This window comes from Amblyomma americanum, chromosome 1 (genome assembly GCF_052857255.1).
Source record: "Amblyomma americanum isolate KBUSLIRL-KWMA chromosome 1, ASM5285725v1, whole genome shotgun sequence".
Taxonomy (NCBI): domain Eukaryota; kingdom Metazoa; phylum Arthropoda; class Arachnida; order Ixodida; family Ixodidae; genus Amblyomma; species Amblyomma americanum.
In genome coordinates this window covers 424,338,668-424,410,756 of record NC_135497.1, presented here as the reverse complement: position 1 = coordinate 424,410,756, position 72,089 = coordinate 424,338,668, and the positions used below count along the sequence as shown (strand labels likewise).

General features: G+C 46.5%; 1 protein-coding gene and 1 long non-coding RNA gene across 2 annotated transcripts; both read right to left on the bottom strand.

Annotated features, from left to right (window-relative positions):
* Positions 1-37,119: 37,119 nt before the first annotated feature.
* On the bottom strand, positions 37,120-47,106 carry LOC144103635 (uncharacterized). The gene is made up of 3 exons (XM_077636303.1): positions 46,685-47,106; positions 44,409-44,624; positions 37,120-37,235 (listed from the first exon to the last, which is right to left on the bottom strand). Exons 1-3 carry the CDS (start codon positions 47,081-47,083, stop codon positions 37,161-37,163), a joined length of 690 nt encoding a protein of 229 aa, XP_077492429.1. The 5' UTR covers positions 47,084-47,106; the 3' UTR covers positions 37,120-37,160.
* A 7,780-nt stretch (positions 47,107-54,886) lies between these two features.
* On the bottom strand, positions 54,887-64,949 carry LOC144103625 (uncharacterized). Its single transcript, XR_013308312.1, has 4 exons — positions 64,610-64,949; positions 61,100-61,286; positions 58,465-58,683; positions 54,887-55,307 (listed from the first exon to the last, which is right to left on the bottom strand). It is a non-coding gene; the product is annotated as an uncharacterized LOC144103625 (long non-coding RNA).
* Between the last annotated feature and the right edge of the window lie 7,140 nt (positions 64,950-72,089).

The following is a 72,089-nucleotide window of genomic DNA, read 5'->3' as shown; positions in this document are numbered from 1 at the left end:
GAGTGTAATAAGCCGCCTCTTCTGCGCACTCTAAAAAACATGAGGGAGGACGGCATTGTTGAAGAATTCGGAATGAAAGTCGTTCCCCTATTCAACATTGAACCTGCATTTGTGGTTCCAGACATTTTACACATGCGCATTAGAGTCGTTAATCGCCTGGTTGATGGATTGATTGTCGAAGCAATGGACGAAGACAACCGCGATAAAGTTAAGAACTTAAACACCAAGAGCACTCACGTGGAAGCAATTGTGCAGGCAATTAATAGCTGTGGTGTAAAATTTGAACTGTGGCAGGACGAAAGAAAAGGAAAAAATTTCACCTGTATTCAAGGAGACTCCTGCGAGCGCCTGCTCGAAATGCTGCCAGAGAGGCTCACTGGAAAACTCAGCCCGGAAACAGAAAAAAAAAATCATCTCACTTTGGAAAATGCTTAGTCGCATTTTTGATCATTTTGAACATAACACGACCGGCGAAAGCATCGAGCAAGAAATAGCCAAATTACATAAAACGTACTTAGAACTTGGAGAACGAGGGCATAAGGGTTACGGGGCTGAAAGAATGACGCCATATATGCATATTCTTGTCTGTCATGCCTCAAATAAGCATAAAGAATTCAAGTGTTTGGGGTGGTTTTCGAGCGAAGGCATTGAGAAAAGGAATGATATTCTGAAGCATTTGCATCATGCAAGATCCAATAAATGGAATGCGGCCGCCGATGCGCTGAAGCTGGCAAAACGCCTTGAGAATAGCGCGCACGTAAAAACAAGTCGAGCGTACAAAAAACACGATCGTTCATACTGGGTTGAGGGTATGATTGAAGAGAGTCGCACAAATAGGGCTCGAAGCGCTCCTGAAATGGAGCGCGAGGATACACCTTCCGCTTGCATCGAGGATATGGACGCGGTTGAACTGCGGACCGAATTGAAAGCTGCTGGCATTTCAACGAAAGTAAAATCAGTTCCCAAACTGCGTGAAATGCTTCGCAAAGAAAGAGAAAAACGATGTTTTCAGCAGTCGACTTGACTTCTATTAGCAAAAATTGCCTGCGATTAGCAATTGCCTGCTCGCGATGTTCCAAAAGTCTGTATGCCTCAGTTTTTATCATTTCTTACTTTTTTAATGAAATATTCATCAAAAATTTTTGTAATGCATATGTGCACACTTGCAGCTTGAACGGTTTACTATGTCTCTTCACTCAATGCTAAAACTCGCATTCTCGCTGGTACGACTAAACGAGAGTGAAATGCTTTGTTTGTGCTTGTGGCGACTTATATGTGTAGTAAATGTTCTTCGTTCTTCGCCATATTTGTGATAATCTTCCTTGATGTGCAATATTTACACGCTGTATCTGTATCCATGTATGATATGTTTATATTTTTTGTGTCGCGCCACGCTGTGTTGTTTTGTGTTTTTTTGGGTTTCATCAAGATTAGGCCAATTGTGTTCTATAATTACTGCAGTGCACTCTTGAAATGCCTTCGCAGTGCACCTCTGGCTGCCTATGTTCCCTGCGAAACGGCGCGGTTCATGTGGCTTACCTCATTGTAGCGCGAATGTTGCACCTCTCCTTTCCTCACAACCAGCCTAGTGATGTGTGGCGGTTGCAAGTGGTACACGTCTATGTAGAAAGTGTAAAGTTTTGCCATACTTAATATTTACTACTGACACTTTCTCAAGCTGGTCCTGCGCATAAGTGCATTGTGTATTTCTAGCAAACTGTCGAAATGTATCGTTTAGACTTTTTCTGCGCCATGATGTGATGAGATAATAAATGTATTCTGTCATGTCAAGTAAACTGCCGCTTTGATTTTTTGTACGAGTTTTTGTAGTGATTATTACGGCAGCATTTCGAGCCTTCAACGTGGCGGTGCCGTGGTGGTGGCGGCACCGCCACCCTGTGGCTGCGTTGACACCCTGTAGATGCGCCGCCACCCTGTCACGTGGTTGGTCACGTGGTGCGGCTGATCACGTTGTTGGTCACGTGTTTGGTCACGTGACCAAGTTCCACTCGGGCAGCTGTAGCTATCGCGTCACTCCAGGTTTAACCAAAGCTAAACCACCGTTATTTTTTTTTGCAACTTGCACAAAAGGACAGGAACAAAGAATTGAGCAAAACACTCAACAGGTTAGGAAATTCGGTAGGCTGAAGAAGTTAAACTGAATGTACGCATTGCTACATTTAATTTTCGCTATTTTCAACTTCACTCCTGAACCTAATATGGCCTCCTTTTGGAGATTCTCATTTGCGATGGCATGTTCTATCTGCGGCCGCCTCAGCATTCACAGTTGACGGCGAGGGGACCGAATTCCCGGGGGTATTCAGCGTCGGTCGTAATCGAGTCACGTCACCATGCTGGTGAGTAACGTCATCTAGATCCGGGCGTCAGGGTACGTTAGCAAATTTCAGCTTTAACATAATTGATGTATCTCCACTTGGATACCAATTTAGATCAGTTACGAAAAACAACAGAAGGAACCAAGAGGACCGGGTGGTACGCATTGCTGCCGTTATATGATCTCTAATCGTCTTTGAAACATTTGTCAGGCAGCGCTTTCAAATAAGTGAAAAGGTATGTTTGGCGCATCACAGCTCCAGCTGCCGCTGAGCGAGTTCTTACAACGTGAAAAAGCAATGCTTGCTTTCCGATCCCTCATATTTATGTCACACCCAAAAATAATTGTGGAATCTCCTTCATCACGCTTTTCCATAAGCCGTATAATATTTCCATGCGTTTTGGTTTATGGTTTATCGTCCCAAAGCGACTCAGGCGATGAGGAACGCCGTAGTGAAAGACTCCGGAAATTTCGACCAGCTGAGGTTCTTCAACATGCACTGAAATCGAACAGTACATGGACCACTAGCATTTCGCCTACATCAAAATCCAAGCGCTTCTTAACGATCGCAAAGTACAACATTGATGACTTGACTACACAACTCCTCATTGCGGCAGCACTATGAGCAGTACTTTTGAACAAAGAATAGAAATCGCGCTGAAATTAAGAAATTTGGGGAACACTTAGCTCCGCCTTGTTGGTATCATGCTATAGCATTAACAGGTCTTTTCTGCGGCTTGGTGTCCTCTGCATATTTTGTATTCGAAATTTCAGGCTATTTCGCATGTCTCATGACGTAACATTTAGCCCGGCGAGCAATGAGCACTCGACCGTATAACCAGCCAACAGCCACCCGCTAGTGCACCTCCCATCACGGACATGTGACGGCGCTTGGTCATGTCACCAGGTATCGTAATCTAGTATCTTAACCCCGCTCAGCCACAGCGTTTAATGCCGGGATGCATGAGGCGTTTTTACGGCGTGAGGCCGGCGATTTTCACCCGGTGGTGAGCGCCGCCACCAATGTGGACCTACCAGATAATTTTCGCACGTCGTCCGACGACGGTTGATGAGGCGGCGGCTGACGCGAGCGAATAGGTGCGCAGAAAGCCCGCTCTTTTCCGATATGACTGCTTGCGCACGTCGCCGTCGACGAGGCCGCCATGGCCGACGAGCACGTGGCGACTTGGGGGGCGGACATGGAAACGTGACTGTCTTGAAGATAAACGATTCATCAAGCATAGCATGTCTTTTTTTTTATGGGGACATGAATTACCGTCGTACGAAAATGGGCGCGCGCGTTTCCTCAAGGCCGCTGTAAGAAAACCACGCGCGCAAAAAGCCTGTGTTGTCTCGAGCGTGTGGTTCTCGATATCTGTACATGTTCATGCGGAGTAATGTGATGAAAAAAAAATCCGAGGGATCTGGTTGCATGTTACATTCTCGAATTTCCTGTTTACATTATCCCTACGTCATAAGACAGGCCGGTGATCAGCCATGGAACTTAAAAGCTTCACATCCTGAGCCGGCCCTCGCCCTCCTAACCAAGCCAAACTTGCGACAAGCCGAGTGGGAGCTCCCCGTTTTTGCGCCACTGCATGCAATGGACTCTACCGTGGCGCGCGCGCGCACACCCACACACTCAGCCCAACACACACACACACACACACATGCAGAAAAAGGCAGTGAACTAGGGCGCCAGAAAGTCACGTGCATGCAGGTACAATTCCTATACAAGCGCATCCCGAAAATGGTTACACGTTTAAATGGTATTATTCAATAATTTGTACGCTGAGCAACCTGTCACCATACTTGTGTATAAATGCAGGAAACACATGTTTTGTGCAAGCAGCCTAGGTAAAATGATCAGCGCCGTTCGTAAGTAGAAGCAGCATATTTTCATTTTTGCGAAAGCATAGCAGCTCATAAGGAGGAAAATCAGGCGGTGTCCTCCCCAGAGGTTTGGAAAAACCACGTGACCTAATCAGAAAAAGAAAAATTAAGTTTCGTAAATAAAATACTTTCCGAAGTGGGTTCCGCACCCACGAAGGGAACCTGCCGCATTGGCTCAGTGGATAGGGCGCGATGTCAGTGCACGCTAAACATCCCCAGGTGGTCTAAATTATTCCAGAACCCTCCACTACAGCACCTTTTTTTTCTTTTTTTTTCACTCCCTCCATTTTCCCTTTACGGCGCGGTTCAGGTGTCAGCCGATATGAAAGACAGATACTGCGCCATTTCCTTTCTCAAAAAACCAATTTTCAATTTTTACTTTCAAGGTTAGTTTCTAAAATTGGTTTTGAGGAAAGGAAATGGCGCAGTAACTGTCTCACATATATCGGTGGACGCTCGAACCACGCCGTGAGAGGACTGACCTCTGGCCCACTTGAAGGTCAAAACCGTAAGCACCGCGAAATCGTTACGAGGTAGCATAGTGAAGCTTTCGCATCAAAAGTGAAGGAAAATAATGTTGCCGGCCGTGGCATTTGCTATCTAATATCTTAACCACCCGAGCTGCAGCCGGCGGAGGAAAAAGGGAAATGATATCGAGGAGAAATATAAAGGGGAGCGATAGCAAGGAAGCACAGGATCGAGTATTCGGGTGTGGCTCAATCCCCGGTCCGCTTTCGAAGGGGGATGCCATTCACATACCTGGCTTAATATCTCATATGGGCCCTTGAGGCTTGGGTGTTACGCATATTTTTGAAGGTATGGCGGAGTGCTTGGCGTAACGCACTCTGGCACAGATCAGCCCGGTATTGCACTGCCTCCGGGATTGGCCCGTGGCCTACGGGCTATTGCGCGCGCTTTTCTTCTGTCTCTTTACTCCCATCTTTCACCTCCTACTATCAGCACGCAGGCAGCTGGGCGTGGCTCCGCATTGAGCCAGTAAGCAAGCCCGTGCTTTTCCTTTCGTCCTTCTGTCGACAACTCAACTCAACTCGAAAAAAGGAAGCACAGTGGCTCGAGCAGGGTTTGGGTATCGTCGCCTTCATCAACTTCCATTCGGGCGGCGTGAACTGATCAGCTTGGCTGGCCATTGCATTAGAGCAGCACGCCATCGCCGCAGCCGAACACCACGCTGCAAGCTTTCTCCTTCACAGCTCGTCAGTAGACTTAATTGTTGTCCGTAACTTTTTTCCCCGTTGCGAAAAAACTTGACAATTATGGTGAGTCAGGTTATAACTGCAACCTCTTTCGAAAAAATAAAAACACTGACATGTAAACAAATGCGCAACACAAGGTTCTTACTGATGCTTATACGGCCGCTAGTTCTGTTCTGTCACCAGTCATCAGATTTTCTGTACAGCAAAACACCATTTACCATGAAGACACAGACCGTCCCACGGGGAGAAGTTGGGTGCAGCGCTAAAAAAATTCTATTCCACGCATTATGCTCTGGACTCACTGAGTGATAGCTGGGCCTTGGCACAATTCTGGAACGTTTAGCCATATCTTGTGTGATGTGCATATATACCGCCAGTAGTTTTTGACAAATGGACCCTCAAAGTCGGACAAAGACGGGGCGTGTACACCGCTTCAACACCAACACGACTTCTTTCTTTTCTTGCACCGCAGTAAAGGAACAGACTAGGGGAGCCGCACAGTCAGCCCGTTTCGAACACGCTGGGTGGAAAAAAAAACAGAAACACGAAGGGTGCCCCCCTCCCGAGGAGCTTGGCTTGAGGGGAGGACACACAAAGCGGACAATGGGCGAAGCTTACTAGCGTCTCTCTCTCAAACCTGGAGGAAGAATGTAAGAGAAGGAGGAGGAGCTCAACTTCATGCGGCCCGTGGTGGCAGCGTTGTGAACTAGGAGCGGATGAACCAGAATCCTGGCCATGTGTCGGAACTTATATGGATAGCGTTCTATTACAATATGGTCTGGTAATGAATTCCATTTTCAATTGCAAGAGGCAGGAATTACTTGTTAAATGCGTTTGAAGCGCAGTGCCGATGTAGAATGCTCATTGAGTTGAAGAGACGGCGTGAAGTTCGGAAAGGTGGAAGCAGAAGAGAGTCCCGAAGCGGAGGAAAACAGAAGTATAGCTTATGAAATAATGACAAACGGGCGATTTTCTGTCTGTGCGTAAGAGGCTCAATGTCAAGCGATAATTTTATATTCGTAACACTGGAGTGGGTGTCGTAGTCGGATGAAATAGATCAGGCAGCACGGTTTTTAATGGGTTCTAGGCTATCGATTAGGTAAGCCTGATGTGGATTCCAAATTGTGGAGCCAAATTCTAGTTTGGTTTGGACGAAAGTTTTGTAAGCTAGATTGCGAATAGAGGAAGGGGAGAAGCTGAGGTGGCATCTGATGAACCAAAGTGATTTCGATGCATCGGCTGCAATCTTCGTTATGTGCTCGGACCAGGAGAGCTTGCTGGTGATGTGAATTCCAAGGTAACAGTTTGATTCAACTTGGGAAAGGGTGGTTGTGTACAATGAATATACGTAACTGAGGTTAGTGCGCTTTCGTATTACCTGCATGATTCGCACTTAGATACATTCAGCTTATTATCTGTGTCGAACAGCAGTCTTCAATTTTGCTTAAGTCATTATGGAGCAACAACTGATCATTATGTGCGGTTATGCGGCGGTACAAGACGCAGTCATCTGCGATAAGACGGATGTACGATGAAATGCTGTAAGATCGTTTATGAATATTAAAAACAAAAGTGGGGCCGAGCACCGAGCCCTGCAGGACACCAGAGAGAACTCCAGTTGTGGGCAAAGGAACATTATCGATAATAGTGAATTAAAAATGACCGGATAGAAAACAACGAATCCATGTTAGTATCAGCGGATTAAGACACAAGCATGAAAGTTTGGCTAAAAGGGGCTGGTGAGCTACACGATCGAATGCTTTCGAGAAGTCAAGATATATGAAGTCCGTCAGAAATAAAAAATCTAATTTCAGGTGAAAATCAGTTGTGAAAGAGAAAAGTTGGGTTTGCATGAGTAGCCGGATCTGAAGCCGTGCTGTTTTCAAAAAAAGAAGCTTTTGGAAACAAGGTGAGATGAAACTTGTGAATATATTGTGACGAAGAAGACGAAGTTTGCAATAGCCCGAGACGAAGCGCTCGTGCTAGGCCAGCGGCCATTAAACCATCTCATTGCCATCAGTCATCTCATCTCATTCCTCGGCTGGCCGTCACGTAACATTTGGTGTGAGGTGCGGAGTTCATCCCCATCCTGGTCCAGGAGCTTCGGCGCCTGCGTCAGCCGTGGTCGTCGGCCGTGAGTTCTTGGTCTGCGTCGCCCGGCCGTGCCCCAGCCTTTCAGACCCGAACCGATCTCGCCGTTCTTCCCCCGTCCCGTCGCCCGCCCAGACCACTCGACACGATGAACTGAACCTGACGCAAGGACCCGACCCCACCGACCCGAGACACTGCCCACACGGGATGACATCGTTCCCTTCCCCATGCCGTTCGGAGCGTCCTGGCGCCCCGGCCGTCGGCTCCTGGTGACCTACGGTCAGGAAGCTTCTCGGGCCAGGAATCATTCAGCCATCTCCTTCGTCATGGCGGCCAGCACCTCACCACTTTCTGCTTCCTGTCCCGCGATCCTCTGAAGCTCATCACCACTTCGCGCGTCTCTTTGTCACTGATAGGGACGATCGCTCGGTGGTCGCGGGTAGTGTTACGAAGAAGACGAACTTGGCAGTAGCCCGAGACGGAGAGCTCGCGCTAGGCCACAGGCCATTAAACCATCTCATTGCCATCAGTCATCTCGTCTCATTCTTCGGCTGGCAGTTAGGTAACAATATTATATGATCTAGTAGTTTGCAAGCAATGCATGTTAGTGAAATCTATCGGTAGTACCTTGCTCAGCTTTCAGTCGTCTGGAATTGAGCCGGTAGCAATTTATTGTACGAATATTTTTTGCAGAAACTGGCTTGATATGTCCTTGGTGCATTTCAGTATCTTATATGATATATTTTCCGGTCCCGGGACGCATGAAACTAAGTTTTTCAATACGATTTAATATACCACGTGCATTGATAATAACGGGCGGCATCCGTGAAAATGGAAACTTAGATATGGGGTTTATTTAAGGTCGGTTCATTAGTATAAATTGAGAAAAAGTAAGAATTCATCACATCACTGCTTATCTCTGGTGGAACTTCAGAGCCATTATCGCTAACCAATGAGATATGTGATGACCTAATGCCGGGAGTTAAAAGTTTCCAGAATTTTTTTTTGGATTGGAGCGAATAACGTCCTGTAGATCCTGATGATGAATTTTTATTTTTGTGCATCACAAAACTTTTGTGTAAACGCGAAGACAAGAGAAATACCTTTCCCAACGCAAGGCGCTAGCCGAATGTTTTGCTGGCCGGAAGAGTCGTTTCTTTTTATTTGAAAATTTTCTGAGGGCGTTGGAAAACCAGGGTCTGCTGAAACCGCCTCGAATGCAAACAAGGGGTATATGTCAGTCAACGAGTGATAACAATTTTTGTTTGAAAAGCAGCAAATTTTCGTTTACTGTTCTGTAAGTGGAGGGAGGACATGCGGAAGTAATGATGAAACTTGTCAAGCTCGGTGATAATATTCTGAATGTCAGCCTTCTTATAGTCTCGGATATTATTGACTGATGGTTGACGAGTAGGGATTGGTAAGGACAGTTTGAAAAATAAGGAGCAATGATTGCTGAAGCGGGCAATTAATGATAATGACTGAATGGATTCAGGGTCCGAAGCAAGGACAAAGTCAAGAGTACTGTTTTGGCGGGTTGGCATGCCAACTTTTTGAGTAAGATTGAAGGTAAGAACTTAATTAATAAACTCCTTCGATTGGCCACTGCGCGCCGATATGTCAAGCAAGTTAATGTCAGGGAAGTTGAAGTCGCCACAAAGTAAGCACCTCGCGCTGGGATAGCAGGCCCGAAGATCTAGTAGGATTGAATACAATTGGTTACAGAATGAAATTTCGGCGTCTGGGACACGATAGCATGCAATTAAAATGACTGTGCTGGAAGGAAATGTTAATTTCAGAGCAACAACCTCATGATTACTGATTGGTAAAACATAGAAAGAGGGCACACTCGACTTCACGAAAACAAGCACACCGCCACCCCTCCGCCCCACTCTGTTGCCCCTGTACACCGTGAAAGATCACACATCGTATAGCAACTCATCATTTGAGATATCAGAAGTTGACCAGGACTCAGTAAATATTGCTACGTCTGTACTGCTATCATTTAAAAAGGCTTCAGCAGCGTCTTTCTTCGGCAGATAGCAGCGAATATTGGCTAGAAGAAATGTTAATGTATGATAAGTTGGTGGGAAGTATCTCCCGCATGATGACTGCGGCCGGGGGCGTGGCAGCGACCTGTAAGTGGGTGGCGATTGCTATAGTTGCACTTCCTCGACAGAATTTGTTTTGGAATTGTATATGAATTGTCTGTCATTCGTGGTGAGCTTGTCGAATCGTATCTTAAAATTAGTGCTCCTTTCTTGGGCGTAAGTGAAAATCATTTTTCGGGCTCTCCGCACGAGTGTTGAACAATTTTCACAAAGTGCGTAAGACGTATCTTTAAGCTTGGGTCCCGCTGATAGAATCTTTGATTTAACTTTGAAACGCCCGAATTTCACACCTATAGGGCGCTCTTTGTCTGCCTGGAATCGCCCTAGCCGGTGCGCTCGCTCAATGTCGTCAGGATTTACGGTAATGCTAAGTTGCTCTGAGCAAAAAGAAATATTCTAGGTCTGGGAGTCTGCCCCGGTTTCGCCTTTATGATCCTTTTTTCCGAAAAAAATAAAATTTGACCGGCGAAGGCGATTCTTGACGTCATCACATTTGTTAGTAAGAGCTTTGATTTCAGTGGAGAATTTCTCGATGCTTATTTTCATGGTGCAAGACGACGAGTCGTTCAGCTGGTTATTCTCAACAACTATTTCCAGTGTGTCTACACGCGAAGACAGGCCGCCGACCAGACCTTTTATATTAGTTTGGGCAGCGCGAATTAGCGAAAGTTCTGCGAGAATAGTGGTTTGGGACTGTTCTAAGCGGAATAGTGTGTGTCAAATAGATTCAAGCGATACAGGTTCCTCAGTGCTCGAATACCCGGGATTCAGCTCCACATTCCCCGACATGACAAGCAAGATAGATACCAAAGGGGCATTGAGGCAAAAATAACCTGAAAAACACAACAATCTACGGTAGCAATCAAGCAAGTCAGAGGGCCACGACACTGCGACCAAAAGTCTACTGGTTCGGAGGCAACTAGCGAGAGGGAGGTAACTAACCTGCGCAAAAAGCAGCGGTTGCATGACCACATTCGTCGCAGCGACGTGCCCCATCATTCATTTTAGACACTTTTCGCTGTGTTTTGTAGCTATGTGATGCTCTTCGAGATATTTTATTGTACCAGGCGACATAGATTTGCATAGATCCCACATATGCAATATGTGCTAGAGGAAATAGCTCGGCTTTTCTTTGCCTCATAACACGTGAAAAGGATTAAAAAAGGACCGACACATGACACTGCATGCTTCGGCAAGCATTTATTTATGCGTACTGTAAAATGCAACTTGGTGCACTCTTACAAACTATCATTGAATGCACTTTTATTCAGCCACATAAAAACCCAGAAATTGGTGTTCGAATATGCAACATAAACTGCAGGCTCCTAGTTCGTAGCTCTCGTCGAACTGTCGGTAGCACCCGTAAATGCATAAGCTCTATTCAAAGCACCAGCGAAATGAATGATGCTCTGGTTTTATTCAAAGAGCACAAGCTCCTTCGCATCCTCACGACCTTGAAGCTTATGCACGGACTTCATTGCTTCTCCTGTAAAAAAGAACATAAAAAAGTAAGACTTTCACTTTCTACAAACGAAAGCATTGGTGCATGTACTACTTTTCAAATTTATGGCAGTGAAAGTCCTCACCACCGGCTATATAAACTTTCAGACACCTTAGAAGCACTAAACACTTACAGAAGTTCTCTGTGCCAAATTTAGGTAATTCTCAGATGCCATATTTGAAAGAAGAATGCCATAATACTACAAGACCGCACCTTCAAGATAAAAAATTCTTGACCTCATCATCTGACACACCAAAAAGAAGGAAAGAAAATTTTCCAAAAAATGTGAAACTGCTGCGGCATGTTTGTTTTGTTTCCAGTTGTTTCTGCTTTACATGTCTAATGTCAAACGTTTCTCTGAATTTCCTTGCCTGTTTTCTTTTCAATGCACTCGTTTGCATTTTTAGTTGATAAAGAGAGAAAGGAGCTGAGAAGAAAGGTAGCCACACCTGCTTGGGTAGACATACTACAGTAGGATACGTCTCAAGAATGAAGGTGCAGAGGACAATAAGGCGAACCTCCAGCCAAGGGCATAGATTGACTTTCATAAAGTTCTTGTTATTGTCTTGGCAGTGGTGGATCCTCTTCCATCTGGGGTACCCTACAATGTCATGCTTGAATTTCCATGGGCATCATCTTCAGAGTCATGAGAATCAGTGGACTCCACTGGCAGGGAGGGGGGACTCCTTTGAGAGGTTTTGTGGCATTTTCCTTGAGTTGTATGGGGCCTATAGCCTACAATATTTTTAAATCAATTGACAATGCTTTCTACGCAATATATATGTGCATCAGTAGATGTGATCTTGCATTGCAAAGTGGGAAGGAATACCTCTGCATATATAAATGCCTATGTACTGCATGCATATTGGCCGTTTCAACACATGCTTCGTGTGTCTGTGTATCTGTATGTGTGTGTGTGTGACCATTGTATCTTTATGAACACCCTGTACCAAGCATAGGTAGCTTGGTTTTGGTTTTGTTTTATGGGCATTAACGTCCGGACACCGTAGGGAGGGCTCTGGATAATTTCGACCACCTGTGGCTCTTCACGTGCAGTGACACTATACGGGCACTATACACTATGCACACAATACACAGCACTATACGGGCCTCTAGCATTTCGGGTTCATGGAAACCTTTTATACATTTTTCTCTTGAGAAATATTGTTAAATTGCCATTTTTGACATTAGAGAACCTGTCACACATGTTCATGCATCATTGTTTATTGCCTTGCTCTAATACAACTTAATATATTTTGAAATAAAAAGGTGGTGCCTCTTCAATTATTGCACAGCGTTTCCTTCAGGATTTTGCTATTTGCAGGTCTGTATTCGAATACGCAATGATTCTTTTGCTTCCCTTTTTTGTGTATCTTAGCCTCTCTATTTCGCAGACTTTCTATTTGATGTTCGTGATAACTACATTTTGCGTGTCGTTTACTGTCGTAAGATTTGTATTCCTTTCTCTCCATCGCATGTCTGCGCTTTTACGGTTTTACCTGAAGACTGACTGCATGGCTTTTCTTGTCGACATTTTGCAGTCTCTCTGTCCTACTATATTTTGCTCCTTGCTTCTCTGCCTCAGAGGACGACTAATACAAATCTCCCTTCTTAGCTGCGCTCATTGTCCATCCATAAGCTTTCCAACCCGTCTGGTTTTATCTACAGTACCGCGTTCACAAAAGTCAGCTTCCGGTCAAGCAGCGAAAATTAGTGGCAAATGAAGATATGAAAACAATAGAGAAAAACGAACTTAAAACTTCTCATGCTCAGCGCTGCGCTGTTGAACGCGAAATACACGAGTTTTAATCCCTTACAGGGCACAATTTTTCTTGAACTCTTTTTATACCAAGAAATTAAAGTGAAAAATTCTTTACAATTTTTTTCGGGTGTGTGTTACCTTTCGGAGTGCATTCTACGATTCTTTTAAGAAAAAAAATCGCCTTTTAAAAAGCTCCGAGATGAGCCGCGAGCCGACATCGGAAGTCAGGCAGCTACACCTTGCAGATAACAGAAGTACGCAAATGTAACACGCAAACCATTCACCCTCCTCTCTTTTCAGCTGTAATCACAGTATTCGATAAGTAAGGAGCGCTAAGAGTAGAAACTGGAATTTGGACCAGAATCGCAGAAGCCGTACCAGGAGGCTTTGTTTGCTCATACCTGGAAGACGAGTCGTGAACCGCTGCAGTCTCCATAGGGGCCTGAGCTAGGGGCATCACATAATTTTCAGGGAAGGCTTCGGTCGACTGAATAAATGTTTTATTGCCCTAGCACTTATAGTGGCCATTCCCCGCAGTAAACAGTTTTCTGCCTGCCTGCCTGCCTGCCTGCCTGCCTGCCTGCCTGCCTGCCTGCCTGCCCGCCTGCCCGCCTGCCCGCCCGCCCGCCCGCCCGCCCGCCCGTCCGTCCGTCCGTCCGTCCGTCCGTCTGTCTGTTATCTGAAGCCTGCTTTCTGGGAGGCTGTCCACCTGCCCAGCGGGCTGTGAGCAACATGCCCAGTTGTGTATATAAATATGTGCACCTGGCAGGCTGCCCACTTGTTGCCAGTGCAGACCGCGGCAGGTGGTAGTACCTGACTGTTCGCGAGAGCTTGCTAGGGAAGCGCAAGGCTTGTTCTCACCAGCCCCATCGATGGCAGCCCCTGCTATTGGATGGCAGTGGCCCAAAGCTTAACTGCTGCACCACTGCGCCTGGAGTGGTATGAGGACTCCCGGGGATCTATGAATTTAAAGTAGAGAATGAACGAGGCTGAAAATATGAGCATTAATTTATTATCGCTATCCGAACAACTTCCTTCAGAGAACAATAGATGCGAACACCAGAATCGAAGTGAAAACGAAACGCTAGTGCACATAATTGGAATTTCGCTGAGATACGGAAATCGACCGTCGTTTTTTTGTTCAATCATCTCCACTTAATCCAAACGGTCCTCCGAGAGCCAGTACTGCACTAGGCCGGGAGACTCACAAGGTGCTAAAAATGTGAAGTGTAAACTGCCGGTCTGAAATCTTAAGCTAATAACAGACTCTGCACTTTGCAAGGATTTTAAGGTGGCAGGTGGAATTTTGAATGATCTACCAGCTTGTACTGTGATGCCGTTATTTTTAATTTAGTGGGTAAGTTTATGGTACTGTACCTTTCAGATAAAACAATAAAAAACAGGGAGGGCACTTAAGACTACTTAAGAACTGCGAATGCGAAAGCATTCCTTGAAATACCATTATTTCAAATTAGCGCTCCTCGGAATTTATTGTAAAAAGTTCCGTTCAACAGTTATACGGGATCAAGGAATGTGTCGACATATATGCGTTCACAAGAATGCATTCGTCTACTACATTGCCAAACATCCTCATTCTATGTGATGCACTCCGTTCGTAGTTTTGGCCAAAATATTGAATTACCGCACTTTTTACTCTGGTCACAAATCAATGCTCATATACTTGCCGACATGTTTCATTTGCACTCGACGCTATAGGGTCCACACATTTTGTAAGCAAAACATGTAGACATGGTAAGGCAAACAATATAAGCTCATGCACTGGTCCCTCATTGTGAAAGGGAACAACAAATACTGAGCATTCAATTAATAATTACTTCAAATTATGTGGGTAAAGCATGTGTCTTCTTATTTTGCAATTTTCCCTCCCGCCTTAACACCCAGAAGCCGTTTTTGAATTTAATATACAAATAATCCTAAAATTTGTCTCTTGCTGCAGAGTGGTTGTTCTTGTTATAGAGGACCACTCTGTACGCAGGCACTCTTATTATTAACAGGAAAAAGCCAAAACACATGTGAGTTAAATATCCATAGAGCATCCGCAGACGACATGAAAGGGGAGTTCGTTCTGGGGCAGTTGTAAAGACTGCGCGTGTTAATGCTGTGTAGAATAAAAAAAACGTGATAAATAAATACTTAAGCGAGAAGAAAAAGATTCGAGAGAGGGGCAGAATTGACGTTTTGGGCTCAAGACTTGCCAAGCAATTCCGGGACTCTTGTCAATGAAACAGGGTCTGGCAACGCCCCACTGTTTTCAGTGAACCTATATGGTGGCTATAGAGAGCAGTGCCACGGCAGCGCTGTGGCAGCACCGAATATTGGCTCTGCCATTGTTAACTCCGCGTCACCACAAAAGAACGGCGTACTGCGCAAGCGTAGAGTATATTGTGCAGTGAAGCGGCTTCAATTTTGCAGTGAAGTTCCTGCGGAACCTCACAAGTTTCATTTACTCTCCCTATATTGATCTCCATCCCCATAAACATCTTCAAAAACAGGTAACGAATAACACAGTGATCCGCGAAGAGGTTGTCACTGCTTGAAGTCGCCATTTTGAAAGTCATTCACGGCCACTGATGCACAGGAGTACGTCTTCCTACCAGAAAAAAAACTAATCTGCTATATGAAAAAGATTTCCACAGTTTGTATTGACTGGATTGTAAAATTCTTATTTGCAAAAGTTTTAGGGGCTGTAGGCCCCACGCCTAAACGACGGCGAGAAGGTCCTGGCTTCTGGCGGCGTCTTCGGCCAGTTGGACGACCTTTGTCTGAATCGGCGGATCGGAGCTGAGTAGGAGAACGTCCAGTTGGTGAAGCGACTTAATTTTTTTTCTCTCCAGGGTATAGGAGGGCATTTCCAAAGAATATATTTGAGATCCGCTTTGTCGTGACATTGCTTGCACTCATTTTAATATTGTCCCGGATAAAAAGACTACACATAACCGGGTTCCGATATCAGTGAGACTAAGGACGGCGCCAAGAGGTGACCTGACTCTGATATCAATGATTTATCAGTGAATAGGAGGGGGGTACTTTGCTCTATTGAGCTAGTAATGTTTTGTGATCTCTCTGTAACACACAAAACGATCCTTGTCTGTGAAGCCCTCCTTATGCACACTGATTCGGAAAGCAAGACCTCGAGCCAGTTCGTGAGCTGCTTCAATCCGCCTTTTTCATTTTCCTGTGCTGCCACCTCGCGTACAACGCTGGAAGCTCACTGGTAGGGTACTGTGCGCCCAGCCCGGCCGGACTGAGTGCCGTTCCGGAGCACGTTTTTTTGGAATCTGTCTACGATGGCGTGTCCTGGGCAGCACCTGGTACCTTGAGGATTTCTAGGATTGACTGACGGCTGAGTGCGAACTCCGAGGCAGGCTGCAGTGCCCACCGAAGAGCAAATTCCTCAGTATCTCCGATCATCCGGCATGCGATGCGAGCACCAGCTGAGCAAGGGCCGCCGCTTCAGAGATGAAGCCTACATTCGGAACATAATGTTCAATGAAATATCCCCGATCAGTGAGGTTGGCGTTTTCCGCTGTATATGCCTGCCATTCGTGAAAGGTGGATACTACATCGTGCACGCCGGAGGACAGAAAACGACTGGGGACAACAGTTTTCACAAGCAATCGTTGTGCTCAAGCGCTGCAGAATAGCTACATGAGCTATAAAAGCACAAGCGTACTCGCAACAAAGCAGCTCTGCTAGCATTTCACTGTATTTTCCCACAGCACACCGCTGCATAGTTTAAACAGGCATGCGCGTTCATAAAGACGAGCGCGAGAGGCGCACATTGATCCATTCCGGCGGTACCACGCAGAGGTATTCAACATGGATATGATTCGAACACACGCATAACGCACCTTCTTCTTCTTCTGCCTCATAATACATGGCACATACCCACGGGGGGATTGACCAGGGTATAGTGGCATAAACAAAAAAATTTCCGTAGGAGATTATGAAAACATTTTAGCACAATGCGTGAATGCTCTCGTAGCTCTTTTTCCTTGCCCGCTCCATCGCGCGTTGAAAGCTGCTCACAGCACTTGCCCATTGGGCCTTCTTGCTTGAGAAAGCAAAAAGCGTCGGAACGAAGTATGGGTGCCGCGGTGACATTCGAGACCTTCCTGCCCATGATTAAAACACTTCGTGATAGACTACACACACATATAAACACAGTACCTCATCCGTACCTGTCACAAAGTGATTCCCGCAAAGTCTTGACGTGCTTGACGGTGCCCAAGGGCGGCCACGATCGTCGAGCCGGCGAACTGCTTTTATCCACGCTTCGCGTTAAAGGCTGCCCGAGAAGCGCTCGGAAAGAGAAAAATCGGAGTTTTCTTCCCGTTACATATTAGGCATTACAGCCGTATGCAACACATTTCGTAGGTGTTGCCAAATGCGTCGCGCTTAACGCCCGATGGCTGCAGCAACGCACCCCGTGTAGGAAGCCGGTTTGTTTACACTTCCACGGCCTGTCTCGAGTGAAGCGCGCGACCCTTCCAATATGTTTCGCGACACTGCCGCCAGGGGATGGGCGCATGCGCAGTCGCGTCGTGAAAAATGCGGATTCCAACCAGGGATGCGTGTGCAGGTGTCCAAACTATGTTAATTTTACAGTCGTCCGTTGCGGTTCGCAGGATTCCGTTCGTCAGAGTAGACCGTCCCTTTGGTAACGTGTATCAGTGCAGCCTCGGAGTCATTAACTATCGTAGACAACGCCGTGCCCACTACTGCGAGCGTGATGGCTGCTTCCTCCGCATTTTCTGGACTGTCCGGCGTGGTGGAGGTGCCGGCGCGGAGATGTGTTTCGGCGCTAGCTGCCACGGAGGCCAAGGAGGCCAAGTATTCTATCGGATAGTTTTTGAAACGCCTGCAGATGGCTTCAGCCCATTTCTTTCTGCGATCGGTGAGGCGGTCGGGATGCCTGTGACATTTGCCGACATCCTTTCGTACTGCAAGATTTCTACGGCCTCAACAGTTTCATCCAGTGTGCTGCACAGACCTAGTTCTTGTTGCTTTGCGCTGGAGATCCGAAGGAGTAAACACAGTGCCTGCTTGGAACTTCGGAGAATATTCCTTCGAGCTTGGACTTCTCCGTTACCTTGAGATAAATGAAGGGAGTACGTAAGCGACCCTTCTCATTACGAAGGCTTGAACTACTGCGATTAGATTAGTTTATTTTATACTATATCGCCAATTTACGATTCTGCGGATGAGTCGAATAGTCTGTTGCGCGCATATATCGAATTTATTCAATGTAACTGCATTGAAACCATTGTTTTGAATGTAAAGCCCTAAGAGTCTAACCCTGTCCACCTTCGGGATATCGAGCCCCTGAGCCTTCAGAGAGATCCGCGGCGGATCAGACCATGATTTGTGTTTGGGTTGACAGAAAAGCATTTCCGATTTTCGTGGGGACCATCTCAGTCCCCTATCATTTACGCAGTTTTCAACCTGTCCTACGGCCATTTGTACAGTTTCCTCTATTTTACCGTCGGTTCCTTTGGAAATCCACATGGCAATGTCATCCTCATATATACAGTGACTGAGTCCCTCAGTCGCTGCTAGTTTTCTTAGAATAACCAACATAGCCACGTTGAATAGAAGCGAGGACAGCACAGATTCCTGTGGGGTCCCCTTGCTGCCTATCTCTATGCATCCTGATTTATTTTCCCCCATGTTAGTTTGCGCCACTCTATCGGAAAGAAAATTTTTAACGTAGTTTCAGGTTTTCAGGCCTACTTCCAGGTGGCTGAGATTATCCAGGGTCACCTTGTGCGTGACGTTATCGAAAGGCATCACCAGGTCAGGACCCAGGATGACCTTCGTGTCCCGCGTATGGGTGTCCAGAAATTTGATGTTTTAGTTGCAGTATCACGTCCTGCGTGGAGAGATGAGGCCTGAATCCAAACATAGAGCTCGGGTAAAGGTTGTTGTCCTCCATTTACTTCTTGAGACGCGTATGCACTATATGCTCTAATAATTTCCCTGCACATGAGGTTAGGGATGTAGGTCTTAGATTCTTGTATGACAGAGGTTTCTCCGCTTCCGGTATAAGTACCACGTTAGCTTTCATTGATTGCTTAGGAATCTCGCCCGCCATGCAGCATATCTGCATGTAGGCAGTGAGTGCTTTTATAGAGTTGTCGTCAAGATTTTTCAGCATTTTGTTGCTTACCCCATCCGGACCTGGTGCCGAACTAGTATTTAATCTAGCAAGTTCATCTCGCACTTCGGATTCACTAATGTGTCTACCCAAGCGATTGTTCGGCGTCCCATCATAACCAGGAGGGGTACCTTCTCACTGTCTCATATGTACTTGGATCGAATATCATTGAGCAGCTCTTGCTCTGCGCCCTCATGTTTATTCCGAATCTTTCGCAGATGATGCCTCTGCGCCGTTTTCCATCCGTCAAGGTCCAGGAGGTTCCTGAGCAAACTCCATGTTAGGGTCAGACGAATATTCCCGTCCATTTTGTCGCATAGCGATTTTCAGTTTTGTCTAGAGAGTTTGAGCGCGTACACCTCTATCTCTTTACTGTGCATTGCTATTCTTCTTCAAAGGTTCCGGTTCTCCTTCTGACTTCAAATCTGCTTTTCCAAACTGTTGTTGGCTTCCCACATTTGGAGGAGGTCGGTGTCCATCGTTTTTAGCCCTGAGTCCTCCACGGTCTTGGTCGCTTTACAAGCGTGAATTTGAAGTTTATTTACCCACTCCTCACGCTCATCTAATTCTGCGCCGTTTGCATTCTGTTCCCTGATCTGAGAGAAGGCGTCCCGTTCGACGAACGATTGGTGTCGGCCTGTGCGTTCATCAGGTTCGCCGGTAATTACAGTTTCCAAAATAACGTGATATGCTGCCCAAATTTTCTTGTGTGTTAACCCAGTTTGCGCTCTCGACGTTCATGAAGAAGGCGAGGTCAGGATATGTGTCCCCGCTGAAGCTTTTTCCCGCTCTAGTGGGTGTTTAGGGGTCCGTAAGTAGGGTGGAGCCCCCTTGCTGCATATCGAGCCAGCGCTGTCTACCCTTGACACATTCTGTCTGGTATTCCTAAGCAGCGTGATGGGTGTTAAGGTCCCCCACTACCACCACCGCTTTTTTGTTCGGAGCGAGTAGAGTTTTCTGATGAAGAGAACCAATGCGAGTATTTCTTTGTTTTCGACTGCTGTATATATTCAGTACAAACAGGCTGGTCTGAGTTTTCCTATTCGGGATGAGTTCTAGAAGAACGGCACTGCGTGACTTATCCACGTGTTATGCGCAATAACCGTTATATTCTTGTTTACGATTGTGGTAACTGCCGCCTTCTCACCAGGTGTACAAAAGGACATATCTCATCAGTTCACTAGAATCTGTCCAAAATCGCGCCACAAGGTTCATTCATTCTGCCTATTCATACGACATCAGTGTATCGTCACTTAAACGACAATCAGGTTTATCAACTCTTGCCCATCGTCGTCGCATTGCTTCTCTTAGTCTGTTTCATAAGTTTTTTTACAGTTCCCTCGGACAACCACCCTACATCACACCGCCCGCTCGCATATCTCATCGCACCGGCCATCCACTGCAAGTGTCATGCCAACGCACCCGCACCGTCACTTTTTCCGCATCCTTTTTTCTTCGCACTGCTAAAGACTGGAATGGCCTTCCCCACGACGTTGATGCCATCACCTGCCAATCAAGTTTTGTGAACAATTTAAATATGCATTTCATAAATATCATGTAAGCAATCATATTCAACCCATATTTTTACTCCCACCCCTTATGTAACACCCCCAAAGTGGGGTCTTTAAGGTAATAAAGTGAAAGTGAAAGTGAAGTGAAGTGAAGTGAAAGCCTGATAAATTTGAAGTTCCCCAGCTTCCTGAATAGCGATCACATCCGAGCCGTCTTTACCAACCAGGAGTTTTAGGAGAACCCCTCGCTTGCGGCGGTATACTCGAAAGTCCTACTGCCACAGCGTGTGTCTGTTTTCCTTTTGCTGTCTGGCCATTTAGAGATTGTTGAAAGGCTATCATAACAGTGTCTGTCTTATTCTATAAGGCCTGCTGCCGAGCAATATTAGTTAAGAGCTTCTTTCTTAGCCTCTTTTTCGTCACTAGTTTCTGAATGGCGTTAATAATGAACTGAATTTGGGCCTGAAGTTTGTTACCTGAATTTTTTTCCACACTGTGGAAAAAAAAGTTTTGTTGTTATGCAATGTTTCCTTCACAACTACGCACAACACTTTTCTTCCAAACATAGTTCATACTCAGAAATCCTTGCTACCAGCATGGAAATACTTCGAATGAAGTAAATAACGTTCAAACAGCGCCTGCACGCAACAATAACTCGAAACAGTAATATTGCTTGGGAAAAGACGCTCACACATATACGCGATCTCTTACGTGCATACAGGGGAGTTGAAAAACGTCACAGCCGTCCTGGGTGGAATTAGCGCAGCAAAGAGGTGACATCTACTTTTCTCTACATTAGGGACAACTTGATGTGCCTACACAGCAGAAGCGATCATTACGTGGCAATGACTTCGTAACTGACATGATTCGCTCGTGGCGGAAGCCTTCCTGTGGAATCTGTTGCCTCGCCCTTGTACCTTCTACTCTATAAACCCGAATGTTATCCCGGTGTATGAACATCTGGATATGTGAACATTCAGGCGGAAAAAACACAGCATTCATTGGCCGCTTTTATTTAGTTCAAATCAACAGATATGCCGCCCGAAAAGAACTCCTGCCAAAAACCCAAAGACAGCCAGCGCGGCTAGGTTGCATATTCTGTCCATAACCGCACACTTAGATCACAAGCATTTTAACACCACACGTGCGCTTCAGCATAGAGCTGTTAATTTATAAACAGCCAAATGCACTGAACTGCACCGTGAAACACGATGTTTTCACGCTCTGCCTTTGCGTAGCATGAATATGTTTCCTACTTCCAGGCGCAGCGGTCGGTGCCAAATTACCTTTCATGATTTTAGGAAGTATAATTTGAACAGATAACTGACGGCAAGCAAGGAATAAAAGTGTCGTTTTGCTCATGGTTCACTTCTACAAAGGATTAGGCAGAAATGTGCGCAGCACAGCGTCTGTGGCCTAAAGCATAATAAACAGAAAGGAAGAGGAGGAGGGGGGGGGGGAGAAGATGAAGGTATTTGATAAATTTGCCCTGCCTTATGGGAATCAACCGCTGGAGTTCTCAGCTTATTAAGGCAGGTGCTCGGCTGTCTGCCTTTGGCGGAAACACATCTTACTGGTCACGGATCATCGACATATGCACTCAAAGTTCACCCCTTCCGAAGCGTGAATAAACGAAGACAAAGAACGCACTTGCACAAAGGGAGAGGCGCACTCACATTGGAAACTTATCAAAGAAAGGAGAACAATGAATTAGACTTGCTCCTATTTTAACTGCACGTTGACGCATCCTAAGAATTGTCATCTTCATTAGCGCGATCACGAAGCAAGTGCTTGTTTCATGGCCTCCTCGTATAAGCGGAAGCTGTTGCGCTGACACCGAAATTTTAAGAGGCGTAAAACTCGTTCTTGAGGCTGCAGTTCCTCACGGTTACTGTTTATAGGGCTTCACTGAAGCATGTGGGTTCTTAAGGTGTGCATAGGTAAAGTGGACTCAGATTGGCTGATTTCTTCGGTGATGTGTGCCATCTGTGCTGAAGCGATTCACGTGAACCTGTACCTTGCGAAGGATATGGCTTTGGGAGTAGATAACGTTTACGTACACCTAATTCCTAATCTCTTTCCCTGAAATTATTTGCAGTCAAAGTCCGGAATGCGCAGTCTGTGATATTGTGGTCAAGGGGCGGATGTTTTGAAAGGATTGTGTTTTCCAGTCCTTTGACTGTGTCATTAGTCGGCCTGTTCCTGGCGAGTTAAGAAAGGGCGACACCCGTCGCAATTGCTCCCACAAACTCAGTTACGCCAAATTTTTAGCAAGCAGTGTTATTGAATACTTTTTGGGTTGATATGAGGACACCAATTCGAATGAACAGAAAATACCAACGTTGTTTCCTCCATGGCTAGGCGGCGCATAAATAACCAGCCCAACGACATAATTGACATACCAAACGTTATTTCGGACGGCACTTCTATCTCATGAAATTGGAGCATAGTACTGCGATTTTATGGTTAATGAGAGAATGGTGACAGCTGGGCGTGTGTTACTCATCTTCAGCCTATGAACTTAGATTTTCTTCTTTAGAACAGTACGTTTAGTGTTGGACACCCCTCCCAACCTTAAAGACCTGATGTTTAATCACGCAGAAGTGTTTCGCATGTTCAGCCAGTTAACTGAGGTGAGTAAAAGATATATTCGATAAAGACACTGCGCCAAGTTTAAATCCTGTTGCACACGAATTCTGCATATATTATCTGAGAATTGACCAGATCCAGACCTCTATATGTGTCTAGCTGCCTGAACAGGAAAAGGCGAACAAAGGCGATAAATGGCAAATCTGGTCGTTTTTAACATTGTGAGTCGATGATCACATCCTACTTCGTAGAGGCCCCTCAATCGGCCACAAGACGTGTCCACCCACTGATACCATGGGGCAATGAATCTCGTTAAAAAAATTATTATTTTATAACTACAAAAACAAGGAAACCGTAACTGGGTTTCTACCAAACTATGACGTCACGACATACAAGCCTATGACGTCGCTGATACTATCACAAATATATCTTGATGGATTGATTGTCTAGACTGGCTACAGTAAGCGGCACCTTGCGTCATTATTGGTTTGAAACGACCAAGAACATGCTAGAAATTTTATCCTTCAGCAAACACAGAGCAAACATCGAAGACAAAGCAAACTCTAACGTCACATTCGAAAAGCTGCCCGCAGAGATCGTCCCGACTGAGGCAACAAAAAGTAAAATTTTGAAATAAGTTTGCTCTGCATCACAGCGCCACCCGGCTGCAAAATTTGCCAAATGAAATCAGAAGGCAGCAGTGAACGTGCAGTTAAAATTTTCGTCAAATCAGTTGAGGTAAGAATCCGGAGTTTTTCTTTAAAAGCTTTCATTGGGGAACAAGGCCTGGAAGCAACTATTACTCAGAGAGGGGGGGGGGGGAAGGGATAAGGATAAGCGGTTAGGTTAAGTAGAGGAAAGTACCAGTTCGCGGTCCTTGAATGGAGAGCGCGCAGTGTATCTGAACACGCCAAGGCCCGCGCGCTGGTAAAACGCGAACTAGTTTAACGGGAACACTAGAAATACAGTAGATCTACTAACATCAAGGCCACAAAGATCGAACCCAGTCGAAAAGCACAACAGAAAAGTTTCTGTCGTCAGAACAGCTTTTCTGCATTGTCTTGTCGCAAAAAATTTGTATTATGAACAGAATTGTGTGTATTACTGCAAAAAGTACTACCGAACTAAAGTCTACAGAAAGCATCGCAGGAAAACTAAAACACAGCAGATAAATACTGCAAAACGGAAAAATTTATCGTTGCGATAAAATTACAATATATTTAGTGGTATTCTGGATATGGTTCTGTCATTTATTTTCAACTAGAAAAGAGCAAGTAAAAGAACAAGATATTCATTATTGTAGTACGTTGTGCGCCGAAATGCGCCTCTTCCTTCGCATGTCTATAGAGTGTGATGAAAAAGTCGGCGAGACGCATTCATTGCTGACCTTGGCATTACGTCATGTAATGGTGTTTTCAGAAAATTTGGCAACATTTTTAAAGGACTTAGGTTTTTCAAGGCACACAGTCTTTTCAAACCATTTAGTCTCTATGCCACTCGACACTTCCGTCCCGGTCATCAGCGCTGTCGAGCTCACGTTTTGCAGCGCTCAGCTACAGCTACACGGCAGTCGTGGAAAGGTCCCCAAGCCACCGAAGCTAAAAAGAAGAGGGAACATTTTCAAGAGCATTTCTTTCCAACGAAATGACGAACACCTTCCGTCGACGATGATGTTTGAGCATTCCAAACAGAAGGCAAAAAGAGCGATCACAGCAGAAACTCACTCCTGATTATGAAGTAGAGAACGACTTGACCGCACTCAAATTTTCTGGCCAAAAATCCGCCTTAGGCCTGGCCGCTGTGGCCGCTACTAATCTTCATCCAAATCTGACTTTTGGTGGTTCCGCTGCTGCCACAGCATCCGGTTCCCTTCCTGCACTTTCATGTAAAGCTCTAGAAATCGGATAAATTCCTGCCTGCTGAAAACTTTCTGTTCGTAAAGGGGCGAAGGATTGGCACGCTCGTAGTCGAAGGAAAGACATTGTGGGTAATCCCACAGAAGTTAATTCGGTAAAGTAGACATTCTTGAAGCCATGTACGTCGCAGAAGGTCGGTGGTGGCTCGGATTAGGCGAGTGCGAGTTCTTGATGTCTCTCGTAGGCGGTGATGACACAACACTAGAAGCAGCATGAGACTGGGAAGGACCACTCTGATCCCGCATTTCCTTGCTCGAGCGTGGCGCTCTTGATCCTGGCACCGGCGTCGCAGCAACGGAAAACGATGCGCCGGGACTATTTCTTTTCCATCCACAGAAGGAATCGAATGTGATGCTCCGCAGAGGGGGTGAAGCCATCGCCTCTCCCTTGTAACTTTCGTTTCTTGTTGTTTCTTTTTGGAAGGACAAGCTGCTTTAGAACTGTGGGCTTTCGTACACATCCCCGACGCAAGTGGATGAGTCGCTGTTGAAGGTGGCTTCATGTGGAAACGCCCGTTGCTGCTTTGAAGTCGAGGGGGCCTGACTGAGCCAACCAGATGAGCTGGGTGTGCCCACTGCTGTCTGCAATTTTGATGGTGCTTTGCTGTATTCTTGGGCAAAACATATAGGTGTAATATCGTCTTTTTCATCTCCTCGATTCGCTTCCACTGCCCATGGCAGAGCCTTGTAATGTTCGCATTGCCCACTAGTCACGCGAAACTCGCTGTCTCGTGGCTCTCCTTCACATTGTCATTCCATTTCGCTCCATTTCCGTTTTTTTATCAGCGAGTGGGGGGATGCGTAATTTAGGTTTGCTCTTTTGGTTTGAGGTTCGTCATTCGAGTCTCTCTCTTCCTTCGCGGACTCTTGAGCACGCTCCACCCACTCTGGCTGGTTGACTACTGGCCCACCACACTGCGAGCACGTGTTTTCGAAAGGAAGATGAGTCGGCATGTCCAGTTGGCTTGTCGACTGAGCAGATGGCTTATTCTCCATTGCGTCATCTTGCACCTGCAGGCTTTTGAGCATGATGAGTAAATACTCCTCGGCACACGGATCGTCTAGCGCGTTGATGGCGTCACCCGGTGCGGACCCTCCAGCAGAAACCATCGCAACACATCGACTGCATCGTGCGCTGCTGTACGCTGATCTGCTCCTTATTTGTCTCTGTTGGCTGCCCTCGTTGTACTCAGACTGTTGATATTCTTGCGGAAAGGAGTGACTCCGAATGTCGCTACGAGTACGCCAACGACGCATGAAAACCTGATCTTCCATTGGGTGCACTGTCTGGTCTCGTCCTGTAGCCCTGTTGTTACCGGACGACAAAAGCTCCCCCGCGGAGGAAAGAGTCGCATCGCCTCCTGCGTAGCTGTCGACGCCTGTTGTAACTTCCCTGCCATGACATTTGCCGGCTGGAAAACTAAGAAGGTGGGAGATGGTATGCGACAGAGTAGCTCGTTTTACAACATGCGCAGAAACTGAGACATTTACAGACGCACCTGTCGCATTTCCAAACAATAGAGTTTCTTCTGCATGATGTATGAGGGATGGCTGAGGGTGGATTTCATCGAAGGTTGTACCCGACGCCTCCACGCCAGCTTGAGGTGCCGTAGAAGTCGTTGTGCTTGATGCAGGCAATGCACCATCTGCGCTGACACCAGCCGTCTTGGAAATACTGGTGAACTGTGAGGAGCTGGCAAGTACCTGAGCGCTCGCGTCATTCCTTTGGTCTTTTGGCTGCTTGGAGATTTCCCCTTGGCTCATGGCGCTGGAGGACGAATAATGGCAAAACTCCCGTCCTGCTGTGGCAGTTACGGCGTCCTCACCTTGACCAGGTCTCCATCTCTTCCCCACAGACAGCGTAACGTCGTTTGGAAGCTGCTCCAGGGGCCGCTTCCGGGTTTCCAAGGATGACGACGTCGTGAGTTCACTTGGGGGTTGCAGACCCCCTGGCCCCGATGATGTCGCCGAGCATTGCGACATCGAGCTTTCAGCTAGGCACACAGCAGCCGAAGCCTCGAAGCAGGTGCCCTTAGTTGACACCGCAGCTTCGCAGCATAAGCTGTAAGCTTGGGAAGTCTTAGGCGCGGGGGTCGCGCCAACGTTGCTTCGTGCCGGGTCAAGAATGCAGCTGCTCCGCCATCGCAGCCGGCGGGTGGCAGCCTGCATTCCTCTTTTTCGTTCATCACCTAAAGCTTCTTCCTGTTGGTTGAATTGCTTAGTTAGGCTAAGTGCTAATTAGATGTGCTAGCAGTTCGGTTTTCTATAGGTTCTGACATTCAGATACAGTGTGCAAGGTTGGCAGTTGCTCGGATAACGATAATCGGTTAATGTCCAGATATGTGGACTTAGTCATTCTCTGCATGCATATACCCTGGGAGCCTTCCTACCACTTCTGACGCAGTAGTGCAGCGATAAAGCGATGCGCGATTTGCTTTGTATGGCGGATGCTGCCATCTGTGGAGATGGGATGCCACCAAAACTATTCCTTGGATAGTTGCTCATGAGCAGTCTCTTACGACTGAGCCGCCGCCTCACACGGTGGGCAGCCGCCATATTGGATTATATGACCACTCTTTCATCGCTGGCCGATGGGCCTTCTCGTTCCGACGGCTGCCGGCAGCCGGTGTGAGGGCGCCCAGCTGCAAGACGCTTTTCCGGCTCTCGCTGTGGATGACGAACTGTTGGACGGCACAAAAACTTCATGTTAGTGCGCATAATCTGTATCGGTGCTGAGCAAGAAATGAGAGAGGTTTATTTAAATTCTCCGACTTTGATAAACCTGCCAAAGCGGAACTGCGATATCGACTACAATGAAGAGAGAGAATTGTGTGTCTGTGTACGGTTAGAAGATGGAAATTGATAAAGACGACAATGCGGACTGCCTGCGCGAGAGCGTGTCATGTTCGGCTACGGCGATAGTCTTGTACTTTCGCGCAGTGGCCAGCGAAGCTGATCTGTTTGCGCCGCCGCTGATTTTATCACAGTGGCGGATGTTTATTTCATTCATATTTATTGTTTTTCTCATTTGGCATAAACCCACAAACGTCGCAAACCCACGAACGTCGCAAGATCTTGCTCGGGGTTGACCCGTCGGAACACTGCTTTCACACCAATACATGTGCATTGCTGTTAAGTATGTTCATCGCTCAGCACTCTGAACGAGATTTACAACCGAACGTGCGCGCTCGTGTGATCGCTATACGATTGCTCAGATAGTGCTTTATCGTCTGTTTACGTTCCGGCATCCAAAGAAAGACTATGAACGTAGTTCAAAGGCCGGTCTGGGAGCTTTTCAACGTTCTACTACGCTCTCTTACTAAGTATACGAATGAACATTACACCCGCAGATGTTCACAACCTGCAGATGTTCAGCACCCGCAGATATAGACAGCCGGAATGAGCTGAAATACACAAAATTTCAGCTCAAATTTGGTTTTACACCATGGTACTAATTTTTGGCTAGCACCGCGCGCAATTATAAACAGTTAGTATGTCGAGTTTTATCAACAGGTCACAGTGTGGCTATATGTCTCGCAACTTAAACATTCAAATCAAGCTTAGGAAATAATTAGGCTCCTGTGGAGATATCTCACATTTAATTTTGTCCTTCTAGAATAATCAGGCAATGTGTCCAGTCGCGTTAAACTTCCACATTAAACAGTAACTTTATATTGTATAAATCTGTGAGTAGTAAGCATATGAGGGGCGCAGAAGAGGCGACTATTCCAGAAAGCGAGTAGCATCGAGGTGTAAAGCACGCACTATATGCGCAGTGAGTTCACAGGGACGGGGGGTATAGAGACTGAACAAGCAATGGACGTCAGAAATATGTTTTTTCTGTGTTTGTGCGTCTTTCCAAGCATCTTCTTCTTCTCTAAGCCTTTTTTTGCTTCTGCAAACAACCTCCTGATTCGAGGCAAATATATTCAGAAGAGATGAACAAATTTTCTGTGCACAGCTAACTTATTGGAGTGCTTAATTTCGGATATAGCAGCGGCGCTCCACGTTCTTATGTTGCATTAAAAATATTAGGCATACATTTGGTACCGAAGCTTTCGCTGATTTCTTACGTTCTAATGGCAAGGTATACGGACTGTGATAATTCGCTGGTGTATTTTTTTTTGCGTAAGCCGCAATTTACATAGGCAATCACGTCGTTCTCATCGAAGGACATCCACTGCGATTAACGTGGTCGTGTTTTGAGTCTTTTACCTCGCGATTACTGAAAACGTTTTTTAGAGTGCCAGCCACTAAAAGCATACCACATATTGCGGTATTTCTGACAGCCTGAAAAGGGTCTCCTACGGCGCGAACATGGGGCCTCAAAGTAAAACATTCAGGGGCACTTTGTTGACCTATAGTGCGGTGAGGCAAAAGCATCTAGCGCGTAATTGCTGCTTGTGTCACTGATGTGTGGTTGAGATGTTGATGAAGGGTGGCATTCGTCTGACTCTACGCGTTTCCGCAAACACTCTCCCGCGCCCTAGATAAGGAGAACTACATATGCATTGGCAGCAAGTAGCACATTCGTTAGCACGTTCGGCTGCGGAACGGAACGATGGTGGTTAGAGCCCCACCGTGCACAAAATGTTTTTTTCTGATCGAGGTGCAGAAGAGCGTAACGGATTGATGGACAGGGTCGCGAGCATGAGCCATTGAAGGCTTTTGCTTCAATAAGAAATGTTTTTCGGGGAGCCGATGCCGCTGTAAAAAAATTTAGTGTCCAGGCGGTTTGCTTTTAAGCCGTTTTGGGGGGTCCTGTAGCATTCTTGATAGTTCTACCGATTATTAGGGGTGCGATAAGAAACCTTCCAACCGTCCGGAGACATTTATCCCTAAGACAGCAACACAAATCCAAAGGTGTGCCTCAGAATCAAACCTCCGCGGCTCTGAACTTATGCTACACAGGGGTGCTTCGTAAGCCACCTCATGAACATGGCGGGTCGCACATCTCGTTTTCTCTACCCAGTCGGCTCGGGGTCTGTCTCCTGGCCGTTCTGGGCGTTGTCGACTGACCCTGACCATCGCGGTTAATGAAGGCGGTTGTTTGCGCATTTTCTCCAATAAATGTTTATTACTAGCTAAAACAAACATGTTTAATGGGAGTGGCATTGCATAAAATCGAATTTAACGAGCACGAGACGCCTTTATACTGACAATTATAAACAACGATTTGGCGGAAAAATGCGGAAAAGAAGGAAGTGTTTTGTGGAATGAAAAGCTCCTCCTTTTATGAAGCTGCCCTGTCCGGCATTAAGCCTATCTACCAGTGACGGTTTATTAAGCACGCTCGTGGGATCATGACGGCCAACGGAGCCCCGGACTGAGCGGCCCGTTAGGAAGAGGAATTGACCGCTCCAAACCTACCATCGTCTTGATAGTCAAGATTTTCCTATGTAAGACTGGCCTTCGGCTTTGGAATCTTCAACGGCTGGCGCTTAACGAAGACGACGAGAAGCGCCGAACGCTCCGAAGCTCGAGCGCCCAACGCTCTGTCCCTCGTGCGTGCTCTGGACTGACCGCAGCCTCTGGTCTGTACCTGGACTCTACCGCGGGTTCTTCGCGACGCTGTGTTTTTTCAAGACGTTCCTTATTAAGAGTGGTGGAGGTGCCAACGATCCCCTCGCCCTGGAGCTTCGCACCCGCTCATTGCCTACCGCCTCTGCAATGCCTGAGACCGTCACCCAAACCGCTTCACCGCTTCCGTCGGCTGTCTTCTGTTCCGGCGCCGCGCGGCAGCGTGAACCGGCCATCTTCAGCGACACAGATGACACGGATGCAGATGATTGGTTGGCCTCCTATGAACGCGTAAGTGCATACAATAAGTGGGTCGATAGCGTCAAGCTCACCAGCGTTATATTTTATTTGTGCGACATAGCCGATATCTTTTTTCGAACCCACGAGGCAGACATCTCCAGCTGGGCAGCTCTCAAAACCAGTCTGACAGAAGTCTGTGGCCGTCCCACAGTGCGTAAGTTTCGCGGCGAGCAACGCTTGCCTTTTTGCAGTACTCGCTCAGCGCAAGCAAGGCTTTGACGAATACGTTGTCACTTAAGAATACGTTGTCACTCAGCACACACCCTCAGTCAATTGCAGTATCGAACCCCTTACTCCTTCCCCTGATCATCGTCGCCGAGGCCACGCCATTGTTCACACGACCCGCCTCAAACCATACTACGACCCCGCCGTCGTCACATCGCCCTTGGCCGCTAGGATGGCGCCCTTTCGCCCGGGGGAATTGTAAGACTGGCCTTCGGCTTTGGAATTTTCAGCGGCTGGCGCTTAACGAAGAAGACTAGAAGCGCCGAACGCTCCGAAGCTTGAGCGCCGAACGCTCCGTCCCTCGTTCGTGCTCTGGACTAACCGCTGCCTCTGGTCTGTACCCTGGCTGTACCGCTGGTTGTTCTCGACACTGTGCTTTGCAAGACGTTCCTTATTACACCTTCTCCTTCTCACGCGCAGAACAGAAATATACAGACCTAAGTACACTGTAAAGCAAGTACCACCTTTTAGAGTGGGTTACAGTGTCTATAACATGCACCCTTACACACCTCTAAATATGTAACTTTAGGTGACAAATCCTCCTTATAAAGGGCACGTTTCTCACAATTCAATCCTTTATGAGCGAAAACTGTGAGAAGTGTGTCATGTCGCTTACACTCTATTATAATGGGTGTAACAGCCACACTTCACCTTTCACACCCTTTTTTCATTTTTTACTTCCATGCCATATCATAATCATTTATTTTTTATTGGCTCCTAAAGACCCCTGGGAGGGCCAATACATAAGGGGGGGGGGGGGGGACATCGAACGCAACAACGTAGGTCACCGTCAAACATTGCCACAATCCGTGATCAGCATGATATATACAAAGCCTTTAAATAAGCATTAACAAAGTATGAAAACAGCAATAGTAAAGTAAACAGTGGCACACAGAAGTAGGCAAGAATTTCTCCACATCTTGTTTTCAAATAAGATGTCAGGAAATGTCGGAACTTATATGGATCGCGTTCTATTACAATATGGTCTGGTAATGAATTCCATTTTCAATTGCAAGAGGCAGGAATTACTTGTTAAATGCGTTTGAAGCGCCGTGCAGACGTGGAATGCTCATTGATTTGAAGAGACGGCGTGAAGTTCGGAAAGGTGGAAGCAGAAGAGAGCCCCGAAGCGGAGGAAGACAGAAGTATAGCTTATGAAATAATGACAAACGGGCGATTTTCTGTCTGTGCCTCAGAGGTTCAATGTCAAGCGATAATTTTATATATGTAACACTGGAGTGAGTGTCGTAGTCGGACGAAATAGATCAGGCAGCACGGTTTTTAATGGGTTCTAGGCTATCGATTAGGTAAGCCTGATGTGGATTCCAAATTGTGGAGCCAAATTCTAGTTTGGTTCGGACGAAAGTTTTGTAAGCTAGATTGCGAATAGAGGGAGGGGAGAAGCTGAGGTGGCATCTGATGAACCCAAGTGATTTCGATGCATCGGCTGCAATCTTCGTTATGTGCTCGGACCAGGAGAGCTTGCTGGTGATATGAATTCCAAGTTAACAGTTTGATTCAACTTGGGAAAGGGTGGTTGTGTGCAACGAATATATGTAACTGAGGTTAGTGCGCTTTCGTATTACCTGCATGTATTCGCACTTAGATACATTCATCTTCATTATCTGTGTCGAACAGCGGTCTTCAATTTTGCTTAAGTCATTATGGAGCAACAACTGATCATTATGTGCGGTTATGCGGCGGTACAAGACGCAGTCATCTGCGATAAGACGGATGTACGATGAAATGCTGTAAGATCGTTTATGAATATTAAAAACAAAAGTGGGGCCGAGCACCGAGCCCTGCAGGACACCAGAGAGAACTCCAGTTGTGGGCAAAGGAACATTATCGATAATAGTGAATTAAAAACGACTGGATAGAAAACAACGAATCCATGTTAGTATCAGCGGATTAAGACACAAGCATGAAAGTTTTGCTAAAAGGGGCTGGTGAGCTACACGATCGAATGCTTTCGAGAAGTCAAGATATATGAAGTCCGTCTGAAATAAAGAATCTAATTTCAGGTAAAAATCGGTTGCGAAAGGGAAAAGTTGGGTTTGGATGAGTAGCCGGAACTGAAGCCGTGCTGTTTGGAAAAAAAGAAGATTTTGGAATCAAGGTGAGATGAAACTTGTCAATATATTGTGACGAAGAAGACGAAGTTGGCAATCGCCCGACAGGAAGCGCTCGTGCTAGGCCAGCGGCCATTAAACCATCTCATTGCCATCAGTCATCTCATCTCATTCTTCGGCTGGCCGTCACGTAACATTTGGTGTGATGTGCGGAGTTCATCCCTGTCCTGCTCCGGGAGCTTCGGCGCCTGCGTCAGCCGTGGTCGTCGGCCGTGAGTTCTTGGTCTGCGTCGCCCGGCCGTGCCCCAGCCTTTCAGACCCGAACCGATCTCGCCATTCTTCCCCCGTCCCGTCCCCCGCCCAGACCACTCGACACGATGAACTGAACCTGACGCAAGGACCCGACCCCATCTACCCGAGACACTGCCCACACGGGACGACATCGTTCCCTTGCCCATGCCGTTAGGAGCGTCCTGGCGCCCCGGCCGTCGGCTCCTGGTGACCTACGGTCAGGAAGCTTCGCGGGCCAGGAATCATTAAGCCATCTCCTTCGTCATGGCGGCCAGCACCTCACCACTTTCTGCTTCCTGTCCCGCGATCCTCTGAAGCTCATCACCACTTCGCGCGTCTCTTTGTCACTGATAGGGACGATCGCTCGGTGGCCCCGGGTAGTGTTACGAAGAAGACGAACTTGGCAGTAGCCCGAGACGGAGAGCTCGCGCTAGGCCACAGGCCATTAAACCATCTCATTGCCATCAGTCATCTCGTCTCATTCTTCGGCTGGCAGTTATGTAACAATATTATATGATCTAGTAGTTTGCAAGCAATGCAAGTTAGTGAAATCTGTCGGTAGTTAGAAGAATCAGACAGTTAGCTGCTTTAAAAACCGGTAGTACCTTGCTCAGCTTTCAGTCGTCTGGAATTGAGCTGGTAGCAATTTATTGTACGAATATAATTTGCAGAAACTGGCTTGATATGTCTTTGGTGCATTTCAGTATCTTATATGATATAAACTCCGGTCCCGGGACGCATGAAACTAAGTTTTTCAATATGATTTAATATAACCACGTGTAGTGATAATAACGGGCGGCATCTGTGAAAATGTAAACTTAGATATGGGGGATATCTAAGGTCGGTTCATTAGTATAAATTGAGAAAAAGTAAGAATTCATCACATCACTGCATATCTCTGGTGGAACTTCATGTGCCTACAGAGCAGAAGCGATCATTACGTGGCAATGACTTCGTAACTGGCATGATGCGCTCGTGGCGGAAGCCTTCCTGTGGAATCTGTTGCCTCGCCCTTGTACCTTCTACTGTATAAACGAGAATGTTATCCCGGTGTATGAACATCTGGCTATGTGAACATTCATGCGGAAAAATAACAGCATTCATTGGCCGCTTTTGTTTGGTTCAAACCCGCAGAGATGCTGCCCGAAAAGAACTCCTGCCAAAAACCCAAAGACGACCAGCGCAGCTAGGTTGCATATTCTGTCCATTACCGCAGACACAGATCACAAGGATTTTAACACCACATGTGCGCTTCGGCATACAGCTGTTAATTTATAAACAGCCAAATGCACTGAACTACACCATAAAACTGGATGTTTTCACGCTGTGCCTTTGCGTAGCAAGAATCTGTTTCCTACTTCCCCGCGCAGCGGTCGCTGCCAAATTACCTTTCATGATTTTAGGAAGTATAATTTGAACAACAAACAAGGAACAAACTGACGGCAAACAAGGAACAAAAGTGTCGTTTTGCTCATGTTTCACTTCTATAAATGATTAGGCAGCAATGTTAGCAGCCCAGCGCCTGTGGCCTAAAGCATGATAAACAGAAAGGAAGAGGGGGGGGGGGGGGGGGGCAGGAGATGAAGGTATTTGATAAATTTGCCCTGCCTTATGGGAATCAACCGCTGGAGTTCTCAGCTTATTAAGGCAGGTATTCCGCTGTCTGCCTTTGGCGGAAACACATCTTACTGGTCACGGATCATCGACATATGCACTCAAAGTTCACCCCTTCCGAAGCGTGAATAAACGAAGACAAAGAACGCACTTGCACAAAGGGAGAAGCGCACTCACATTGGAAACTTATCAATGAAAGGAGAACAATGAATTAGACTTGCTCCTATTTTAACTGCACGTTGACGCATCCTAAGAATTGTCATCTTCATTAGTACGATCACGCAGCAAGTGTTTGTTTCATGGCCTCCTTGTATAAGCGGAAGCTGTTGCGCTGACACCGAAATTTTAAAAGGCGTAAAACTCGTTCTTGAGGCTGCATTTCCTCACGGTTACTGTTTATAGGGCTTCACTGAAGCATGTGGGTTCTTAAGGTGTGCATAGGTAAAGTGGACTCAGATTGGCTGATTTCTTCGGTGATGTTTGCCATCTGTGCTGAAGCGATCCACGTGAACGTGTACCTTGCGAAGGATGTGGCTTTGGGAGTAGATAACCTTTACATACACTTAATTCCTAATCTCTTTCTCTGAAATTATTTGCAGTCAAAATCTGGAATGCGCAGTCTGTGATATTGTGGTCCAGGTGCGGTTGTTTGAAAGGATTTTGTTTTCCAGTCCTTTGACTTTGTCATTAGCCGGCCTGTTCCTGGCGAGTTAGGAACGGGCGACACCCGTCGAAGTCGCTGCCATAAACGCAGTTAGGCCACCATTTTTAGCAAGCGGTGTTATCGAATACTTTTTGGGTTGATGTGGGGCAACCAATCCAAATGAACAGAAATTGCAACGTTCTTTCCTCCACGGCTGACCGACGCCGAAATAACCAGCCCAACGACGCATTTCACATAACAAACGTTGTCTCTGGCGGCACTTTTATCTCATGAAATCAGAGCGTGGTCTTGCGATCTGGTGCTAAATGAGTTAATGGTGAAAGCTGGGAAAGCCTATGAACCTGGACTTTCTTGTTTCGAACTGTACATTTAGTATTGGAGACCGCTCCCGACCATAGAGACGTCATATTTGATCACGCAGAAGTGTTTCGCATGTTCAACCTGCTCACTGAGGTGACTCGTGGGTGAGGCAGTTATGGCCATAGATTCTTAGAAACATCAGTGTCACCGGCAATCTTTTCGGACATCATTACAGGAGAAAAAACAATACAGGCCGAAATAAGCAAACAATGAGAATAATTTTTACTTCGATGGCGCCGTCAAAGAATAATAGAACAGGTGACGGATAAAGCTGAGTCTTGAGTCCTCAAAAGCGACTTGTTTCAAGCCGGTATTCAAGATCAAATGCTAAATGCTAAGGTCCAGGTGCATAGGCAAGTGGTGGCGCGAGGCATGGTGTTTATCAGCCGGCTTACAGCAGGAAAATCCTGCAGACCTTTCTTGTACACTGGAAGCACAAGTTCAGAATAGATTATATAGCGAAGCCAGGAAGCCAAGGCGTAGTGGCGCCATCGTACTTAGTAGCGAAGTGTTTGAGTGGGACCAGCTTGTGACGTCATAGTATTTTCTTTCCTTTTTCTTTTCCCCTCTTTCGTAGAACTCAAACTCTCAGAATGGTTGTGGAAGTCTCCATAGCTGTGGAACAGGCTCTCGGCAAATGGTAGGAATATTTTAACGTGGGGTATTTTACACTCAAAAACCAGTGGTGACGTTCTGTAGACATGTTGGTGTAGGTGTAGTTTTATTTTCAAGCAAGAAACTTTTTGAGAACTTATTTATCGGCCTGTTGGGATCAGAGCCCTTAAAGGTACTTTAAGTTTCTGTTACCGTAAAGAGTGTGCTCCAAAATTGTGTAGTTTAAATATGTTGACGCCATTCTATTAATACACGCTTGCTATTTCTACACAAAATACAGTTAGGTGTTTGAATAGTAGTGCAGAAGCTGGTCATGTCTGATCACATCGATTTTATTCTCTTACGTTCCTTTGAAAAACCACTTTTTTATAATATAAAAAATTAATTTACTAAAACGCCCTAAGTATCGCCGTCACCCAAGGCGCCAGTCCAGGGCATCCCGGGAACGCTCTGGGCAACCAGGCTATCGACCTCCTGCGAAGTACACATAAAAGAAAGAAGAGTGCATGTCAAATCAACGACTCTGCTTACACAGGTTGCAACTGCCAGACAACGCCTGCTCATGTTCAGCAGGTTGCCGGAGTACAGTCGCAAGTACAGAAGATCAGCACAATGATGTCGCCGGAGCGGTGAAAACCGCATCGCGCGCCTGAACCGGAGATGCGCTTTGCGAACAGACCTGGCACTTTTGTTATGGGTGTGTTCGTAACTGCAGCGCCAAGCGTTGCTATTTGTCGCTACTGTGGCGCGTCACTGGTGCTAATTTTTTTTACTTGCGACTGTACCCACAATATTGGTGCCTGCATAGTTGCATGTAGTACATTCTTTGCCACTGTGGTTACTCTAAGAACATTAGGAAATCGCCTGCGGAAATAACAGTCTGGACTCTTGGAACGCCCGCCGTAGTCTATAAGCCATGCTCCTGAAGATTGCTAGTAGCGGGTCGCACTCTTCACCGCGGCGGCCACAGTGGCTGTGCTCCGCAGAGAATGCAATGATCTACATAAATTTCGGTTAGCAGCCAAGAATCATAAGCGGCTGGAAGCAAAGAGAACCATTTACGCAATAGTTCCGGGAAAAATTATCATGGTGTATGTGGGTTTAACGTCCCAAACCGACTCAGGCTATGAGGGACGCCGTAATGAAGGGCTCAGAAAGTTTCGACAGTACAGCAAAATTAGTCAATAGCATTGTTTAACATCATGAAGCGACACATGCGCTATGAGGGACACGACGGTGCAATTGTGCCTAAGCGTGCTCATTATCTGTAAGACATGCTTTTAAAGCGGTAAATTTAAAGCTCCCGTTCAGCTTAAGCAGGCAGCGTGTGCGTCGTGTTAAGGAACCCATGGCATTAGTGGATGTCCGCGATAATATTCACAGGAGAACTTTTAATGAATCAAAAGGCGGCACATGCCTCTGACGATGACACTTTCGAAAGTAGGTGATTTTTCGTAAAGAAAAGTACCCGTATATTTTAGTCTGGATTCGAACCCATAACCCATCCATCGACAAGAAGGCACCCTACCAACTACGCCACGAAGGCACGTTTGTACGACCTGGGCACAAACGCGATTTATGTGAATGTCATGTGACCTTTCACATGAAGTGACATCTCACGGGTGTATGCTGATAAATGTGTGTAATTAGGGTACCTTTAATTACAGAAGTAGTAATTAAGCGAGTAGCAAGCTTGTTAGCGTTTCATATCCTCTTTGCTTTATGTGCCATAGTGGCGCCTGCCTGCAGCGGCCACCGGAAAAACCTCGCTATCTGATGAACGCCGCCATAGAAAACGATGGCGCGCGAGAAGTATAAAGCTCTGTCACTGCGGAACCTGCGACCGTGTGGAACCCTGCTTTGTGTCCTTGTGATTGTCTTTTCAGCGCACTGAGTACTTAGCAGTGTGCGTGTCTAGAAGAAGGAACGTTGTGTGCTTGAATTGTGGAGGGTGTGGAGTTGTGATAACTGTGAGAAGTATGTGAATGCGAACAAAAAACAGTTATTGTGTGTGAATAAAAACCGCTGTAGGGAGCCTCCAACGCTCTCATTTCGTGCTCTTAGAGGCGGAGCGTAAGCCTCGGATCGCCCTGAATTTTTTTATTGCAATGCTTTAACCTGAAACAGCCGTTTACTGATCGATATTTCCCATTTCAATGTGTTTGCTTTACATGTGAAGTTTTTCTTCTCATTAAGATTGTGTTTGTAAAGCAAATGTGACCTCGGAAAAGGCACGAAACTATGCGATAAACAAATGCTAGCGTCTTGATGTTCAATCTATAAATACGGCGCCCCTGTGGACAACGTTTGAACGTTATGCCAGACCTGCCTTATAGTGTGCAATGCGCTGAGCTTGAACTTGACTATGCTTTGTTCACTGCGAACAAGGCACATGTTGTGGAACCGGAGGCCACATTCCTACATCACACAATCAATATAAAGAGAACAAAAGCAATGATTATTGAAAAGAAGGAGAATATTACAGTACGTATTTGTCTTCCACAGCTTTATTTTTATGCGCCGCGATCTCTCCTGAAGAGCGCACTTGCACTTTTTCTGGGCAATTTCACGAGCTGTTGTGAGTTTAGAAAACTCAAGCCAGAACCGTAAAAAGGAAACTGTGCTTGACACAGAGCATTTGGGGGCAAGGTAATGTCAAAGCACTACTAATATGAGACGCCAAAGTCTAATTTGTTGCCCTGCTTTGTACAGCGTGCTTTGTACCTCACGAAGTAAATGCTGCATCACCAGCAGCTCAGGCACTCTGTCTGGAAGGGAGAAATGATACATGCTAATTTTTGTCATATTGGCGTCGCTAACACGAAGGTGATCCTTGTATACTGAACATTCGGCTGCAGCCTCAGCGGTTTAAGGTGCCCTTCCCGAAGTAGTTTTTCTCTTAAAGCAGTCCAGCATAATGAGATTTAAAATACCTACCTTTCGTTCTTCTCACACAGCTCAGCAAGATGCCAACGTATACGAACATATTGACAAAAAGGTAAGTTTTTAATCGCTATCTGGGAAGAATTTTAATGGTTTGCGGTATGACTAGCGATAAGCGGTGTGGTATCATGAACTTAACGCTGTCATTTGCTGCACGCGGCGCAGGAAAGGGCGGGCTGAGGCGCGTGCGGCGCGAATATATTCCAGTTCCGAGTAAATTCTAATTCTCAGTTCATTGACTTTAACACCTCAATCTATGCAAATTCCGATTCTTCTCCGATTCCGAGTATTCTATTCTAATCTATAATACCACTTCCTAAGTGGTTATTTCAAGAACAGCCATCGGACGGACTTCTTAGACCCAGGTTGCCCTTTGAGAGCAAAGCAAGAAGGAGTGACTCGCCCAACCTTAAAGGTGCCATGTAAAGACGCACAAGATAATCGTGGTTTTACGCTGCAGGTTCTAGCCACGACGTTGAGTGCTTAAAAAAGTAGGACTATACGCGCGCATTTCAGCTATAAATTGCAATTAAAGTTATCGGCTGTAAAGGCGACTTTATACTCCGACGTAACGCTCGCGCACTCGCAGCACGGCGACGTCACGTCGGCCAAAGCGAGACCCTGTATACTCCAACTGCACTTGCCCGCCGACCCGTTCGGCGGCTTCGGCGCACTGTGAACGCACTGGCGGAGACTTGGAGGATGTGTCTATTTCGCGCCGAGTGCGCAAGCCGCCACCGGCCCGGACCTGCCGGGCAGACCGGTTGCGCGTCTCGTCGAGGCGGCGCTGCTTCGCAATTCTACGAGAGATGGCGCATCGAACACTCTGCACATCATCTGCGCATGCGCTGCTCCTAGCGCAGCCACTGCGCCGCGTCCGTTGGACTGTAGGAGGGCTGAATTCGCGCCTGGCGTGGCGTCGCCAGTCTGACGGGACTGACCACCATCGCCGCTCGCCCGCGTGCCGAAGAAGTCGAAGTATAAACGCGGGTTTAGCCCCTCTCCCTGGCAATGACCGACATATTGAAGCACCTTGAGGGGCGTCATAAACTGACAGCGCCATTGCCTGCTGCAAAACTGCCGTGCACACGGGCGGCGCGGTGGCCGACCGTGACACATTGATGTGAAGGAGCCGAGATCTAACAGAAGCCAGACAGAACAGAGGCATTTGTTGCCTTCGTCCCCATGCCGTGACTACGCCCTTCACGCTTCCGGACCCAGAGCTCAAACAACGAACAGCCATATCTCCTACGCTGACTACACGCCGTGCGCAGCTCAGTCGGTCAGTCCTCAGTCGCGAGCAAGCACGTGACCGTCGGTTTATTTCGTGATAGAACGCCAGCGCGCTAGTGCATACCGACTATCACATGGTTAAGGAGAACTTTTAAAAATTGGCTTACAAATTACACGCTGCACGAAATGAGCTCATATTTTCCCACTTGCTCTAAGATGCATAGCAAACAAAATGCAATAAACAGCTTGGGTCTGAAAAATTATGTTATGACCCTTTTATTGCGGCCCAGATTTCATGAAACTATAATTTGCACGTAGGCCTGCTGTTGGTTGAGACATTTTCTTTTTAGTAATTTTCATTTTTGCTGAGTCAGTCCTGATTCGGCGTATCCCTCCTCTCCCCTACAAGTGTCGATGAGGGAGGGGAGATGGGCACAATGAGATGGAGACGGTTGACAGATAGAAGGTGGAGAGGCAAATCTCCCTGAACACCTCCTAGCAGATGGAGGCTTCACAAACACGCTGACGCCGCCGGACAATTTTTGCCTTCATGAACCTACTAAGCAATCGCATAAAAAGCGATTGAAGGTATAGATTCTTGGAAAATTGTCTTTTTGTAACCGAAACGGCCTCTAACTTTACGTTCTTCCCGCAGAGGCCGGGTGTTTAAACGCTGAACGGTTTATAACAGACGTTCGCTGAGGTTCGGAGACGACGCTGTGTTTAGCACGTTGAGATCACCTGGAAGCTAAATTCTGAGCTAAAACCCAAGTTGTTACCGGTACGAAGAGTTACACTAAATACGCGAATTTTTCCTTGAAGCTGCATGAGCTGCTAGAATTAGTGGCGCTAGCTAGCAGTTATCCCAAATTCCTGATAACGAGTGCTGATTACGTGGAAACGAGTACTGGTGTGAGGGCTTACTTTCGAGGACGCGATGATTCGCTCGAGGTCACTAGTGTTATTGGACCAAAAAGTAAACCAACAAGCTGTTGAGAGATCATGCTTGGGTCCTCAAGGCGAGACCAAAAAAACAGCGCAGGAGGGTTTGGAACGGACACTGGTTGAAGGGGGCCATACGCAATGAAAAAGATTTTCCGCTTAGCTATTACTTACTAATTTCTTACAGAACTTGTGGGAGCTTCTCTCAGACGCCTTTTTTCGCAGAATTTTTACTAATCCTAATGGGTAAGTGTTTTCCTCAAGGCTGTATTCTTAGCCCTTTCCAATTTATTATCTTTTTTTATGATGTAGTTTATTTCGTCGCTTATTATGATGTCGGTTATTTCACTATGCGGAAGCTACGATTATCATTTTCTGTGCAAAACACTTCCTTGATGTCATTAAAGACCTCGAAAGCACTTGATTAAAAGTTATGCACTGGATTGCGCACAATCTTATCTCTGAAACTCGGGTGATATGCTTCTATAACTCATCAAAGGAACTGACGATTGACCGTTCTATACATTTAACATGCCTCTGAGTGTGTCTCCTGCACTTAAGTGCTACTGGTTTCTGCCTCCCGAGTAAAATATCTTGGCTTGCTCTTAGATTGGAAATTAACTAGGAATTCTCATCTTAAACATGTCTGTCTGAAATTACATGTTGCTCAATGTTATCTGCTATATGCCATTTTCTCTTAGAAAAACAGTCATACACGCCTTGGGTTACAGTGTGTTTGAAGATATGGTATAACAGTTTACGAGCACTGCGCACTTCGGTGGCAAAAAAGACTTGACTACATTTTGCGCTCACACCGAGATAGCTATGTTTATAATCTGCAGCTTTTAAAGCAATTTGAAGTTTTTATTTTTTTAAGACTTTTAAACTTCAATTCTCTCCGACTTGAAAAAGTTGTGCTAAAACATTTTTGGTCAAGTGTGTATGAAGTGGAGTATAGTCTGAGTACATGCCTCAGGCCGAAAGATAGACATATCGTTCCCCGCTGTTCCACTCGTTATTGTAAAAGAACTCGTGTTGTTTACATGTCGTCATTCCCAAATGCGTTTCCATCAAATTCATCCTGTCTAAATACAAGTTATAAACTAAAGAATCTATTTTGTTCATATGGTATCACCTGACCTTTGAATTGTGTTTTGGAAACTTCTATTATGCAGCAATTCCTCGCCTCTCTCGTCTCATCGGCCCTTTCAAGGTCACTTTTTCATGTGCTTTTAATTAGCTGTCTGTCTGTCTGTTGCCAGGAAGTAAGAAAAGGAAAATGCATAGGCCTGCTCATTGGCTCAAGCCGAGCCACAATCGCTACCACGTGCAGTTAGTAGGAGAGTTGAAAGATGGGATAGAAAGACAGGATAGTAAAGACGCGCTAAAGACAAGGCCGATCCCGGAATTAGTGCAATACCGGGCCAATCGGTGGCGGAAGTGAAGCAGCCTTGAAACTTTCCGCCACATTTCCAAAAATAAGTCCAATTGAACCCGAAACAGATACTCTACTATTTAATTAGCTGTAAGTTTTGACATGCTGTTGGTGTCCAGGGGGTTATATCATACGGGTCGCTTTCGAATTAGACATCAACATTACCGAGTTATATTTTGGCATTTGTGACCTTTTTTGCTTTCTTAATTTACTATTTATCCTTCTTTAAGTGTATAAAGCACTGGTCGCAACGTTTCGCTGTCTGCCAGGCGCTGCCGTTCAAGTCTAATGAGGCTTTGGGAGGCCTGAACTTGTAAACTGTTTCTCTTAGTGCAAAATAAACCGACTGATTGATTGATTGATTGATTGATTGATTGATTGATTGATTGATTGATTGATTGATTGATTGATTGATTGATTGGCTGACAGACTGGTTGATTGATTAATTGATTAATTGATTAATTGATTAATTGGTTGATTGATTGATTGAATAAATGATTGATTGATTGACTGAAGAAAGCCTAAGGAAAATTGGTTAAAACCCCGCGACTGCTAAACAGAAGTGCGGTAAATCACAGAGGAGGAAAATAACTGGAACTCTTACCAGTAAGTATGCAGGGAACCAGAATAGGGTGTTCAATAAGTTTAAACGTAGAGTCTAAAAGGGAGGGGGTACCAAGTGAATAAATTCAATCGGAAAGGTGTTGAACTTGAACAATCATCGAATTGGGAAGGAACAGAACCAGGAAGAGATCACTTAATGATAAATACAAAAATGTGCCCCATCGTCTGGAAATGGTAGCGATCCGCACCCTAAGGCTAAGGGATAAGTGTTCAAAAGAAACAAAAAGATGCTCAGTCCGTTAAAACCATCCCGTATCAATTGGGATGCTCTTAAGAACACGCACTCAATGTGCGGTGCCTTCGTGAAAACGGAATCACGCAAGAGCTACTCCGTGTGTTCCCTATTGGTTGTGCACGCTGCAAAGAGCCGCACATTGTCGGGTTGCTCTCTGCTATTATTCCTGCGAGTGTGTGTTCAAACAATGAGCAGCAGTATGTACTAACATGAGCGCACGAGACGCTAAACTCACAGAGCCGCACGTGAGAAGCAGGAGCATCAGCACAGCCGCGATCCCCTGGCGGAGCTGCGCGTGCTGCGTCCCAGCATCCTCAATGCCGGTGCACCTCCAGCTTGGAGGTGCACGTTGTCGTCGCCTGAGCCAATGGTGCTTGCTGCGGAACCACCACGCAGCAGGGGGAGATCCGTGCGGCGCAGTGCAGACGCTGAGTCGAACCTGGGCCGATGGCTGCACGAGACACGTTACGATACCACGTTACTGTAACACTGAGCAGACGCAAGCAACGCCCGTGCAGCTGACACCCACTTCCGAAAAGCGGAACTTTCGCTACGCGGCGAAGATAAGGATCCGGCAGCCGTCTTTTTCTCATTTATCAGAAATGGGCTGGTCGAAGACATGCAATATTGCAGGAATAAAAGTACACATTTAACAACAATCAGCAAATAGTGCACCTTTCTCTTGAGTACGCTAGCTGAAACAATTTCTTACGTAATCTTTCAGTGGAAAGTGAAGGAAATTGCAATGCGCCGATAAGGGCAAGTCCATAGCAAAAGCGGAGCTAAGCTTAAATGGCAAATTGTCAAGTGGATTATGCTATACAACGCAAAAAAAATGGTCTGGTATATTCCGCTTCGCAGAATAGTAGTAAACCTGCTTTCACTGCCATTGCTGAACGGCTACTCTATTCGTGATACCTAAACTGTCATTAAGCGCTTTACACAATTCTCCCCTTTTTTTCACTAAAAGCTCACAATATGTCTGTTGTCATTATCGTGGTTATCGATTTTTTTCCCTGACACATACTTTGGTATTGTGGTCAACGTGCTCCGTTCGCAATGTTGCGAACTCTCACTAAGAAATATCACTGATTATTTGAAAATTTCTGGAAAGAAGAAATAAAATGTGGCAATATATCTTGTATACAGTTGGTGCACCACATAAGCTACATTTTTCAATACAAAATCAAAATAACAGCTTAATTAGTGTCATGCAGGATGACGCCATCAGGGATTTTATTGGGCCATCTCTCCTTAGTTCTTCGGTTGCATGTGGACGCGCTTGCTGTGGTTTATTCAATGAGCACATCCTGCCAGTTCTTTAGCAGCATCACGCGACCATCGACCTTCCGGCTTGTCAGTGCCTTATCAGGGCGCAGAGCTGCGAAAAGAGCGAAAATAGGTGCATCTGAAACACATGCGCCTATTCTCGTTTGTTTCGCCTCTATACGCCGAGATAAGGCGCCAACAAGGCGGCACATCGATGGTCGCGCGATACTTCTAAAAAATTGGCCGGGTGTATACGCTACGGCTTTTCGCCGAGTTTTTCAATCTGTCCGACACTTGCTTGGCTCTGGGAGTCGACGCTTCGTTCCTTTAAGCTGATGCCAGTATGTAACAATATTTGTAAAGAAGCAAGGTCCTCGGCCTTCATGCAATGCATGACAGCGCATGAAAACCAGCCATGGGCCTTTTTTATAGGCACTGACAGGCACGCAGGTTGTATCTCGCTGTCAAGAAATCGTTCGAATGTGCACAGCTCGCACTACTGTGCAAGTTCCTTGTTTTCAGGCCCTTTTCCTCCGCACTTTTGAAGAAGTACGGGATCCTTGAATTTAAGCTTGAATAACCGCTAATTTATTCATACCGTCACGCACTCGTTGAACCAGCGCGCATCAGTGATTTTGGTTCTGGACAGAGAAGGCACCCCTGCTGAAGCCAGTCTAAGTGTGAATGAGGGAGAGGCTGCTCGGTTTGCATGGCGAAATGCCTGCCATACCTTGTGTGTGTTGAACCGCGCAGCGGCAGCTTCATATCCAATCCTTGACTGCGGAAAGGCATCTCAATAGAGCGTGGATTGTTACTTTGTTGTAAATAACGTACATGCGAGCACCTTTGCAAATTTTTATTCGAGGCGCATTTAATATGCTGCATACGTCTCAAGCGAATCCTATTACTATTAATTATCCAAGCTGCAGAAAAGCTGCCTCAACTCAAGCTTCAGTTCAAGCCGTCAGCGATGGCCCCATTGGCTTCAGGTATGTAGCAAGCAATAGCAATCCAAATACGGCCTGCTTCTTTTTTGCGAAACTTAGCATAGTGAAAAATCTGACAACAAATGAGAGTAGGTGCCGCTGCGCAGTTAAGAGGGCATTGTGTTCGTTGGGTCTGTACCTGCTAACAGCTTCAACTTGGTAGGCGCGCACTGAGAAAAAGAAGTTTAGGACCATGCTTAAAAATCAAAACAGCTCTTGAATTTTTTTGAACTTCGTGTCGGTCGGCAAAACTCACTCGAGAAGCTTTCGGCGTCAGATCGCCTTGGTGGTAGCTGGAAATACGCCTTAAAGCTTTGCCAAGTGGGGTGCACGTCCCGCGCATGCAGACGTGGTGGCTGGAAACCTGGAGGGCGGTGGAGGCAGGCGTCGTCAGCGCCTTGTTCTCCGTGTTTGCTGTCATATCGCCTGACCAAGGTGACGAAGCGATGGGCGAGCACGACGACCGGCGTCCTTCCAAGGTTACGATCCGCAAAGATTTCAGCATTGGCGCTGTTGCCGCGGGAGCTCCCCATTTCCTGTCAACACACGCCAAGCCACGCACGTTGCAGTCGGGAGCCACGGCAGTGCCTCTGCTGTAGCGGGCAGAGGGCCAGTCAGGATGGATATGAGAGAAACGCAGGGTATGGCCGCTCATCGTAAAAGGAGGGCTGAGCACCTTGCGCGTGTCGGAACGAAAACCACGAGACTATTTGTTTTCTTTCTCCTCTTCGTTCCTCGCGTGGAAGGATCAATGCTCTCTGGACTTGGACAGGCACAGCACACTCAGCGTTCCCCGTCATACGCCAAACGAAACAGTATTATAGTTAGGAATTCATATCACCTTAGCGGAAAGGACGGACGCTCACCTTACCGCAGAATATGAAAGTCGATCAGGCACTGAAACTGCTGTTTTCTCCTAGAAAAAGCAGGAATGCAATATGATTCCAATATACACGTGCCCGAACACTTAATAGTCCGTCCGGTGCCCAAGAACACGTATCCAGACTACGATAAGGAGAGAAGAACAAAAACTTCACGAAAGATTTTCGGTTCACAAAGACACGGCGCACGTGGACGCGGCAGAACATACGGACAGAGGCGCCTTTTCCCGGGCAGTAGTCGATCACCAAGGTTCTCTTCTTGCATCGGCGATGATTGATACCACAGAATTCCTGGGGGAGATCGAAGAAGCTGCCATAGTTTTAGCTATTACCTCCATTACTGCCAGAAACTAAATCAGCGACTCTAAAACCGCAATTCGAAATTTTGCCAAAGGAAGAGCCCACTGTTCAGTCATCAGAATATTGCACAAATCTCCAATACACATCAGATGAATTTAACCTGGGACACGTCGCATTCGGACCATGCTGGAAACGAGGCGGCGCACCAATTCTGCCGGGGATTCTTTCTTAACCGGAAGGTGCGCTAACCCGAGCTGAGGTACGCCAAGGAGCGTGTGACATCACACAAAGAAATTACACCCCAATTCAAGAGGGCGAAGCTGATCTTCCAAGAACCCCTTAGATCTTTAGTTAAAACACTACTCAGTTGGCGGCAGTTCCAAACAGACCCTCTCTTTAATCCGTACATGTACTCCAAATGGTTCTCAGAACAATTCAGCCCCGTCTGTTCTCTCTGCGGGCACCAAAGGCAGACGCACCACATGTATTTTACTCATGTAACCAAGATAAGCTGCCAAAGAGCCGGTGCTCTGTACCCAATCGCAGTGGAAGGCCACACTGCTTGGCTCGGACCAGAAGGTTCAACTCTGAGTCACGGAGTTGGCCGAAGAGGTCGCCGAACGACATCGTTGGCCGAATACTTCGTGTCCTGCCTAGAAGAGGAGCCAACCGCGAAGAGGGCAACACCACCCTAATCCGCGCTTAAACCCTCTTATTCAGTAAAGTTTACCTCCTGCTCCTCCGAGACAGAAAATATTCCGTCGAGAAAAAGTCAGACTACATAGACTATAGATAACAAATACTTCTCGATTTTCCCAAGTGTACGCGTCCATTTTATTATTTGGGCACGGATGTCAACACTTCAAGCATGTACCGCAAAATAATTGGTGAAATGGCCTCGAAACTACCACAAGCGACAAGAAAGGATTGCTGAATGAGCACCTGTTTTCCTTTGGCGCCTATTACCTTTTGCTTTCTTATAAAAGAAAGCAATATTGTGATTTATTGAGAGATTCCACCATAACAATCTTTACTTCAGCTGAGTTTATTACCTTAAAGTTCCCTGTTGGAGGCATTACATAAGGAGTGGGTTTTTATACGATGTAAAACATCTCGTAACAAGTAGTCATTGAACAAAATGGTCCTTTAAAAACGGTAAAAACGAAGGTGGGAACGTGATAGCAGCGATGTCTGGGGGAAGGCCGTAAAGTTTGAGGCGTTTCGGAAGAAAAAGTAAGCAGTGAGTGTAGTGGTTCCAGCTCGTGAGCGCGCAACTTAAAACTGGTTGCTGGTGCGGTGGGATATGCGGGAATCTGCTGTGATGTATGGTGCTTGATTAAGGGAAGAAAAGAAAGACTTCCTGCGTTTATATTTTCTGGTTATCAGTCGTTCTTCTGTAGTCGACAGGATAACCGAGAGGGAGGTGTACCGCTTTTGCTCAAAGATGATATTGTTGCTGAACCAGTCGACGATTTCACTGGTATAACTTCTGATTATCAGGTTTTAACACTACAAAACCGTACAAACTTGTTCTCTGTTGTGTACAGGCCACCATCAGGCGATCCCACCTGTTTTCTTGTTTTCGTTGAAAAGCTTTTCAGTTACGCAACAGAAAAAAAATGAATCTAGATTTAGGATAGGAGGTGACGTCAATATAAACATGCTGTCATCTTCTCCGCTGAAAAAGGATTTCCAGACTCTAATTACAACATGCAGTTTTTCAAATACAATCTCTACAGCAACACGCATGACTGTTGACGGCGCCTCCTTATTAGAAGTGTTCATATCAAACATAAATATTGATTCATGAGAGGCCGACGTTCTGTACACTGATATCAGTTACAATCTAGGCATCATTTTACTAGTGAGTAAAATAAATCATGTGACTAAGAAAAGTAAGGAACTAAGAAACTAACGAAGAAACTAAGGAACGACGCAAATACGAAACAAAAACGGGCATTATATTTCGAAATAAAGTCAGTCTATTTCCACAGAAGTGAACAAAGGAAGAGACATGAACTCGTGTGTAAAAGAACTGAAGGCACATATTTTTTGCAATGTGTGCAATGGTGTCGCGAGCCGGACGACAATGGAATGAACAACTCATATAAATTTTTGCAGAGGTGAAATATAAGTCATTGATCTATCAAACGAAAAATCTCGAGAGCTTGACCATGCACTCTAACGGTGTTCACGTACTGGTGGTTCTTTCCCTTGCATCACAAGTGAATTGGCATAATTTGATGACCTGCAAAATTTCAGTTATGAAAAGAATCACTCCTTGTTAACAATCAAATATTACACCAAGAATCAACTTACTTCTGGATAGTGTACAATGCTTAAGCTCAAAGCAGCTTTAATCAGTGCCTGTTAAAACGTTCTCTGAAACAATGATGATCTTGCCTCCGGTAGGCCCTCTGCTACCTACAGCCCACAGAAGTACCAGGGCAGTGATGGGCACATGTCACAGGGTAAGTTGTTCCGATTTTCCATTCAATAGCAGTCACACCATTGCTTCTAACCAGAGCTCCACAGGACCTATGTGGCATTATAGTGTGCACTCAGTGGTTGTCTTCTGCACCCTTATCTAATAAAAGTAATAACGTCCGAAAGCAATGCTTTCATAAATTCCTGATCCAGCGAAGTAACCATTCAGGGTATGCGCACGCCATTTTTTGTTGTTAGTGCACGCGGATGCATCACTGACTTGCAACTTCAAACCGTCAACTGATTCGAACAAACCCATCTCTTATTGCAACACTTCGTGCGTTCTGTCCAAGGGTAATATTGAATTAAATCAAGAAACACCGCAAGAGAGTAGGATGAGAGGAAAGGAGATATTCAGTCTGGGCAACATGAAGCTTTTAAGAAATGTCAGCGTTCGTCTTAGTCAAATAAGCGGGACATAAATTAAATAGTGTAGAAAATTAGGTAAAGTATACATAATTCCGGAATAGCGCTTCTAAGCTCCTAATATGAGTACTTCCATGTGTCTAGTAAAGAGATGCCCCAGAGAGAATTGAGCGAAACAAAATATGCATGCTATGGTTAACTCACTGAATTTTAGTATCGAATTTATAAAATTATGATTATTATGCGTTCTTATGTGCTCAAGGGCTCCAATAAATAAGGGGAAAGACATATTTTCGGGGCGAATTCCTTTTCCTGCATACAAGCTTACTCTTCGAGAGCTCTCCAGTCGAAAAAATGAAGCACTTGGACGTGGTGAGCAGACAGCTTGAATGATGCAATTTTAATGGAAGGGACTTTAGGTGGTCCTGCTACAAACCCCGAAGGAGAGGAAAGAGCTGCTGCTTTGCGTTCGATGAGAAAATGTCATCGAATTCAGTCTGGACAGAAGGTGAGTTGCTAGACATTTGGCGAACATCTGTGAAATTAATGTTTAAGGGGTCAAGGAGGGACTGCACCAACCACACCTGCGGAGTATGCAAACGGGACCAGGCGGCACTAAAAAAGACTGCAGGTTGACTGAAAAATATTATACAGGAGGCGTGAAGAGGTGAATCGCACAATTTTAAAAATGTTTTAACTGTTAAAAGGCGAAACCTAGCTTATAAAGATGGGACTCGTGCCTCAAGGTGCAGAGCAGCATTGGCGACATATTCTGGAAGCCCCACACAAATACGCAACTCCTCAAGCTCCAAGAGAAAAAGAGAGCGAAGTTTACACGCAGGAGGTCCTCAGAATAAAACACAGCCGAATAACAAAATCGGGCTGACGCATATTTTACAAATCAGTAGAAGTGTGTCCCTACTTATTCCTCACCTAGCCGTGCAAAGCCTGCGCAGGGTACCAACGGCCCGAACTCCTTTTGCAGAAACTTGCTCAATGTGCGGCCGCGAGGATGGAGTAGTGTCGTATATTGCTTCGACACACTTCGACACCTGAACTTGAGGAATTATGTTATTTCTATAGACCAGGCAGATATTTACAGGATTAGAAACCGGAAGTAATAACAATGCGCATTTGTTCACATTGAGGGACAGATGAATTTTTCCTAGGCAGCTGTCAAGAACATTGAGATAATTTGGCAAGGTTTAATCAAGAGCATGAATATCACATTCTGATGCAAGAATGCAATATCGTCGGCATACACATATCTTTTCACATTTTGAAAGCGTGGTATGGATTTTTAAAAAATGTTAAAAACAACAGGGGAGAGAACTGACCCTTGCGGACAAATCTTGTCTGTTGAAACCTCCTAGAGGAAACACCATTTTGGCAGCAATATAATTCTCTGTTTTCCAAAACAGCACAAATATCGGCTACAATATAGTTTTTGAAATTGAGTTCCTGTAATATGAGCAAGAGAGTCGGTTGCTCAACGCTGTCTTAGCCTTTTTATGACATCCAAGGTGACAAGCGCTGCACGCTGTTTTCGGTTCCGAGCTAATTTAAAACGACTCTCGAGGTCAGTATGAGCACACCAAATTGAAAAGCCCGGCCTGAAACCAATTTGACAGAAATTCAAAAAAGCATTTTTTTTTAAATAAAAGGCATGATACGGCGGAGAAGGACCCTTTCCACCAATTTCACTAAATTCGACGTTAACGAAATGGGCGTATGTTTCAGACAAAGTTGTCACAAACGTGATCAAATAGTCTAGAACCAAAGCTGTCTGTTTTAAACCCGCCGTCAGATGGAGCGACTTCAAGTCGACTAGTAAAACCTGAGAACGGCTACTCGACATGAATGAGTCAAGGGCTCGAGTGTCACGCACACCTGATGGGAAATGTGCATTAGCTACCGTAAAGGGCTGTTGACCTGAGACACAAAGGTCAACCGCAATGATTTCACATTCATTTTCCGCATATTGGAAAGAAATGCATGCCCTGTGACAAAACTTTGTACAGATTAGCACTTACAACCATCACCCTCGTGATGATCGGTCAAGCCAGAACTTACGGTAATTCTTAAGATGATAATTGAAATCCGTATTTAGCCATGTTTCTTGCAATGCGGTTATATCTCGTAGAAGCTCATTACATAGGAAATATAAATCTGTTGAAGCTGAGAATATATAACGAGAATTCCACTGGAGAATATATACTCAAGAACCCTATCTTGGCGGGAGTGCTGAAGCCGCGACTACCTTTTCTAGAATCCTGGCCTTGGGATTTTCACTAGAATTATTTTTCTTTGGATTCCACGGGGGGCAAGATGCACCTGCAATATTCAAAGGAGACCCACTTCGTTTCTGGGCGCGGATATCCGACTCTATCCGAACGCTGCTTGGAAGAGAGACCTCAGAAGTTTTTTTTTTTTTTGCTCATATTGATTTTGGTCCTGTGGGGCGCAATTGATGACAACAGAAGGAGGAGCAGCCTCGAAAGCCGAAGAAGGCAAGAGCGGAGCAGTGGGCACCTGCAGCAGAATGGTAATCTGGGTCGCTATGACCTGCGTAATACACGTATATACGGTTTCCATAATGCGATCCATTGCATTTGCCACAGCTTTCTCAACTGTCGCTGTGACAGCGTGAGACCAACTGACATACATTATGGATGGGCTTATGGCGCCCACACTAGAGTAGCCTGAGGCTTTCTCCTTCACTGTGGCGAAAGCTTCTCTCAGCATGCGTCTGCGTTTGTCCAAAAGCTCGAGCACCTGAACTTCTTGTGCTCGCGCAGGATAGTCAGGCGAATCAGCAGAGTGAGCACCACTACACACACATTTCTCCTGCTGTTCGGGACATTCCTCTCTACCATGTCCTTCCCCACATGCAGAGCAACGTAAGCCCGATCAGAAGGCTTTGCTGCTGTGGACAGATCTCTAGCAGTTTTGACACTGAAGGAGCCGAGAGTTAAAACCATCGACTCGAAATACCCATAGCCACACCTTTATCTCTGACAGGCAGAATATTCCTTCAAACGTGGCTATTACGGACTCCGCCGGAATTTTTACTCCTTCGACAATTCTGCAGCATCATTAGACAGCAATCACTCCTGCAGACGGGAGGTTCTCAAGCATTCCCAAAAAGCTCTATCGAGAGTCGACCTCTCGGACTAAGCCCTTGGAATACGCTAGATGAGGCGGAATGAATGCGCTCATCGAGTGGTTGGCGAAGGACGTACACTTCAGCAGGTCTTCTATACCCTCTTGACAGCGTGCAATGTGGGGTGTTCAAACTTTCCGATTCAAAATAATCGGAGCAAAAGATATCATAGGTAAGGCCGTCAACCTATACTATTTTTTTGTTCTGTACGTAGTTGAACTACCCTCTAAGGCTCATGAAAACTTTTACTGCTTTGGGCAGAACCTGATCCTGAATCAGTGCGGCCTTCATGCTAATGAACGCGTTAAACTGCACGCAAATTGAAGGACATTTTGTGTATTACTGTTCTCTTTGAGAGTTTACACGGCAATGGACTCATTTACAGAGCTGCACTTAGAGCTGCAGAAAGACAACGGTCGGAGCCATGAATTCGACATGGCGAACCGCAAAGGCTGGATCAAAACATGATTGCTAGGGTTCTTCGTGACACCCAGTGTACCCACGCCGGTCTCTCCGTTGTATTCCATGCATAGGATATTCATCGTATTCTATGGGCTGAATATCCGGACTATGCATTGCGCCGAAAAGCTGCGACAGTTGCCGGTCCGCCCCCTTCAAAAGCGAAATGGCTTGCTAGGTATGTTATGTGCTCAAGCTGGACCTTCCAACTTCCAAGCTGCTAACCGGCAAAGCCCGGCAAGAAATTTTCGCTTTCATCAGTTCCGCCATTCCATACAGTATAATGTGATTGCTTAAGGGGTTCTTTCAACCAACGCGAACCATTATCGACTAGAACCGGCCTCAGTTTTGCTGAAACGTTTAGTGCCGCTGTCCTGAATTTGTGGTAACGCCTTAATTCAACACGCAAATATTGCGAAGATAAAGTCAGTAATAATTATTTCCTGTTTCTAGTATCATTTCTAGTGACAGCAGTGTCCTCTTCCCTGAAAAGGGGAATGCTTTTAGCATAACGCTTTGGCAGTCGCCCGGTCTGTCCAGAGTATGGTGCTGTTATTGCGGTCAGTGATTCATTGAAGAGATACAAAAAATGGGCATTATAAACATGTTTAATACGTTCCTGTGTGCATCAGTGCTTCATAATAGCTAACGCTTTAGGTTCTTCGCTTTTTTTATGATATTCGGGATGTTATCTACTGTGTGAGCCAGACCACAGCCCTCTATGAGGTTGTCCAGCGTGCTAGCAACATCGTCTTATTTGGAGCCATATTTTACATTCTTTTATTATTGTATTTAGGCCGCGGACATTGCGAAGCAGGTAACGTAAGGAGGGCTCAAATTTCTGTGACCCAGGCATCTTAAAATGCCTGGGGAAGAAGACGGGCGCTTCCGGAGATAGTGTGCAATAATATTGCAAACTATACCAATCGCTTTCCTCTCAGGCTGTTGTGCTCGGAACCCCCTTAGTGAGTCTCTCAGCGTTAGGCGATTGCCGTAGCGTTGTGAACATCGTCCTGACACAGCGCCGCCGGTTTTCTTCAGGGTAGCGGAGTTCTTGGTCGAATCGGTGTTAGCCCACGCCTCATAGGTTGCTCAGCAGGCAGACTGTCTCTCGGCGAACTTGGAGATGGACGGACTCTGCGTGATGGCGAGAATGATTTTGTAGTTGACACCGTTGGCACGTCGCGTATGTGTGCTTGGCTGTTGGGCACTGGTGGTGATCACTGTGCAAAAACAAAAATATTGACACTATAGCGGGCAAAACAGTCGGTCCAATTCAACGCAAGTAAACACAGGAAGAGAGATGAGCTCGTCTGCAAAAGCAGTGACCGCACATATTATTTGCACTGTGTGCAGTAGTGTCGCGAACAGCACGACAATTGGAATAAACAACGCAGATGCATTTTTGGAAAAGTGAAAGGTAGCTCGTTGCACTTTCAACCAAAACATCTGAGCTGCCCTATGAACCCTAACAAATTACGCGTATTGGTCATTCATGTCCTTGCATCGCAAGTGAAATATTATAATTTAATGCGCTGCAAAATTTGCGTTATGAAACCAATCGTGTCTTGTTTAAACTAAAATATGAAAACAAGAATGAACTTATTTCCTGACAGTGTACAATACTTATCCTCAAAGAAGCTTTAAGCAGTACCTGTTTTCTTTCAAACTTTCTTTTAACCGATGACAATCTTCTATTTAATCCTCTCAGGAATACCAAAGAGAACCGTGGACTTCGCAAAAGCAAGGTTCGGACTGTTTAATATTAGTGTCGACATGAAATAGTTGCGCAGGGGCCTCCACTAACTGCAACCTTCAGACATTCCAGTGCAGTGATGGATTCATGTGACAAGGTAAATTATTCCTATTTTCCATCCAATAGATGCCACACCATTGCTTCTAAACACCGCTGCACAGGACCTATGTGGCACTGTAGTGTGTGCTCAATGGTTGTTTTTTGCGCTTTTATCTAATAAAAGTAGATACGTCATAAGGAAATGTTTCATAAATGCATGCGCCTGCGAAGTGCCGCTTCAGGGTAAGCGCAAGCCATTTTTTGTTATCTTTCACCGATGCAGCAATGACTAGCAACTTCAGAGTGTCAAGTTGATCGAAAGAACCCATCTTTTATTGAAGGACTTCGCGTGTTCTGTTCAAGGGTGATATTGCATGAAGTCAAGAAACACCGCAAGAGAATAGGATGAGAGGAGAGGAGACATTCAATCTGGACAACATTAAGCTTTTAAGAAATGTTAGAGTTCGTCTTTTTCAAAGAAGCGCGACCAAAGGTGAACAGTGAATAAAAATAAGTATAAGACGAGCGCTGACTATGAACTTACGTTTTTACTTCAAGAAGGAGGAATATATAGGCTCTGCAGATTTGAAAACGAATATATAAATACCATTCCAATGGACATATCTCATCATACGAAAGCCAGAGGGAAAATGCTTGCTCCGATCGGTTGCTCCGTTTTGTTCTAAAAAAGGCATGGGGGATGGGGAAGCTGGAGGTAAGAGAAAATAGAAAACATAAAAAAGAGCCACAAGGGTAAACAGAAAAGGTATGTAAACAGTGACAACAATTAAGCTAACGTGCGGCTTAGTATCAAGTAGCTGGTGATTAAGCTATGTGATTTCCTCCGGCAACAAGGTCAGGGATGGTGTGCAGACACAGGCTCTATTCTTCATGTGAATGATGAAGCCATCTCAGATTTCGCGTGCGCGATGGTCTTGATATTTCTTTATGATGCATGTTTGGTTAATCAATGGAAAACAATCTTCACAACTGGCGCAGTGAATAGCAAGGGTGCAATCTATTGTCGATCCAAGGGAATCGCGACGCTCGCGCAACCTGTCATTGATGCACCTCGCGGTTTGTCCTACACAATATTTTCCACGTGACAACGGAATTTCATATTGCGTAAACCTTTGCCTGTGATGTGTGCCACACGCAACAACTGGGAACTCATGTTAACCCGTTTACAAAGCGTCGCCAGCTTGATTGGTGCCGAGAATAACAGATGGGCTCCTACCCTTCCTGCTGTTTCCTTGAGTCTGTGGGCGAAACAATGCAAACATGGAATGACAGCGGTTCGTGATCGCTCGATATCTGTGCAGTCTTTGCATGAGTGTTCATGACAGTCTTTTAGTAGTTTTTCACAAAGGTTCAGCAGCAGGCCGTCGAGAAATTCTCGGGATGCAGGTCTGCTTACAGGCAAGAGAAAGCTTATAAAAACCTCATGCAGGCATCAAAGACAAAATGCATTCTTCATGGGAGAGATGACTATGAATGGTTTTACTAGCTTCGAGTGCGCACAGGAAAACGGAAGCAGTCCCGCACATTGCGCTATCTTTAAGATGAGCCCACACCAACTAGCCCAAATGTCTGCTCTTGTTCAAAGATACACAGCCACTCAAACAGCCTAGGGGTCCATAGTCCGCACCCTGCGCTGCACAGCACGTGACTTTTACAGCGTCCCGCAACGGTTCAAACAAAAATAAAGCATTTAGAATATTTCTGTTATCTTGCTTATTGGTTATGTTATTGCAGAAGCATCAAAGAAGCTGTGTTTCAGCGCGCACAAATGTGGCAAATGTCATGAATTAAAGGACTTTAACACCACTTCATTCCATGTCGGCGGCGCTTCTATGTCGGTGCTTGTAATGACACCGGTTCAAGGAAGCTAAAAGTCTCTACGTAATCACCTGTCGTTGGTAATACCAAAGACGTCATTCAAATGACTTAGTAGGCTGAGGCTGTCACCACGGCGACAATTTGTAGCCTCAGGGTACGTTCCTTCAATAAAAATTAAGAAGTTTCATTCCACCCCGTGTTCTTCTCGGGGTGCTATGATTGAATATCAGACCTCCACCAGACACAGTGGAAGAATGTCGCAAATCTGTTGTGGAGGGCAATGCAATGTCAATTTCACTACAGTGCTTACAATGGGCAAGAATGGCTCTTAATCAATCATGAAGCAGGGCAGAATGGCGGGCCTGATAGCATGGCATGTAAAAGAAGAAATAACCAGCCTAAAATGACCAACACACAAGAAGAGAAGAAAACAGGACAACGGATGGATTAAAAACTAAATTCCTTATTTAGTGCCTTCCGGAAGGCCCGCGGAATCTTTGAGGCCATTCAAAAAGCGAAACATGGCGATGCTTGCGTCAGTTCAACATCGATAGCGCTGACGATAAAATAACATGATTGTTTGAATAACTATGTTTGAGTGTCTGTCCTGCCTTGGCGCATGCGTTGAGATTACTCGGTGGTCTGTACTCAGTAAAGAATTCAGTTGTTAGTCCAGGCGTTGTCCTGTGTTGGTCTTTTTTGGCTGGTTATTTCTTTTTTAGCATTAATCAATCATGTGGCGTTACCTCTATGATGCTTCGCGTGTAGTTCTCGCTGAAGGAAGAGACACCGGATTCCAGCTTCCGGCACCTGCAGGCTGCCGCGCCACCAACATGAGTCCATCTGCAACGGAGCCGCCTGCAACCCGAGCCACGAGGAGGAGCGGGCTGCAGAGCTGCGGTGGGGGCTCCTCATCGTCGCTGGGCTGCACCCACCGCTTCTGACTCGGCGCGGACGACGGCTGGCTGCACCAGTTGATTCGCAATGGCATATATCTCTTAATCAGACTGAAAACATATACAGGCAGCTCTTGATTAATATATGTGACCGGGGCCGCACTGCTTTCCATTTCTGCTTGCTAAGAGGCCAATGGGGGAAAGGCCATCCTCGGTGTGCGACAGGAAAGATTGTCAGGCGTAAGAGAAAGCGAACCTCTTTGCTACTATTTAAATGCATACTCGAGATCCTCATCATCAATTAACATCATGCTTAAAAGGAAGGATCGCTGTGCCTCAGCTGCCGCGCTGTGCACAAAAACTTAACGATATTGAGTTTGTAATAACCTTTAAATTAATAATCTTCAGGAAGAGCCAACAGTATAGCCATACCTTATTCTTTAATTCTTTACTACGCTTGCTTTACTGCAGTTATGCTTGTTTTTTTTGCGAGGCAAACGTTGACGCCGTCGGCTCTCGCGCCATGTGTCTCAAACCTCTAAAGCAATCTGTCGCATATTGTTGACATGCATAGCGTCCGCCATGTACACATTAGCACGTGGAGGTTGAGCACAAAATTTCATAAATCAGATGTCAATACCTACCACAATGCCAGTGATTTTAAGGAACATCTATAGTGCCACAGGACAGAAGCTGTGCGTATGAAAATTGGTGTGGATATACGGCTATTATATTGCGTTGAGGAACAGCTCGTATTGTGAATACAGTTCGAAGAAGACTGGGGAAAAATAGTTCAATAAGAATTGGTCGTGCTCCTTGGTTCCTTCAGGAGCGCCGATGCCGTTACGGCACATTGGGAAAGCTTCTGCTGGTAGAATAACTTCTTAATTTTCGAGAAATAGCGACAATGGGCATTTGCAAACCTTTGCAACTGCCTAGAAAATGTATGAAATCCCAACTTGTCAAAGAATTCCCATGTTTGTCTCGTATAGGAGTGTGCGTGCCAAAAGCTGTCATCAGTCCCTGCGGCGAAGTAAAAAAATCTGTGCCAGCATTCGGTAGGTTTATTCTCCTCTTGTTTATACGAGATTATTGCCATTTCAATTCTTTGCAAATCTCGCTTCTGAGCAGCATTGCATGTATAAATCGACGGTTAACTGTGCGGGGTCTGAACCAATGGCGCGAACACAAATATTGCAAATAAAGTTCTGGTTTGTGCTATTTTTTTCGTGATGAACTTTTAGAAACAGCGAAAAAAACCGGGAGAACAGAGTGGGCGTCGGAGCAGCGTGCGCCTTGGCCGCAGGTGAGTCTTCCATTGTCCTATCTTTTTGTGCTGCTTTAAAAGTCTACACCAATCGGCCAGTCGAATACCGCGCATCACATGGTGACAGTAGTCTTAGAGGATAGCTAGTAACCGCAGGGCATTTTCACTTCATAGTTGTATATGTATACTTCATTAGAGATCTTCAAAGGATAAACAAAAACTAAACTTCGAAATTTATTCGGTTCCAAAAAGAAGCAGGAATATCAGTCATTCTTGATCCTCTCCGCTTTGCCACATTATCATAAGAATACAGAAAAAAATACCCTGACTGAAGCTATCTTTTGGAGGAATCGCACTAATAGAGCGATATGTGCAAGAGGACCTTGACGAAAATAACGACGGCATAGTGCGGTTAGATAAATCAGAAACTCACATTATAGGGTCTACCTTCTCGTTGCCAAAGACCGTAGAAGAGATGGGCCAAGTAGCTCAGATTTTAATATCTACGCAAAGAAGTCTTTTGATACAAGTGGTGTGTCGCATGTTTCCTCTCAACTGGACGCTCCTATTCCATCAGACGGGCGAGAGCAGGTTTCTGCTGAGCGACTGTCGTTGCGATTTCTTTGCCTTTAAGGACAACAAATGTGGTGTGCCTCTTTTTCGTTGACCTCTGTTATTTAAAGTTGTTTCAGTTCTTTAGTCAAACGCTTGTCTTCTATTAATTTTAGAAAACCGCTTCGTCACATGGGCGATCCATGTACGCATTTCGCTCTTTTGGCTGCCGAACTATACATATTTCTGATGAATGGTCACCTTCCTCGTTTGCAACCTGTCGCAGGGCGACGTACGAAGACGCAGCCATTCATGTCTCAAGATATCCCTACATAGTAAAACTGATAGCGTCCAAATTACCCACGAAAAAGGCGAATACAAATGGTGCGAACCTTTGAGGAAATTTCGAGCTTAATTGCTTAGCCGTCTGGCTTCTCTGCCAGCTACCTGTCTATGAGGGAGAGAGAGAAAGAAATCACGTAATCAAACAACTATTAGGCGTTTAAACTGTGAGTAGCATGAGGAACCAAAGCGATCTGGTTCTCCAGCTGTGCCGATGCTAGGCAGGCAATCCAGGAAGGGGAGAGATATGAGGTAGGAACGGTGTGGATGAGGGCCTTACCGGCAATTTAAAGAAGGAATTTCGCCAGATTGGCAATTGCTTACCTAGCTTCAGTGCTCTCTGGTGACGAGTTATGATATTCGTCGGGTTCGACGCTGCCTTCGCGTGCGGGTGTATGTCGGCGTAGAGAAGTAACTCAACGAATTCGTTCTCGCGCAAGCCACCCTGGCAGTCGGCATCGGGACAAGAGGCCAACTCCAAGCTGGCGCTCAGGACCACCGAAGTGGGAGCCTGCAAGGAGAGAATGCAGTCAACAATCCGCAAGTACTCCCGCCAAAAGGCAGATTCCTACACTCGTTGTCATTCGCGCTGTAGAAGCCTCGCTTAGCTCTGCCGCAATAGAGGAAGGTATGGGATTTCGGCTTTATGTCCCGAAGATAGCTGTGGGCCAGGGCTTGATAAGCGCGATATTTCAGGGTTCCTCATCAATTTTAACCAACATGGGTTCTTTACTACGCATTGATATTCCGCAGCACATGGTCTCTTAAAAGTAACGCTCCCATCCACATGGGCCTGTCAAAAGCAGGTAAATTGCTCCGCAAGAGCAGGGAGGCAGGAAACTGGTACTCATGGTTCAAGCTTTCACTATTCAGGCTGCATTGAATTACTCAAAATTTTGGAAGCAAGCTGTCCTCTTGCCCTGGTGGCGGCGCAAAACACACTGGCTGCAGCCTTCGAGGCAACCCCGCGCTGCAATACAGCCAGAAAAACGCCTCGGATGAGAGGATGCGAGCTGGCCTAATGAATTTCATAATTTCAGCATATCAGCGGAACTGCGATCCTAAATTTTCAGGGCAATACATCAAGAATGAAATGCTTGTGGTTCCAGTTAATTTTTGCAGGTCCGCATTATTAAAATATGTGAACATGGGTCAATAATAATACGTAGTAATTTTTTTAGAGTCCGCATGCTGACGACAGTAACAGGTTGTATTTAATGTATTTAAGGCCGGATGTATTTAATGTATTTAATGCTTATATTTAATGCAGGATTTGACGTTCCGAATGTACATGTCGACCATTATTTTGCCAACGATGCGAGCTTAGAGTTCGAGGCCTGGAAACCGGTGTTGTATATGTCCATTTGGTTATGGTTTCAGTTTAGTGGATTGTCTTGCGACTTGCCTTTGTGCATGTATTTTTAAATTGTTTATTTAAAGTCAATGTGACTAAAGAATATAAATATCGGCGTCTTCGTCAAATAGACGGTGTTTCGTCAAACCCTCGACTACTGGGCCTGGTCTTCGTTCCCTCGCAGCCTTCGACCCCACCACATTGGTCATGATGGGTTGTTAGACCTGCGTTCACGGACGCACCGACACGGCTCCCCAGTTTCATAAGCAGGTCGCATGACACAAGTAGTCTCAAAATATTGGTTACTAATATCTCTTAGTTCCATACTCTGCGGGCGTCACTTCAAGCTTCGTCGGCAGCTGTTCTGCAACAGATGTAGTTCCTGTCAATTTCTATTCTTTTCCATTTTCGCCATGTATTTTTCATTTTTTGGCTGAGCCGTGCATCTACCTCCGGCAAGAACACAGCGAGTGCCTACAGGGATGTTGCGTTTCATGTAGCTTCCTCTTATGCGTTTCTCGTTCGGATGTGACTGTGCAGAATTTTTTCAAGTTCCCGATCTTGCCTAGAACGACATCGATAGAATCCGGTGCGAACCAGGATGCGGATGCACATCCTCGAAAGCAATAAACGTCGATAAATGGAGATAGCTTGCAAGGTAAACTTCCTCAGAGATCACGAGGATACACGAAGCCGACCGTCAAACCATAAATTTTTAAATGGCAGCCCGAAAATAATGTACAGAATCTCAATTCAGTAACCCGCATTTTAATGGTTGAGTGGTAGACCAAATGCCTTTTATTTTACGAGGATACACACCTTTATTCACACCCGTTATTCCAATAATACTTATGTAGCCAAATACAAAATACGCATCTACAAATACAATTCAGAACGAGACAATACATTAAACTGAAACCAAACCACATATAAAGCACCCACAACGTGCACATGTGCCCAGGAGGGTAGAGCGCGTGAATATCCTAACCAATTGCACATGCCGATGAGCCAAAGAACTCATAAATTCATATGTCCGTTCATAAAACAAATTCAAAGATATTACTGCGCCTGCTCCCTGTGCCTGTGACACCCTTGGAGCACGTATTGGTCAGCTACGGGGATTTGCGTGCGTGCGACAAATATTTAGAAATTACTTTCGCGACGAATGTTTTCAATTCTACGCTTCTTAGAGATTTCTTTCGAAATATTTCAGGGCTACATCCACATCCACTTCATCTCAGAGCGTGGACAAAGGATCTGATTTCGACATTGTAAAAGCTTTTGATGTTACCGACTTTGATCAAGAAATCTTGGCACCAGAAGTGTAGCTTTAGCTTTTTGAACCCGGATCAAGAAATAGGCTGCATGAAATACGTCACGCATTCTACGAAATTTTTATGAAACCAAGGAATAACTAGCAGCAGAAAAAAAGGCAATATAAGCTATGCTTTTGCGACTGATGCATCACGTTCCGCCTTGATAGTTTGTATTGGACAAAAGGCATTTTAATGAATATAGCTATGACACTCGTATGGAGTTTTCGAAATGAAGACAAACCTTCGGGTCCTCATTGTGCTATTTGCTTCAGAACCACTGATACAAAGTTTCTTTGACACAAATGATCTTAACTTGCCGAGTCAGAGTTAGTCACTGTAGAGACTGAAGTGCCCTTCCGATGAATCTTGCACCGCTAAGAGGTGGAGATGGCAGTGCCGGTCGCCAACAGCAAGTCGCTGCTAGGAGCTTGATAGAGCTGCACAGTTCACGACGTAGCAGGTAACATAGAGACCTGTTGCGGTATTGAGACTCATATTTCCTACCCGAGCAAGGCCAAAATTGTGACGTGCACTAGATGGGGAGCGAGGCGAAACAGAGAGGGGAGGGAGGAGAGCGTTGCTGCAGGGCAGAAAGGATAACGCAGCATCGCGTTATTAGTCCCCTTCAATTGTTACCTGAAAGTGTAATACGGGAGAATCTGAGAGGCCTACTGTTGAAACACAGCTGTCTGCAGCTGAGCTGCGAGAGGCGCTCGGGCGCCCTCGGCCTTGAAGCTAATCAACCGCACGTAAAAGAAAAACAGCAGTCTCTGTTATAAACAAGGCACGGCAGACCGGCGGCGAAAAGAAGACGATACGTGGTTGCTGTCATCCTGGACTTCCTCTTTCCTCCCCTAGCATGGAGATCTGTGCGACGTCTCTAAGCACACTGAGAGTTAACAAGCTCGCACAGTTCTGCATAATAAATCCACGTTTAGAATCGCGGTTCGTGCATAGGACAAGGTTTGGCTCGACTTTGCTGAAGTAATCGCGTCACAAGCAAGTTCTGTCTAAGCTCGATATTTGATACTGCGTGGTAAGTGCCAGTTGAATCTTCAAGCGTCGTCCCGGTGGCTCGAAACTTGACTATGCGAACAAATTTCCAGATCTGGCCTTGCGGCCGATCGTTAAGAATAAGCACTGGCCGGATGCATGATACCTTACCTTCACAGAGCCGAAGGCGAGAGCAACTTCCCGCAGAGAAGAGAACTGGCGGCCGAGTTCCACGCCTGGTTCCCCAGTTCGACGAACACGAACAGCTCAGAGGCGTCCACGTCGCACAGCGGAGCGTGCAGCACGAAATCCTCGTAGACGTGCTTACTGCTTACCGCCGGTCGTTCGCTTCAGCTCTCGGCAGCATTCTCCCAAAGGCGAGTAGACGGAAGTTTCCAGGCTCAGCTTCGAATGGGCGCACGTGAACCTTGCTGGCGCATCTCTCGTGGGTCATGCGCCACAGTTATTTCTTCGTCTTTGCTCTCTTGTGAATCGCACGTGCACGCCGGGTACTGATAGAAAATGCATTTAAGTGCTGCTCCCGAGTCATGACCTCTCCTGGCCTACGTCAGCAGCGTATATGTGTAACCGGCTTGGTGATCAATGTATCCCGTAATGGACAGCATCTGCGGCACGTGCAAAGGCAGCTGTGACTGTGGGAGATAAGCCATTGGAGAAATTTGTAAGGGCGCATGCGAGACACCAGAAGAGATGATTTTGACACCAGTCCTCGTCTTTCGTCGTAACGTTGCTTACAACACCGAGAGGTCGCAAACCAGAGTCACGAATATGGTACAAAACTAGTTGCCAAATCAGTCCAATAATAAATTCAATAAATAAATGAACCAATCAAATAAACAACCAATCAATCAGTCAGTCAACCATTAAATTTAACTATTCAATTGAATCAGCCTTCAAACAAGTACTGCCATAGAGCGCCGCTAGAAAATGGGGCCCAAACAGTTACATCACAAAATTATTATACAAGGGATCTACTTAATTTAAAAATTTTGGGCAAAATGGCGTACCAAGATACTTTGTCTAATAATAACGAGAGCTGCAAAACTTAATGAAATATTCGGCTTTCATTAACTATCTGGAACTTGCCTATTGCGCTCTCATGTCTTTTCCGGCACGGCGGAGTTAATACTGCTACTTTGAGGTTAGCTGCCTTGTTATTGTCACGGTAGCCATTTGGAGCAACTAATATCCCGAAAATACCATAAACTCAATCCGTGGGTACAGAAGTACGTCGCTATCGATGTTTTCTTTCTTTGTTCTTATTGCATATTGATAGCTTGTAATTGCAGCTTAGTATCTTTGATATCCTTTGCCGTCTTCCTTAATTTGTTTTTGTAGCGAGTAAAAATGCGTTCTTGTTTTTGAAGCGGTCTGTGCAAGTGTGGCCGCCAGCTGTGAGACGAGAACTCTTGCATGCTGTATGCAAGACTGTACGCAAGACTGTATGCTAAACACCTTGCCCGAACGCTTCGCAAATATATTTTGCACACAATTCCGTGATCAAGTTCATGTGCCCCGACAACTGAAATGAATAGTGTTACAAATACGCCGGTCTCTTCCCATGACAGGTGGCAGTCTGTTGATTCAGTTTATGCCATTATGCCTAAACTTGAGGAAATCACCAAAATGTAGAAATAGTTGAATGTGTCAATTTAACCTCAGAATTCAGAAGCATGCTTTTATCGATAAAAAAAACTTTTCTCACCATGAGATTGCTGCGAGCAGCCGAGGCGAGCGGACACGTGTCACATGCGCTCCGCAGTTTTTGGGCTTTTTGACCCATCGAACCCTACTGGACCACCGAAATTGTGACTGGTATCGACGCCGGAACGGACGAGGACCGCGAGGATTCCAAATTCAAGCCGGTGGGTCCAATATTTTGGATTTTATCGGACTTTGAATTTCCCACGTGGTCGACCAAATGGTATACCTAACAAGGCCTAGGACGAGAGCCGGGTTCCGCGGGCTCCCCGGCCTCGGCCCGAGGTAGAGACGACCCGGAGCGATGTCCGGATCGACTAACGTTAACCTAGAGCAATCATCGATGAGAGAACCCACTGATTTTACGGCGGAAACCCAAGAAATCATGGAGGAGGATTTTCACGATGCCGCCAAGCCCGACTTCATGCAAAACCGAAGCGAGCACGCGGCAGGCACCCAAGACCCGAGAGGCAGCACCCCAGTGGAAATAAGAGCACAGGCAGAGAATAGCAACGACCAGGATTGGGAAGTCGCCATTTCCAAGAGACAGAGGAGACGCCAGCGACACGGCAGCGGACTGAGCGGCCAAGAATTGGCGGGAACAGCGCTAGAGAACGGAAATTCCCTAGGCGACGTAAAGGTCACAGATGGCGCGCCAGCTGTCGAAAAGAGGAGGAGAGGGAGTGCCGCGGAGGAGACTGCCTCCGCTTCCCAAGGAACATTTAAAGATAGTGCTCAGACCGAGGGGACTTGCAGTCAAAAACCTTTAAACTCACCAAGTAGCGCGAGCGGTGGTGGCGGCCGTCGGGCCCGGATGCAAGACGGAAGATTTGATCATTCGGCAGCGCAACGGCTCCAACATCATAATAGTAAGCACCGACAACGAAGAAGCGGCCCAACGTATACGGCGCATCACAAAGCTAACGTTTGGGAACAGCTACGCCATCAACGCACACGTGGCGGCGCCGGAGGGCACGCTGCAGAGGGGGGGGGGGGGGGGTCATCCACGGGGTGGACCCGAGGACCTCGCCGGAAGAACTCAAAGCGAACCTTAGGGTCCGAACACAAGGAGTCAAGATCTTGCCAGCCAGGATGTTGGGAAGATCAAGCACGGCGGTCATCACCTTTGACGGCCCCATAATTCCGAAACAAGTACTCTACTATGGTGGACAGATGGGGTGCTACCCGTACCGCCGACGAGACAAGTATGCTACGTATGCTGCCAGCAGGGCCACCGGTCGGACGTCTGCCCGACCCCGGAGGCCAAGGCCTGCAAGCAATGCGGCTGCCAAAACCCAGCTGAGCAACACCAATGCACTCCTAAATGCCTGATCTGCGGGGGCAACCACGTGGCGGGCACGCGGGACTGCAAGTAACGACTCAAGACGGCCATCGAACTGCGAGGACGTCCCCAAGGACAGCAGCAGCAAAGGCGCAGCCGCAGCCTCAGCAGAGGCGGCGCGAGAAGACCACGGTGGATCCGGGACGAGGGCCAGGACTAAGGTCAGCGAAGCCTCAATGGCAACCGGAGCAGGTCGCGGAGCTGGAGCCGCGACCGAGGCAGGAGCCAGAGCCGAGGGTCCAACCGGGACGGGTCCTATCTACCCCTGGCCGGCCCGGGCCAGCAGAAGCCGCAGCAGAAACAGCAAAAGAAGAGCGGCGGCGGCGTTAAGGTGAGCTCGGGGCTGGCCCTCCCAAAACGCTTTTTGCTCCGTACTCGGGACCAAACAACAACAACAACACACAAACAGCAGCCGACAGGCAACTCATTGAGGAAAACAAGAGTCTTAAACGCGAACTCGAGCTATACCGAGAGGAAACGCGAGGATAGACATAAAGAGGATAGACGACCTAATCAGAGAAATGCAGGAACAAACGCGGGCGGGGTACTCGCCAGACAGGACGCCAGCACCACCACCGCAGGTCGGGGCACCAGTAAAACAAAAGACAGCGGAGAAAAACTTCAAAAACGAGATCAGAAGCTTTATGACTAGCATGCAAAATCAGATGCAGCAGATGCAAAACCAGATGCAACAAACACAACAAAAAATATATTTGCAGGATCAAAGCTTTTGCAACTATGTTAAAAATCAAAACACGCAAAAGACCACCAACGATGCCAAAGACAGTCTATATAGCGAACCAAGATTCGGATCAGAAATTCAGAATGCAAACTCAAACAACGCAACATGGCAGGACAAAACGAACTAGAAATATGGCAGTGGAACTGTAGGGGCTACACGCGCAAGCAGGGGCTCCTGCAACAGTTCATATGCACGCGAGACCGACCACCGGACATAATAATGCTATAGGAAACAAATAGCACCCCCACACTGAGGGGCTACACGTGTCAGGAGAGCGGCCGCACTGCGACCCTTGTTAGCAACAAAGTCGTAGCCATAGCGCATACAGAAATTGAAGAGACCCAGATAGAACATGTAATAACGGAAGTAATTCTCAAAACGAAGAGGAAGACTAGAAGCACCTACATAATAAACCTATACAGCCCGCCTAAGCAGACAAAAGGTAACTTCATAAAACTCCTTGCGGAAGCCAAGAGACTATCGGGGCAAAACACTCTAATTATCGCGGTAGATTTTAACGCGAAAAGCCCGCGCTTGGGCTATAAAAAAGGAAGATAAGAAGGGTAGGGGCACCTGCACAGCGGCAGAGAATACCGGGTGCGAGCTACTAACCGACGAAAACCAACCGACCAGAGAGGGAAACAGCGTCAGTCCAGAAACGTGTCCCGGCCTAACCTTTATCAGAGGCGCCAAGCAAGCACAGTGGGAAAACCTGCTCGAGAACCTAGGCAGCGACCACCACATTATAAGAATCAGCACGGTGGCAGACAACGTCAAGAGGAAGATTGGCACAGCTCGGCTAATGGATTGGGACGCCTTTAGAGCGCACTGCCGGCAAATGAAGGGCGACATCATTTCGATAGAAGAGTGGAGCCAACAACTCAGACATATCCAGGAAATGTACACGCAAGAAGTGGACAGAACCGAACAAACACCGGAGGTGGACAAGCGACTCCTCAAGCTATGGGAGGCTAGACGCGGGCTCACCAAAAGATGGAAGAGACAAAAGCTAAACAAGAAACTCCAAAAGAAAATAGCGGACATCACTAAACAAACGGAGGAATACGCGACGCAGCTGGCCAGACAAGGGTGGCAACAGTTTAGCAACTCGCTAAACGGTACCCTCAGCACGGCCAAACCGTGGCGCATCCTCAAGGCCCTAATGGACCCCAGCAAGAACAAATCGAAGAGCGGCAAATCGATCCAAAGACTGGTCCACCAGTACGAGGGCTCTGACGAGCAGCTCCTGAAAGAAGTTCGAGAAAAGTGCTACGGGAAAGATCAAATCGAAGGCTACGAAGGGGAATACCTCGGCGAGGAAAATCCGAACATGGACAAACCCATCACGAGAGAGGAAGTTACCGAGGCCGTGAGAGCGGCCACGCAGAACACGGCGGCGGGAGCGGACAAGATTCGAAACTCGCTCATAAGAAATTTAATCGACGAGGCAAACGATAAGCTGACATCGTACCTCAACACGCTTTGGCAAGAGGGGAAGGTCCCGGCGGAATGGAAACACGCCGTTGTGGTCATGATACCCAAGCCGGGCAAGAAACTACAAATCGAGAACCTCAGGCCAATTTCGCTCACGTCGTGTCTGGGAAAACTGTACGAGAGAGTAGTCACCAAAACAATCCAGCAACACCTGGAGAACGGTAGATGGTACCCCGACAGCATGTACGGCTTCAGGGCGAACCTCTCGACGCAGGACGTCCTCCTGCAATTAAAAGAAGAGGTACTCAACACAATGCCTAAGGCGGCCGAAAACGTTCTGAAAGCGCTCGACATCAAAGGCGCCTTCGACAACCTCAGCCACGCGGCCTTAATTGAAGGCCTCAACAACACCAACTGTGGAAGGAAAGTACACGACTACGTCAAGGACTTCCTAACCAATAGAACGGCTACGGTAGGGCTGGGGGAGCTGAGAAGCGACACCATCACCACCCCATGCAAAGGCACACCCCAAGGCTCCGTAATATCCCCCGTGCTGTTTAACCTGGCGATGATCGGCCTGTCAAAAAGACTCGGTGAGATCCAGGGCATCCAACGCGCGATGTACGTGGACGACGTCACGGTATGGGTCACCTGAGGATCGCTAGGAGAAAAGCAAGAGAGGCTCCAAGAGGCGGCGAGCTGCATCGAAAAATACACCAGAGAAAGAGGACTAATTTGTTCTATGGAGTAATCGAACTCCTGAGAGTCGGAAGACACCCCACCCAAGCAACATTGGAGGTTAAACTCGAAGGTCAAAACATTCCCGAAAAGAACATGATCAGAATCCTGGGCATGTGGCTACAAGGCAGCAGGAAGTGCAGCCAGGGAGAGCGCTCCTGACTAGGTTGGGAAAGGATACGAGCGGATACGTCGACAGATACGCAGACGTACCCGACAACCTAAGAAAAACAATAAACGTTAGGCCGCTACCCAAGAACATGGACCCTAACCTCCACGAGTGCAGGAGACAGGCGCGGGCTGAACATGTGGAAAACACACTAGCGCGACTGAGCAATACGGTATACACGGATGCCGCCACATACCCGTGAGGAGAGGACTGCGCGGCCACAGCGGTGGTGGTAGATTGCACAGGAAACCTAATCACATGCGCGACGGCGAAAATCGCCAGTACCGCAGAGGCCAAGGAAATTGCCGTGGCGCTGGCGGTAGCAGCAGGTTACAGAACAGGCAGGCCTCTAAATATCCTAACAGACTCAAAGGAGGCGTGCAGGAATTACACAAGGGGCAGGATAAGCAGAACCGCCCTAAAAATCCTCGGCGGGATCATGCTCGCCAGGAGAGACATTACGCGCAAGTAAATCTGGATTCGATACATGCAGGCATAGAGGGCAATGAAAGGGCAGACAGCCTAGCTCGAGAAACAACGTTCCGAGCCGGGCAGTCGCATGCCCCGGAGTATCGCCCACACGCGTGTGAGGGAGGATATACAGACATCCGAAACCTACACAGGGGGACGAGAGCTAAATACCCCCACCACATAAAGCCCTGACGAAAGAGGAAGCAACGTTTTGGCGCCAGACTGCAAACAAACTCCTTCCCAAATTTATACATCCTAAATAAAATGTACCCGACGCAGTACAGAGATACCTGCCCCTGGTGCGGGGCCACACCCACACTCTACCACATCACATGGGAATGTAAACGCAACCAAACATTCCACCAACACAATAACGCGAGTGCGGAGCAATAGGAGAGTCGGGTCACCAGCTGCGAGCTCACGGCCCAAAGGGCTTTAGTGCAGCACGCAAGTGAGGTAGCAAGGCTCAGTGGAGCCCTGAAATAGGGGCCCAACCTTGCTTACGAAAAGGCCTCAAGTCGCCAGCGCAGTGAAAGCCCTTGAAAGCACCCAAATAAAGTTTTTTCTCTCTCTCTCACCATTGACTTCTAAGCCATCCTGCAATGTAGGACACTACGCAGATGTACTACGTGTTGCGTCGCGTGGGGTAAAGCTTGTTACATTTCCCATTGACGGCAGTGTCTTGTTTCTCATCGGAGACTGCAGCCTTCCGAGGCTGAAGAGCTCGTTCTGTCTCAAGCGGTCGCCATCGGCAACACGCCGGGAGAATCTCTCACCGTAATCGCCGACTGGCGGCAAGCCCGTAGGAATTTCCTCAACGCAATACTGCGCACAACGGCCATGCGACTATTCATCAACACAGGGGCAGGAGTACCAGAATCAAACTACAGATATGGGCACAGGAACGAGCGGGCCTCTCTAGAGACCACGTGGTTAACTCCATCGCTTGAGGCCACACTTAGCGAGCCGGGGCTGGAGCGTGGCTGTCGCAGTCTGTACCCCTAAAGTACGGCGCAATACTGGGGTATTAAGT

Coding starts and splice junctions, on each gene's coding strand:
- LOC144103635 (XM_077636303.1), bottom strand. CDS start 47,083: ATGAGCGGCCATACCCTGCGTTTCTCTCATATCCATCCTGACTGGCCC. Junction 44,625..46,684: donor TGACGCCGAAAGCTTCTCGA/GTGAGTTTTGCC, acceptor TGTCTCGTGCAG/CCATCGGCCCAGGTTCGACT. Junction 37,236..44,408: donor TGCTTCTCACGTGCGGCTCT/GTGAGTTTAGCG, acceptor TGTACTTCGCAG/GAGGTCGATAGCCTGGTTGC.